We start from the raw sequence: 72,089 nt of genomic DNA, 5'->3' as shown, positions 1-72,089 counted from the left end.
CGTGTTTTTTTTACAGAAATTACAAAGCCTAAACCATACAAAGCCTAGACCATACAAAACCTAGATCATACAAAGCCTAGACCATACAAAACCTAGACCATACAAAGCCTAGACCATATGAAACTAGAAATATAAAAACTAGAACCATATGAAACTAGAACCTATAAAATTAAATTAACGTGTTTTTTTTACAGAAATTACAAAGCCTAAACCATACAAAGCCTAGACCATACAAAGCCTAGATCATACAAAGCCTAGACCATACAAAACCTAGACCATACAAAGCCTAGACCATATGAAACTAGAAACATAAAAACTAGAACCATATGAAACTAGAACCATATAAAATTAAATAAAAATGTCTAAATGTTCATATCGAAAGATTTGAAGTTGGGATATTAATAACGTGATACTTACAACCCTTATACTCTTACTAAGTCTGCACATTGTCTGAAAATAACTAGATTACTTTATTTTAATACAGTCATCTCATAACTATCCAAAATTTAAAATCTAGAACTGAGAAACTAGAACCATACAAACTAGATACTTGACATGTTTGAATGTTGATATCGAAACATCGCATTACTTCCATTCTATTAATAACTGTTTACTGTTTATTAGCCAATAGCTTGATTTATTATTTAGCTGTATTTCCTTACCGATTTTTTATACGCAGAATATTAAAACCAGAACTGAGAAACTAGATACTAAATAGATAAACAAGATAAGCAATTCTATGAAATTGAAAATGTTTTTCTGCAAAGAGTGTAACCTTTATGTTAAAACATCTATATCGTCACATAACAGAACAAATACTCATAAATCTAATAGTTTATTTCAATCTAGATATGAGAATGTGCAAATTATAAAAACGGCTTTTAGAAACAGAATAATCAGTTACAAAGTAAATCCGACCTCTACAACTTTAGTTCCAGAGAGTTTTTTTTCACAAATATTTAAAACCACACGCGAGATCATAAATATATCTCTAAAGAAACACACTGCCATTAAAGTAAATTTCGAGTTATTTGTTTCGTATATTTTACCAAAAAATTTTGAAAAGTCTATTAAATCTTTCAGTACTAAATATGGTATTATAGTCCAAAGTACTGATATTGATAATTTTTTATTACAATGTGCTCAAAAGTTAACTTGCAAATGCGCAGAATTCGAACAGTCAGAATCTGGTTGGACAATTGATTCTATCAGTCATTTGGAGATAAATATTAATAAATATAATCCTCTGAAAGGTGGATCATATTTGGCATTACCATCACATATAAGAAATACAAAATCATGTCTAAATATTCATAATTTCGATGATTGTTGCTTTTTATGGTGCATTGCTGCTAAAATGTATCCTACAAAACTTAATTCCAATAGAGTTTCATCATATCCTCATTATTCATTGCTTTTTGACATAAGAAATATGACATTTCCTCCGGGAATTGAAGATATTAAAACCTTTGAGAAGAACAATCCAACTATTAGTGTAAATGTTTATGGGTTAGAAGCCAATAATACAGTTACAGGTCCTTTGTATGTGACTTTAGCTCGAAAACTTACCCATGTTAATTTATTATATATTACTAAAAATGACAAAGCCCATTACTGTTTGATTAAAGACTTTGGCCGACTTGTGCGAAGGCAATTAACAAAACACAAGTCTAAAATATTTTTATGTGATGAATGTTTTTTATATTTCGCAAATGAACAAAAACTACACAATCACGATTGTGCTAAAAGACAAACTGTACTTCCAGAAGATGGTAGTAAGTTGCATTTTTCAAACTATGAGAGAACTCAAAGAATTCCTATCGTGATATATGGCGATTTTGAGAGCTTGCTTTGTAAATATTCAAACGAAAATAAATCTCTTTATACTGAAGATATACAAACACATGAACCATCTTGTTTCGCTTATTACATATGTTGCCATTCTAAACCTGAGCTTAATGACTTTGTAAGCTATCGCGGACCAAACTGTGGTAAAAAATTTGTTGAAAGCATTACGCGAGATGTAAAAAGATTGCACGGTATTTTAAATACAAATAATCCAATGTTTCCTCTTACTACCGAAGAGTTGACTTCATATAATGAAGCAAAAATTTGCTGCATCTGTAAAACAATGTTTAAAAAATATGATATAATAGTAAAGGATCATGACCATTTTACAGGTAAATACCGAGGCCCTGCTCACAACACTTGTAACATAAATGCAAAAAAATGTACGTTTATACCGATCATTTTTCATAACTTGAGTGGTTATGATTGCCACTTATTTATTAAAGAATTATCAGAAATTACCGGAAAAACGAGCTTGATACCAAAATCTAAAGAAAAATATATATCATTCACAAAATTTTTACCTATTGATAAAACAAATGCTGCTCAACTGAAGTTTATCGATTCATTTAATTTTTTGAGTTCGGGTTTGGATAAACTGGCAAAGAGTCTTCATCCGAATGATTTTCAGCATATGCGTGTATTTATTAAGGATGAACACTTATTAAATTTGGCCTGTAAAAAGGGTGTCTATTGTTATGATTATATGGATGCATGGGAGAAATATAATGAAACAAAGTTACCAAAACATTCGATTTTTTTTAATAAACTCACAGGTGAAAATATTTCCATTGAGGATTACGAACACGCTTTAAAAATATGGAAAACTTTTGGTATAAAAAACTTAGGAGAGTATACAGATTTATACTTACAATGCGATGTCTTATTACTATGCGACGTTTTTGAAAAGTTCAGAAATATGAGTTTAGACTATTATAATTTAGACCCCTGCTATTATGTATCATCTCCATCTTTAAGTTGGGACGCAATGTTGTTATATACTAAAGTTGAGCTTGATTTGATTTCTGATGTGGATATGTATCAGATGTTAGAAAAAGGTATTCGAGGTGGTTTAGCCCAGTGTTCATTGAGATATGCTGAAGCAAACAATAAATATTTACCATCCTACAATAAAAATGAGTCAAGTACGTACTTAATTTATTTAGACTGTGTCAACCTTTACGGTTTTGCTATGATGCAAAAAATGCCAATGCGTGACTTTAAATTTTTAAATGAAAATGAAATTAAAAATTTTGATGTAAGGAACATTTCTAAAAAAAGTCAGTGTGGATATATTCTCGAGGTAGATTTATGTTATCCGGATAATATTCATGATGCTCATTCAGACCTACCATTTGCTGCGGAAAAATATTCTCCTGCTCAAAATCAAAGCAAAAAATTGGTGGCAAATTTATATAATAAACATCGTTTTGTTATTCATTATATGCACTTGCAAGAATGCTTAAAGAATGGTTTATTGCTTTTAAAAATATACAGAGTGCTATCTTTTTATCAGGACAACTTTTTAGAGCCTTATATTTTTTTAAACACAAGTCTCAGACAAAATGCCAAGTCTGATTTTGAGAAAGACTTTTTTAAAAAGCAGAATAATTCTATTTTTGGAAAAACGATAGAAAACAAAAGGAAGCAGGTTGACGTAAAACTAGTAAACGTTTGGAGAGATACTACAAATAATACTAATAAATTGAATGGAGCGGAAAAATATATTAGTGCACCACATTTTCACAGTTTATCAATTTTTTCTGAAAACTTAGTAGCTATTCAATTGAAAAAAACAAAAATTGTCTTAGATCGACCAATATATATTGGATTCACGATTCTTGAACTGTCGAAAACGCATTTGTATCATTTTCATTATTCGGTCATAAAAAGAATCTATGGAAATAATGTTCAGTTATGTTATACGGATACTGATAGTTTACTATATCTTGTAAAAACTGATGATTTTTATGAAGATATGAAAGATAACATTCATTATTTTGATACTAGCAATTTTGAAGATGATAATATTTTTAATATGCCGAAAGCTAATATGAAAATACCTGGATATTTTAAAGACGAAATGGGAGGAGAAATCATTTCTAAATTTGTTGGTTTACGCGCAAAATTATATTGTTTACTTTCTGAGAAAAAAACTATCAGTAAAGCAAAGGGTATCACGAAGCCTGTGACAAAAAAATTAAACTTTGAGAAATATAAGAAAGCCTTATTTTGCAATGAAAATATAAGAGATGATATGTTTGTCATACGATCAAAAAATCATCAGGTTTTTACTCAGAAAATTAATAAATTAGTATTAAATAGTGATGATAATAAAAGGCAAATAATGGAAAATGATTTTAAAACTTTGCCTTGGGGGCATTACAGCACGATTCTTTAGTAAAAATATTATGCTAAGTACCTATGTATTTTACAAATTTTTATGTGTCTAATTTTAATATTAGTTTTAATGGTAATTTAGCATTTAATAAATTTGATTAAGTTTACCACAGTGTTTTATTTCAAATAAAATCACAACATATTTTATATTCCCTTTATTAATTCAACCAATTATTTACATTACTTCATAAACTTAGTACTTAACATAAGATTAACGTATTATAAAAACTTACTACTTAATGGAAAATATTCGGACTACAACTTACTTGCATGATATGAAAATATAAAATATACTTTATACTTTAATTAGAACTCATTTATGCTTTTTATTTTTACAATCGCAAAATAACAATAAAATAATATTAAATTTAACTATTCAGGCACACTTAGCTTTTGTATAATCCTATTAATTAAATCTTCTGTAGCATCCATCATATTGTCATAATTATCACTCACTATGTACTGTACACTCAAATTAGTCTTTGCACTGTTCTCCTGTTCTTTACTATCAATTTCAAGTATTTCAATTTTTATAATGTGGCTTCCCTTTGCTTTATTTTTCCGTATAACAAAAGATGAATCTGGAGCTGGTGAAATCACATGATCTATTTTTGGAAGCTTCTTTTTTAAAGACAATTTATTTTTCTTTTTTATGGTTTTCAAACTGGTGTTATTTTCAAGTGTTTCATTATTTTTTTGCTCACGTAAAGCTTTCAATCTATTCTCTTCTTCTCTTTCTAAAATAGCATCCAAGTCTTGAGCTCCATAAAATGGATTATTCATACTTGTGTTTCTTTCGTCATCCGTGAAATAAAAGTCCGACATGATGCTGTAACAAAATACAAAATTTTATAAATATAACAATAAAACAACATTTATAAAAATATCAATAAACAAATTCTAAAATAGAAAAGAATACAGTCAAAATATTATATAAGTAATTTTTTTCACTAACCAGAAGCGAGTGAGTTCCTTGCGTGAGAAGATCTGGGAATGAAAATTGTTTAGTAACAAATCTATGGAGTCAAGTTTTCAAAACAATTGTATATACTTGTATGACATTCGTCCGCATTATGCAATCTCTAGCGACATGTTAGAACCTGTTTAATATTAAGTTCTTACGAATTTCAATTTCATACTATTATCACAAGGTTTAAATTAAAATGTATACCTACATTTTAATATAATCATCGACAAATAATAGTGCGCTAGACAAGTGCGAAGTGAAACACGAATGTGATACCTACAAGCAATACCTTAAAATTTAAATCAACTAGCAATAATATGAAGTTATTTAATAAGTTGCATTTTTAAAATTATCATCAATCAGTAATATGAAGTTGATAAAACAGGCTGAATCATTAAAAATAAATTATATAGATGTTGAAACACCACCACCATGCTTTAGCCGACATAGTAAACTTCTACCAAACATAATTCGATGCATAATTTGCGGACCCTCCAACTGTGGGAAAACAAATATTATGATAAACTTATTATTGCACGAAAATGGACTTAAATTCCAAAATGTTTATATTTACTCAAAGTCCACTTTTCAATCTAAATATTGTTTCCTACAAAAAGTTTTTCAAAATACTCCAGATGTTAAATTTATTATGTTCAAAAATAGTGAAGAAGTTATTTCGCCAACTGAAGCCTTAAGAAATTCTATTTTCATTTTTGACGACGCGACTTGTGAAAATCAAGTTAATATTCGAAATTATTTTTCGATGGGCAGACACAAACAAATTGATTGCTTTTACTTGACCCAAACATATTCAAAAATTCCTAAGCAATTAATACGTGACAATGTTAACTTTTTAATTATTTTCAAGCAAGATGATATAAACTTAAAACATATATATAAGGAACATGTTAATTCTGATATGAGCTGGCATGTCTTTAAACAATTGTGTGCAAGTATTTGGAAAGATCCGTTTATGTTTTTATCAATCAACAAAGATTGCGAACTAAATAACGGTCGGTACAGAAAAACATTTGACATATTCGTGAAATTCGACTAACAATTTTACAATTATATACCACATACGAGACACAAATTTAGTCAGTCAAATGAGAGCACTGGTAAGAATACCTACCCATATTTAATTTAAAAATGGAAGCCGTTGTAAAGAAACAATTAATTAAATCAATTGAAACCATCAAAAAGAAAGCAAAACAAATGCGTGAAGAAGAAGATGATTTAGAACTAAAAAGGCGCAAACTTTTTAAATCCATAACGGATCCATTAGAATCCATAGTATTGCAAAAAAAAGAAAATAAAAACAATAGTCACCATGATTTACCAGATACATGTTCACCTTCAACTTCTGATAAAATTAAAAACATAGAAAATGATGATAAAAATTATGTAACACCAAAACCAATAACTTCTACCCAAAATTTTGAAGAAATCGAAGAATTCTATACTCCATCTCCAACGCCTGAAAAAAGCAATGAAATCTATAATTTGAATGTACCTTTTGGTGTACGTAATGAAAATAGTAATTTAATGATTGGAAATACAAAAGTAACATTTTCAGATGGTGATGCTCATAGCAAAAATATGATGGCTAAAATAGGAAATAGATCCTATGAAGTAACCCCAGGTTTGGCAGAATTATTATTTCAGAGTAAACCAGATGTAAAGATTGTATCTGATCAAGATAAATTAGTATATAAAGATATTTTATGCAATACTAGTGCACATAGGAGAGATTATAACCCTACGAATCAGATTAAAGGCGATAAAGGGACAAAATATACTAAAATTGTGAAACCTCTCTTTACTGATAGTGAATTAAAAGAAAAAAAACAAGGTGGTTTTATGCCAACTCTTAAAACTTTGAAAAAAAATACAGATTTCATATACTGGGATGATCCGAATGAGTTAGTAGATAGATTGAAAATTTTAATTGCTTCAAAAGATGCTGGCAACACTAGTCATGACAATGAGATTATATCAATAATTGAAGAACTTAAAGAAGCTGGTATAATAAAATAAGTATATAAAAATAAAACCTGGTTACATTTTTGCTTAGTTCTATAAACACTGTTGAACATGAATGTCAACAAGTTTGGTCATCATGTACACAAGAAACTGAAAATGGATAGCTCTGCCTTAGAAAATATCTTTGATGCTCAACATAAAATCATCAAACATGTTGGTACACCCATTGACCCAAACGACTGTGCTACTAAACTATATGTTGACAAATTCTTAGATGGGCTCTATATACGATTAAAAACAGTAGAGGAAACATTGTTGCAGTTAAAATCAGAAATAAATAGTCTAAAAAGGAATATAGAAGGTGTAAGTCGTAAATTCAAAAAATGAGCAAAGATAGTGTAGTAAATGAAATACATAAAAATGTTAGGAAAAATTTTCCTCGAAGACATGTTATACTTAAAGACATTGATGATGTATGGCAGGCCGATTTAGTTGATATGCAATCATTCTCAAAAGATAATTCACAATATAAATATATTTTAACAGTCATCGATGCTTTTTCAAAGTATGCATGGGCATATCCGCTTAAACTTAAAAATAAAGAAACTGTGACTGAAGCATTTAGTAAGTTACTAGAAAAAGGTCGTGTTCCCAAAAATCTACAAACTGATTTAGGAACAGAATTTTATAATAGTTGTTTCAAAAAATTATTACAAAAATACGGTATAAATCATTATTCCACTTATTCCACTAAAAAGGCGTCAATAGTAGAAAGATTTATAAGAACGTTGAAAACTAAAATGTACAAGCAATTTAGCTTGCAAGGGAATTACAAATGGAATGATGGAACCCTCGAGCACATCATGAAAAAATATAACTCCACATTTCACAGAACAATTGGTACAGCTCCAGATAAAGTTAATGAAAAGAATAAACAAAATATACTAAAAAGATACAGACTACTACAATTATCAGCACCATCGCAGAAACGTTCAAAATTCAAAATTGGAGATTATGTAAGAATAAGCAAATACAAAGGAACTTTTGACAAAGGATATACTCCCAACTGGTCAACTGAAATTTTTAATATAGCTCAAGTTCAAAACACTCATCCAATTACTTACCTTCTAAAAGATGCAAGACAGCGACCTATTTTAGGATCATTCTATACTGAAGAATTACAAAAAACAAAACATCCTGATATATATCTTATTGAAAAGGTTTTAAAAACAAAAGGAAATAAATTATATGTCAAATGGTTAGGTCTGCCGCCTAGTGAAAACAGTTGGATAGATAAACTAAATCTTTTATAAACACATTTTATGTTAACAACTTTCAGTCTCTTATTATCTACGATACTGAGCAGAGTTCTCTTTTATTAAAAATGGAGAAACAACCATCCAAGCGTAAAATGACTTTGAGAAGAAAATCTAACAATTTGAAAACAAGTAATTCTGGTGCTGGTTTTAAGAAAAGCTTTAAGGATATTGTATCTCGCGCGAAAAAACATATCCATAAATTGAAACCTAAATGCAAAAAAGCTGCAATCGAATTAGCTCTTGCTGCTGCTAAGGAATTAGCAGCGACATCTTCAGTTAATGTACCGCGTATAATACCCATACCAAAGACAGGTGGGGTTTTGCCACTAGTCCCCATATTTGCAGGATTGTCTGCCGCGGGCAGCTTAGCGGGTGGTACTGCTAGTATAGTGAAAGCAGTCAATGCTATTAATTTAATGAAAAAAAAATTTCAAGAACTAAAGAGACATAACGAGAAGATGGAAACATTGTGTATCGGAAAAGGATTATTTATAAAGCCCTATGGTAATGGTTTGGGAATATACACAGCAAAGGAAAAAAACTGATTCGGCGGCTACCTAATCGTGCTCTAAGTAACTTGGATATTCTAAAAATTTCAAAAAATATTCCTTATTTCAGAGGTGTATTTATGAGAAATGAACTTCCAAAATATCCTTTTAAAAAAGAGTGTGGTATCATCAACTTAGATAGCTCTCAAAATCCTGGAACTCATTGGGTAGCCTATGCAAAAATAAATAATTACATTGAATACTTTGATAGTTATGGTAATTTGAAACCGCCTAAAGAATTTGTAAAATATGTGGGAGCGAATATTAATTATAATTATGACAATTATCAAGGATCTAATTCTTATAACTGTGGCCATCTATGTATCAAATTTCTTATTAATTTTTGGAATAAAAATTGAAAATAAATAGATGATACAAAAATATGTAAGCTCATTTAACCATCATGTCTATTACACTCACGATCGTGGGTGAAAAATCTATTCTAGAATCATTTTACGCCCCTCCTCTTATTTTGGAAGACGAATATGAGTGTGGCTTAGTATATTTTTCTGCATTTAATTCAATTCCAAATGTAGACTATAATAATAATGTGTTTGAATATGGAGAAGAGAAAAAAAGAATTCTTATTCAACCAGGTGCTTACGATTTACAAGATTTGTATGAATACCTAAAAGAAAGAGTTGAAAATTGTGAATTACAAATAAAATCTAACATCAATACAATGACATGCTCTTTGTACTGTACTGAAACTATAAACTTTAATTCAGAAAATAGTATTGGACCTATGCTAGGTTTTTCTAACGAAAAACTAAAAGCAAATAAATGGCATGAATCTACAGAATCCGTTAACATTCTACCACTGTCTGTCATAAGGATCGAATGTGATCTTGTACAGAGTTCGTACACTAACGGTTCTCCTTCACATATTATTTATGAGTTTGTGCCAAACATTCCTCCAGGTCATAGATTTATAGAATCTCCAAGTAATGTGATATATTTTCCGGTCAAAAGAAAGATAATTTCATCAATAACAATAAAAATTTTGGATTTGGAAGGCAATAATATAAATTTTAAGGGCGAAACTATTGTTTTGTGTCTTCATTTGAAAAAGTCAAAATGATCGTATTTAACAAAAGTAATTATTATAAAGAGTATAACCCAACTATTAAGAAAGTTATTACCAAGGAAAGTGTAAAACAAAGAAGACGTGTTAGAGTATATAAAAAAATTCATCAGAGTAATAAACAATTTCTTAAAGCCCTCGGCTTCAAAGTATGAGCCTCCTTCAGATCAACGAATTACCTGAATTCGATAACTCTATCGAGAGTTATGAGGTTCATACATATAATCCATACAATAACAGTTTCAATGAAAATGATGAAATTCGGATACCTATTCACCAGCAAGATATTTACGTGTTACCATCAGCCAGTTCCATTTACATTGAAGGAAAAGTTTCGGTGACTCATAAAGATCAAGCTGGCAAAGTTCAAAAGAAAAGTGTTGACTTCAGTAATAATGCAATTGCATTTCTTTTTCAAGATATCCGATACGAAATGAATGGTGTTGAAATCGATCGTATTAGAAATGCTGGAATAACTACAACCATAAAATCTTTCATTTCAATGAATAGCGGTGACAGTAAAGCGGCTGCTGCTTGGGGTTGGAATATAGACGGATTTAAAAATCAAAATGGAAATTTTAATGCTTTGATACCCTTAAATAAGATTTTAGGTTTTGCTGAAGATTACAATAAAATAATAATAAACTGTAAACATGAACTCATACTTAACAGAGGTAGTACTAACATAAATAGTGTTGTCATGGGTAGCGATGATATTGTAGACATTGATATACAGAGAATCCAATGGCGAGTACCACATATTAAAGTATCAGATCAGCAAAGATTAATACTTTTAAGGAAATTAGAAAAAGATAATCCCGTACAAATAGCATTTAGAAATTGGGATTTGTATGAATATCCATTATTGCCAAAAACTACCAAACATTCATGGGCGTTAAAGACTGCTTCTCAATTAGAAAAACCTCGATATGTTATATTTGGTTTGCAAACTAATAGAAAAAACGTTAAAAACAGAGACAGCACAATATTCGATCATTGTACATTAACCAATGTCACATTATTCCTGAATTCCCACTATTATCCGTATGATGCTTTAAATCTCAAGTTTGAGGAAAATAAATACAGTATATTATACGACATGTACACCAAGTTTCGTCAGTCGTTTTACAACCTTCCTATTGATCCACTGCTTGATCTTCATACATTTAAAGAAATAGCGCCTTTATTTGTCATAGATTGTTCCAGACAAAATGAAAATTTAAAAACTGGTCCAGTTGATGTTCGTCTGGAAATAGAAACGTCTCAGGAAATTCCAAGCAATACCAGCGCTTACTGTTTAATCATAAACGATCGTCTTGTGGAGTATAGGCCGCTGAGTAACATTGTTCGAAAACTATCATGAAAATTATTGTGGACGTTCAAGGTTTTAAAAATGATCAAAATTACTTTCTGCCTAAAGAGATTGCTATAGTGTATAGTGATCGAGTTCAAGTTTTGTTAATAAAACCGCCATATCCCTATGAATGGCTAACAGACACAGAAAAGAAACAAGTTAAATGGATTGAAAAGAATAGAAAAATATTATGGAGCGAGGGAATCGTGCCTTACGAGACCTATAAATACCATCTAATAGATATTTTAAAAAATAATGATATTTATTGTAAAGGCCTTGAAAAGCAGTTATGGTTAAAAGATATATTAAGTAATCCTAACGTACATAATTTAGAAGATAAAGGATGTCCTCGTTTATTAACATTGTATGAGTTGTATAATTCACATTCTGACATATATAGTTGTGTTTATCATCCGACCATCTGTGCGCTGAAAAATGTAACTTGTTTAAAAAAGTGGTGTATGAATAATAAAGTTTTAGATGATTAAATATGCTTGTTTAATTTCCATATACCTGCTTCTTTTATTTAATTTACTGATTATACTCGTATTGAAAACACAATATTTGGTGTAGGTTGTTATAGCCAAATAGTTGTTTTTCATGTTGTAAAAATATTACATTTGAAGAGTAATTTCAAAATTCAAGGTTTCTTAGTACCTATCTAGTTTTATCAAAATATTTGCTCGTGCAAATAGAATGAATATTTCGTTCTTAAACCATGTGAATAGTTTGTTCAAAATACGGATAGTTGATTAATTTTTGCTTGGATTTAGCTACACTCCATTTATTTAATGTGTTGTTGAGGACAGTAGTTTAGAATTGGGGAATTCTGTATCAAAATTGGTGGCGATTTTGGATCACGGCGAGCGAAGCGAGCGAGCGTAGCGAGAGTGATCCAAAATCCCCACCAATTTTGATACAGAATCCCCAATTCAACACTACTGCCGTAGATCTGCGGCTCGGTTGCGGTACGACGACAGCTTCAATGTCACGATCGCAATCATCTCTGATTGGTTGATGCTCGCTCACTATTGGCTACAATATATCGTTGCAACAAGATTACCATAAATTCAGCCAATCACAACAATTGCGGCTGTAATAATGATTGATGCAAGTTTTTTGGAACCGACCTACAGTAGTGAATATTCTTCTACAAGACGATGCCCGCAATTTCGTTCACCTAAATTTCAGTTTTTTAAACATCCTGGGGGAACTCTTTGGTTTTCCGGGGTAAAAATAGATTATACTTCTTTCCGGCTTTCTCTCTTTACTAGATAAATGATAGCCGCCACTTCTTCCGTTTGAAATATCTCTTGAAAACTCTTTGATTTTCCGTGACTAAAAGTAGCGTATATCCTTCCCTGGGATACCTACAAGCTACCTCTGTACCAAACGTCAACTTCGGTTACACTCTTTCATTTATAATATTACAATAATAGTACTTACTGCAGATCACCTCGAAATGTAACAGTTATTTATAAAAAAACCGGCCAAGTGCGAGTCAGACTCGCGCACTGAGGGTTTCACACTCGGATGTTTTTCCAACATTATGCACAATAAATCAAAAACTATTATACATAAAAATAAATAAAAACCTGTTTTAGAGTGTACAGGTAAAGCCCTTTCATATGATACCCCACTTGGTATAGTTATCTTACTTTGAAAATTGAAACATATTTTAATTTTTTTTTTAAATGATGTAACCACACATTCGGGGTTTTCAGATTAATTCCTGAACTTGTGCTATAAGACCTACCTGCAAAATTTCATAATTCTAGTTCAACGGGAAGTACCCTATAGGTTTCTTGACAAACAGACAGACAGGCAACAAAGTGATCCTATAAGGGTTCTGTTTTTCCATTTGAGGTACGGAACCCTAAAAAAGTGATTATCGTTATGTAACACTAGATTTCAGGCTGAGGAGTGAAAAGTCATCTCCCACGCAATTTGCGTGACTGAACTTTAAACTTTTTGTGCACAATTTGTAACGATATAATTTCGAACGTTATTTTCGAAAGCGACAATGAAATTACAGGTGATCTAAACATAACACGTAAACGAAGTTATGTAAGGTTACGAGAACCGCTTAAACTTTGAACTGACCGTAGTTTTCCCACAAAAGGTTATTAAATAAATTACTTAGACTGGCTGAGGTATCTACTCCATATTCTATACTTATCCAGCCATGCTTTCTTATTTTTATATTATTATAAATGCCAAAATATGTCTGTCAATCTGTAGATCTCACTAAACTGATCTTGTCGAAACCACAAAGGTACTCGTTATGATACGAGTATATACTGTATACATACTGTAAGTATAGCTTTTACATCTACAAGTATAGGACCTAGCCTCATAGGTGATGGGCATACGCTACGGACAAAATATTATATAACTTATAGTCTAAAGAATTAAAAAAAAAAAACAATTCGGTCAAAACCCGTCCAAAACAGTTATTCCTTATTTAATAATAATTCCTAGCCATAATATTTTCGGATTGAACTTGCTTGGCCTCGTTTTAAAAATTGAAATGAAATGATGAAATGAAAACTGAAATCGAACCCTGAACCCTTAATTTACAAGAGGCGACAGATCGTTGCGCCAGAAAAGTTGCCAATCAGATATTTCTTATATATCTTAGGGCAATAGCCCTAACCGAGAAACGAAATCAAGAACTTACCTATTTAATTCATGAAAGTACGGTGAACCATAGAAAGCAAATTTTTTCTCAACAATAACCGGGTAGGAATAAGATCAAAACGGTAGGTACAGGTACTCAGTAAATACTAAATACCTACCAGTTTTTACGAAGCATTCGCTTGCAAAGTTTCACTCGGGGTGAAAGTCCATCATTTTCTAGATATTTCGTGAGTTATGAATGTCTGCGCCTGGGTTGACTGGACTGGACGATTCAATGGTATTTATTCTATTCAAATAATTTAAAAGTGGATATCAGATCTTTTTGTGCATCCTTGGTTCATTGCCCAGCATGATCTCTGAAATACCTCGATTGGAATATAACGCTAAACGCAGCACTTATAAAATAAAATATTATATTTTGCAAAAAATTTAATTTGATCTGAGCCGGTAAAATCGTCACTCAATATTCAATCTAACTTCGATAGTTTGTGATGGATAGGTAGGTCTTTATCTACTTTACTGATCAAAGCTAATTTTAAAAATCCGGTTACAGCTTGCGAGATAGACAAGCGGAATTAAATCGCGTAAATACGTATTGTTTGACCCAAGGTTTTAGGCGCCGCCCGCTATGATACAAGCGCCTCACTCCACAATGAAGCGATCTTTAGTTTCCGGTTACAATAATAAACACAATCATAACGGTTCGCACGTACTACTAAAGTAAGAGTACCTACTTGTAGATATAAAAACCAAATCGTAAGCCGAACAAATTAATGTTCCTGGGATCTAAACCGCATATCTATGTAGGTAGGTAAAGCTTCCCCATAAATATTACGGTTAATTCACATAGAAACCGCAAGTGCTCACTACGATGTTGTGTGTCTGAACAAAATCTGTATCTGTAACAGATTCACTTTACTTTATTATCCTACACTAGATACTCTTATTTTTCCTTTTAACATCCTTTGACATTCAAATTCATCTTAACCGACTTAAGAAAAGGAGGAGGTTCTCAATTTGCCGGAATCTTTTTTAATTTTTTGTCCATGTTCCCCGATTACTTGATTAGACTGATTTGGAAAATTCTTTTTTTCAGAGAGAAGAGAAGAGAAGATAGTAGAGAAGAGATCCGTGCTCGGTAGTAAAAAAAAACACCGGAAAAAAAATTTAATTGAATGATACAACAGCCAAAAATGAATTTCTTTGTTGGCAACATGCATTCAGCCAGGTCATACCACCATTACTTACCGCTTCGACCTCGCGGTGAAATGAAATCGAACCATCCCACCATCATTCATCGTTCAAGGAAAGTAATACATTAACAACAACTTTATTACACCTTGTATACCTACCTACTCGTTCGAACCTATACATTATAGGGAAATTTTTCTCACAGTCTCGCTTTTGTATCAATTTTTTGTGTTTTTATTATAACACAAGAATTTATATTAATTTATTATGCTTTGTATAAGTGTAGTAGGTAGGTAAATAATGCTCCGTTTAACTGAGAAGTGGCTTTTTATGAATAGAGAAAGGTTAAATTGAGAAGTTTTCGATTAAGGTCTTTTTAATCTCGCGGAAACCCTTTGATTTTTCGGGAGAAATAGTTGCCTATGTCAATTTCCAGGAAGCAAGCTACCTCTGAAACCATATAAATCGGTAAAACGGATGAACCTTTAAGCATCCCGTTTGAACTCTTTGATTTTCCGGGATAAAAAGTAGCATATGTCCTTTCTCGGGATGTCAGCTAACTCTGTACAAAATTTCATTAGAATCGGTGAAACTGTTGGGCCGTGAAAAGGTAGCAGACAGACAGACACACTTTCGCATTTATAATATTAGTATGGATTACGGTGTAGATTCAGACGGGTCTGCCTTTCGTTAGAGCCGTTAGTTCATTGGGATGCCCACTTGACAACAGTGCACTAATTGTAACTGAATCTGAACATGCAGCTGGCATGCGGCATGCCGTGGAGTGTGGACATCCGACCGCGAATGTCTCAATATTGCTCCACTTAGCGGCCTGTAACTGTATGCCTAGCTAGGTAACTCGCAGCTGCAATATGTTGTATTCCTGTTGGTCCAAGATCTCAGTGTAGCCAGACGTTACTTATTCTCTGACGAACGAAATATGTGATAGAGTAGTGTTAATGTGTACTTTTAGCGGCATATTTACTAGCTTGTGAATGAATGAATATACTTTTATTGTACACCACAAAATTAGTACAGAAAAACACATACAAAGCACACCAAAATATAGGTACAATTTGGGCGGCCTTATCGCTACCTAGCGATCTCTTCCACGCAACCAAACTTGTGCTGACTTGAAGGCCAATTTAAAGATATAAAGGACGACTAACCGTTCAATTCAAGCAAAAATCTGTGGTTCAAGTGTATGTACATACTCGTAAGAACATCAATCATCGCGTGTTGCCGAATCATTACAAGAAACGCATGTGATGCGCGGGGCGCGGGGCGCGGGGCGCGGGGCGCGGGGCGCGGGGCGCGGGGCGCGGGGCGCGGGGCGCGGGGCGCGGGGTGCGGGGGCCACTGAGTAAAAGTAAAAGGTTATTGATGAGTTGGTATTTTAATAGTAGGTATTCCTCCTTTATTTTTTACATGGTTTTTCATTTCTTATTATTTACCTATTTTTTACCCGACTAACGGCAAAGCCAAAAGGAAGGGTTATGATTTTAGCATAATATGTAAGTATGTATATTATTTGTATCCAGATTCTGTGTGTTCCACCGTAGCGCCTACACTAGTGGGCCGAATTTGATGAATGGGGTATCAATTGATTTGTTGTAAAGGTGTGGGTGACAGAAACTATATTTTTAACCGACTTCCAAAAAAGGAGGAGGTTCTCAATTTGTCGGGATCTTTTTTTTTTATATTTTTTTTTTATTTTTTATGTATGTTCCCCGATTACTCAAAGACCCCTGGACCGATTTGGAAATTTTTTTTTTGTTTGAAAGGGTATACTGTGCAGGTGGTCCCATATAAATTTGGTGAAGATCTGATGAATATCTTCGGAGATGGAGAACAGAACTCCTCAATGGATAAGAGCAAATTGCTCGCGATCACTGTAATAGCTTAGTAAACAGTAGGGTTTTAACTGGGCATAGCATAATATTATAGTACAGTGGGGCCACTAAAAATTGTGAAATAAAAAATTTTCAAAAGAAAAATAAAACCGACTTCAAAAACCAAAAACACTAAAAAGTAGAAAATAATTTTTGTTTAGCTACACATGTAATGTACCTAGGTATGAAGTCGGGCGAGCTTCACTCTTGGATTTCTAATTTTGTTTTAATATGCTCGCTCGACTTCATACCTAGGTACATTACATGTGTAGCTAAACAAAAATTATTTTCTACTTTTTAGTGTTTTTGGTTTTTGAAGTCGGTTTTATTTTTCTTTTGAAAATTTTTTATATACGAAAAATTTGACCTAACTTATGTTACTATATGATCAATACAAGTAGTGGTCTCCAAAAATTTTTTCCCTATTGTATCGAGTGGGATGTCAAATAAAAGAAGAGAAAATTCTGAGTTCATGAATACAAATGTACTTACTACAACATTTTAGAGATTGAGGACAACAGAATTAGTAAAAAGCAGACGTGTTGAAATCCAATTCGACAGTTATATTTAAAAAGAGCTTAAAACAAGTAGGCTAATACGATTTTCAATTATTGGATTAGGTAAAGTAACACATTGCCTTAAATATTAACACCGCAATTGGCATTTTGCTTTAAAGCAATAATTTAGAGTTTAGACGGGCCCGCATTATACCTATAGCAAGAATAAAATCTGTCCCGTTTTAACTGAAACTTAGGTCTAAGTAAACTCAAACTACGCTCTCTAGATCTCAGCCTCACTATGTTGGCTAGAATGCATTGCATGAATTCCCGCTAATCATCACAATTAGGTATTTTCTTATATGTTACAAAAACTAAAGCGATTCTAGCCAATGACTTCTAGAAGTCATTGATTGTTAGCGGCTGCGGGCAAATGTGATCGAAACTGTACTCGAGACTGGCAAAGCCAAAGAAACAAGTATGCCGACTGATTGCAGCTACAACAGAAAAAAAAACTTACATGTTGGTTTGGTGCCCTGGCTAACACAAGTGTAAATAAAAAATGTATAACACCCCCGACAAGTGAAGGTTCCAGTAACTAGAAAAGAGCTGATAACTTTCAAACGGCTGAACCGACTTTCTTGGATTATAGCTAAGAATACTCTCAATCAAGCCACCTTTCAAAAAAAAATTACTAAATTAAAATCGGTTCATTAGTTTAGGAGCTACGATGCCACAGACAGATACGCAGATACGTCAAACTTTTTTATTTATCACCTCTTTTTGGGTCGGGGGTTAAAAACGAAAAAGTAAACAGTGGTTAACTTACTAACTCATGGAATAGTCTCGTTGCTCTGTGACCTGTGAAACTGTGTACATTCACACATGTATAATGCAGACCCAAATCATATACAAAGTATATCGCGTCCGTGCGACGATGTGAGTAAACACGGAGATTATACAGTAACTTGTACCGTTTCCATTGCACCGTGTTGAAAGACGTCACACAGAATAACGACGGAACAAACGGCCGACAAAATATCTGCAATTACATACTTACCTAACAAAACTTTACCTATAGCTAACTTTTTGTTAGAAGTTACTTATGCATATAGTTTTTGGGCAAAAAAGCAACGAGAACGGATCTCCTCTCAGAATGAGAAGGGACATATTGACAATATCTGCCACAATGGCCAAGTGCGGATTGGTAGACTTCACACACCTTTGAGAACATTATGGAGTTCTCTCAGGCATGCAGGTTTCCTTACGATACTTTCCTTCACGGCCGTTAAAGCACGTGACATTTAATTGCTAAAAACGCACATAACTTCGAACCCCCGTCATCCCAAATAGGATGTGGACATCTTGACCACTAGACTAACAGGGCTGGCCTATACCATACATAGTAAGTTGGAAGATTGATGGAAGATGTTTTACCTGTATGATATTTTGTGACAGTGGAATCGCGTCCATACATGGGAATCCAATTACACGGTTGGAGCAAAGCGGATTGTCTGATACGATTGTGAAGCGATTATACACGGTCGTCCTCATCCTCACCAAATTATGTACTTACTTTGTCTGTCTGCTCTTTGAATCTCGTATTGTTCCAACTATGAGGTATATAGGTTTCAAAAGTCTCAGTTATTTTATTTGTCTCCAGATACAACCAAAAATCTGGAAGACAAGATTGAGTCTAGCAATAAACGACCTCGTGAATTAATTAACTCAGTTAAGGCTTTGTATTTTTTTAAATATTACAATAAAACTTAAAGCTAGGGATGGTGCTAAGAATACCGCCTGTATTTCCGCGCTGGACAGCCAGGCTGATCCGTTGCGCAAAGAAGCTGCCACCCGATGAGGCTTAATCTTGAAGATGAATCTTAATAGCTTATGGTTGTTTTTTGTTTTATGGTTCCGTATCTCCAGAGAAAATAGGAACCATTATCTTTTCGTTGCATGTCTGTCTGTCGTGTCTGTCAAAACCCGTCAAGGGATTCAAAATCTTATAGGATACTTTTCTTGACACCCGTCAAGGGAATCATGAACTAATGGGTCACATGAGTAGTATAGGGTACTTCCTGTTGTTCTAAAATCATGTTTGTTAGGTAGCGTTGTGTTCTAGCACAAGTAAAGATAAAAATCCGTCAACTGTAAAGTGGTTATATCATAAGAAATAAATAAAAATGTCTCGAGATTCTGCATATTTCATACCCCTAATTACATGTTTGCGTTTAATTTCTCATTTTTTGTCGACAGCTAAAGTCATTCATAGAATGTCGGCGATAATCTGTGACGCAACCCTCAGCACGGAGAGCATTGATATTAAACGCATAGCGTGCGCGCGCGCAATTAGTGCACTCATTATAAACAATCTATTTACCTGAGATTGAGACAATGCATTTTATCGAGCTGGATTGATTAGTGTGGAACATGAATACAAATTTTCCTTTGATAATCTTACAATTTAAAATAACTGTTTTAGAGTTCCGCAGATGATTCTGAACATGATATTTTGGGTGTATAATTATACGAAACCGAGCTATTTCGAGCTAGACAACGTGACAAACCGTGAAAAAAGTACCAGTAGAGCTCGTAATAAGACAGCGGTGCTAGCCTGGTGGTTGTTGGTTGGTATTCGGAAGATCAGGGGTTCGATGTCGGGCACGCACCTTTAATTTTTTAACATCATCGTGAGGCAACTTGCATGGCCCGTTGTGACTTTCGATCAGTTTGCATGCCAAAGACGATTCAATTTTAAAGACATTTTTACTTACTTGAGAAAGTTTTATTACGAAAGCGAAAGTGTCAACTGATATTACTACAGAAGCGCTACAATAAAATTCGGCCGAAATGAAATCATGGCGTTAAAACATTTCCGGTTTTAAACCGAGTAAATTAGTATGCGAAATGCGTTTCAAATGTAAATAGCTTCGGAAGTATGGCACATGGTAGTTCGTAAGTCTTGTAGCCTGGTGATAGCCTAGGCTAGTTAGGGTTGTGGGTTTGATCCCGGGCATGCACTAGAGGTGCTCTAATTTTTTGGAGTTACTTTTTGGAGCATTTTAAACAATTAAATATCATTTGCTCTAGCGGTAAACAATTTAAAAGTTGGTACAAAGTCAAACAAAGAAAAACACGTTGTTATAATTAAATCAGATTAAGGATTTGGACAGAGTTATGGCACCCATAAACGCTGAACGTGCAAGTATTAACACACATTGTAATAATATTGTTTTATAAATGAAACTTTCACAAGCATTCAAGTTTGAACGCTTACTTGTATTTATATTGTGTAACGAGCTTCGTGTCGTAACGCATCTTTGTCGCATTCTACAGGAAGGTGGTAATGCAAAGTTGCGGCCAATCTTATACGACATCGGTTGCTTGTAAACATTCGCTATACTTAGTTGCATTACTAGTAGCTTTAGTAATAGTAGTGCTGTGCCTCGATGACTGAGTGATATTTTTCGAAATCATAGTCAGTAGACAGGTACTTCCGTAACCTATTTTTTTGTCATCATCATCATCAGACGTCATCAGACGTCCGCTGTTGGACACAGGCCTTCCCTAAAAAGCGCCACCACACCCGGTCCTCAGCCTTCCTCATCCAGCCACTTCCCGCCAGCTGCTTCATAGCGTCGGCCAGTATTGCTGGAGGGTGTCTCACAATACGCTTGCGGTCTCCACTCAAGGACTTTCCGGCGCCTCTACAACAGGCATGGCCTGCCCACTGCCACTTCAGCTTGCTAATAGCTATGCCAGTGCCCTCAGGGAAACTCCTAACATAGCCCTATCCATAGCTCGCTAAGCAACTTTGAATTTGTGGACAAGGCCGTTTGTCAGTGTCCACGTTTCAGCACCATAGGTAGAAGACGGGAAGTACGCACTGGTTAAAAACTCTTGTTTTCAGGCACTAAAGAATTGCCGGTTTTTTTTTTTTGTGTATATTGTAAATGGGATTTATGATATCATGCAAACTGTGAAACCATTTCGGCGGCGTTCCCACTAGTTTTAACGTGGAGTTATTCAAGAAGCGAATCAACAGGTTCCTGAAAGACAACGCATTGGCGGTTCCTCTGGTTCTGCAAATGTTATAAAAAAAATATCTACCTAGGTAGATACCTACTTATTTGGACCAACCTATTAAAAATTAAAATTAAATTGAAGTCTCATTTGAAATCGGCAATATACAAGGACGAAACAGATTGTTTTAAATAATTATCTATCTTTAATTAACAGTAATTACTGTAAAATTAAAAAAAAAATCATTCAGATAAAATACCGTCCGTAAAGTTCCTTAGATGTTCCGTACGCGCGTTGCGTCGTATTTTGAAAACGTTGCAATAAAAAAGACATCAACGAGTTACAGCTTCAATGCGATTGCAATGTTTGAACTTTTAAAACTTATTTAGATACTTAATGCCCGCGACTTCGTCCGAATGGATTTAGGTTTTGTAAAAATTTCGTGGGAACTATTTGATTTTCCGGGATAAAAAGTTGCCTATGTCAATTTCCGGGATGCAAGCTACCACTAAACCTTTCATATAAATCGGTTAAATGGATGGGCCTTTTATAATTCCGTCTCTTCTTTGATTTTCCGGGATAAAAAGTAGCCTATGTCGTTCCCCTGGAAGCTAACTCTGCACCCATTAAAATCGGTTAAACTTTTGAGTCAAGAAAAGGCAGACGAATAAACACACGTATGGAATATGGATGGATTATGTCGTAACATGGAATTGCTACTGTTAGTTTGATGACCACTACTTCACATAATACGCGTAGGTACCTATAAAAAGTTAGTTATATTTGATGTAAAACTAATTTGTAAAGATTGTGTTTATTACTTATCGGTTGTGTGATTGTGTGGGTTCAACGAGATTACCTTCAACCAAATGGTTATCGATAAAGTATTTATATGTGCAGTAGGGCATTCATTGAGTTTCTCATCTTTTTAACAGAGTATCTTTTATAATTTAACTCTTTTAGGCACTTAAACCTATATATTTTTATTTATTTATTTATTTACAGACTTAATGAAAGTGAACATTAATTTACACCAAACATTGTAGACTAAAGCACTAGATAAAAACTGCGACTGGTTGGTGTTTGTAATTTGCAGCCCAAATAGACCGTCTGTGCTAGGGCTGACAAAAATCATCGGCTTTAGAAGACTATACCTACATATTCTATGGACTTATATACCTTTACTAAAAAACAGATTTATATTGAACACAACATCAATTAAGTTATCGTAAAAAAATACTAAACAAGTAATTAATATCTACAGTAAGTATGTAGGTAATGTATTTCCATTACCTACTTAGGTACTATTCAGAAATGTTATAGGTATCTACTAAGCCTACATCTTTAGTTATCTTCATGAACGGTATTTTGCGCTACAAGTGAGTTTTTGCGAACGGCATCCGAATATCGGCGATACGAGATGCAGATCACGGCAGAGCTCGGTCGTAGGTACATGTACACTGTACAGTTATGTAAAGCGAGGCGAGGAAGAATTCGGTTAAGATCACACGGCATACTGCGTGGCCAGTGATCACATAACGTTGCACGTAGCGTTAATACGCGCATGTGACTTCACTTGCACAACTTACAACACTTATAAAAGAAACTAGAATTTGTTATGCTCACCCGACTTCATACACACATACATCTCTATAGTCGTATTCCTCAATACTGAGGGTCGTGACCCCTTTCCATCAATCATATAATGGTAGGAGTTCACTTGGAATAAAAATGCGGTGGGTTCCCAGATCCTTCCGTATACAGCTCGGCTAAGAGAACAAAATTTCGACTCTTAGGTTAAACAGTTATTATCAGATGTTAGTGATAATAACCGGGACCGACGACGCCTTAACGTGCTCTCCGAGGCACGGAGGAAGCGAAAAGGCCAAATTAGGACCTCTGAAGTCGGTTACCCATCGAGTTACCGACTTAGGCCAACGTTGCCTAACAATTACAATTGATTGATATGCGTTGTCACAACTAGGCCACACGTCCTTCCATCTATACATACACGTGTAGAAACAAAAATTTAGTTTTTTACTTTGTAGTGATTTTGGTAGTCGGTTTTATATATTTTTTTTTTTACTTACTTATCTACTAGCATTTAAATGTTAGCTGGTCAGCTGAAAGCTGAATGGTTCGGGCACTAGTTTCTAAACGCACGATAGCCATCTCACCTTAACCTCTGCCGACTCGGGAGAAACTAGCCTAGCCAGATAAGATTATAATATAAGATCAGAACAACAAGTAGCTTTTGTTTAATTATGAAATAGAAAGCAAGTGTGACTGTCTATAAGTCTGTCTGCTAGCTGTTCACGGGCCACTCGTTAAACCGATTTTGACGAAAGGAACAAAGATACGTGTAAGTAGCTTACATCTCGAGGATACGTAGGCTACTTTTTATTTTCTTGACATTTTTAAAAACCTAGATCCACAAGAATGACGTCGCGGGTATCAGCTAGTACTTTATAATCCACATTTTACTGTAGCTTCTAAGAAATTAAATGACATAAGTAATTATTTAAATACTATTATTGAAATTGAGTCATCAAGTCATCACCATATACTTCAATTGATTAATTTATCACACTGAGTCGTAGTAAGAGCTGTTGGATGGTGAATCAGTCAGCAAACAATTGACATAAATAGCGATTTCTCTTGGAGTGACGCGTTGTTTAGCCAGCTGCTGCTGTGGCGGGAGGCAAACAGAAGCCTCCGTGACTCACCGTTGATACCTTACACCGAAAAACATATAAAACACGCAAGTCCTGCTTTTGCACAAATATTTCGCCGTCTTCTCAAATAAGTCAATAAGTAGTGTTGACTATTTGAAAGGACGAAAAAAAAGATTCCAACGAATTGAGAACCTCCTCCTTTTTCGAAGTCGGTTAAAAAGAACGATCAACGTCTGTATTTAGCGCAAAGACTAAGACACATCAAAAGTATCTAGGGATCAAGTTTTTTTTAACTTCATATGTACACAATATTCAATTAATAGGTATTTGCCTACCTTTTTGTTAACTTTGTTAACTTATAATAATAATAATAATAATAATTTTTATTTCAGGCAATATAAGTCACAAGACAACCCATAACAAACAAAAAGAAAAAACACAAAATAATATACAGCTTAATGTAGATATACATAGTATATAAACTAATCTAAATAAAGCTGTTGTTGTCGCACCGATGCAGGTTTGACCAATTTTTAGAAAAAGGATTACTTAGATCTTCGTTAACAGCACACAAGATGGAGTTAGTACTGTGTCTTAGTCTTTCCCAGAAGGAAGCCGTCCTCGCTCTGAGTATGGCGAAGAAGTCAGGGACCCTCGCCGCAGCAAACATGGCTTTAGCACTGCAGAAACGCGGATGCTTCATTAGGATGCGGAAGGCGTTGTTATATTGTATCCTAAGCGCATTATAGCTGCGCTTGGTAAACTTTGTCCACAGTTGACATGTGTAAAAACATCGACAAAAAGCTTTAAATAACGTCATACATAGGAATTAATCTAAGAAGCCAGTATAGAAGATTAGATTTGGAATAAAGTATTAATTGGATAATTTTTTGTAGCTAAAAATTTACTTGATGTCATGTACCACAACAATGCAATGTAATGCACTGATTTTTTACCCCACATAATATCTACGTAGAACTTAAAAGGGTGAAGGGTCCATGGGTCCACCGCTTTGCCCCACAGGTGGGTCTACGGGTATACCACCATATAATATGATCTACCCGGTAGTCCCACTGGTCTACGGTGGGCAATGAACTGCGCACACAATTAGGTAACTCTCAAGATTCAAACAATATTGTTCTCTTTAATTAATTAAGGTTTCACCTAATATCTAATTTATACGTGAAACTCCGGATGTAAAATCAATATAATTGGAAGTAGGTAGGTACCTTACAGCATTTATAAATAAAGGGAAAAGTTAACAGTGTACAATAAGTACATAATATACCTAATTGATTTAAATTAATATTTCCTATGCAACAACGTCTCTAGACTAATTTTATATAGATGTACCTAGTTTATACTTATCTATTAGTAGGTAGGTATCTACTTATTGCAAAGTTTAATTGACACGATGTAAGGCATCCAGAAGATATGCAGTCACTTTTCCGTCTTTCGATGGGCTAGCTATGACTGATAATAATGTTTGTTGACAAATCGATCCCAAATGCGAAAGTGTCTGTGTGTCTTTTCATTTCACATGCCATTCGTTTAGCCAATTTTGATGTTTGGTACAAAGTTAGCTTATATCCTGGGAGGGACATAATTGTATGCCACATTTTATCCCCGAACAATCAAAGAGTTCCCACGGGATTCTTAAAAGTCCATCCTTTTAACCGATTTTAATGAGGTAGGTACAGAGATAGTTTGTATTCCGGTACTGACATAGGCTACTTTTGCACCGGAAAATGAAAGAGTTCCCACGGGATTTCGAAATGTAGGTACATCCACCTGGATGAGGTCCCGGAGATCATCTATTTAGTCAGCGATAACTTGTATCTCGGAAATGAATATAGGCTACTCTTAATCCCGGAAAAGCGAAGAGTTTCTTACGGGGTTCTTCAAAAACCAAAATTCACGCTGACGAAGTTGCAGACGTCATCTACGTTTACATAAAAATATGAAGAACCTTGAAAGTGCGCGAAATTGTAAGTGTAACATTAATTTCGCGCACACAGATCCGGTTGACTTGCACTCTGTAAACATCTAGATGCATTGGAAGTGGGGCTAGTTTTTGTGGCCTGCGATTTAGACTATGTCAAATGAAGGTTGACTAAAGCTTGACACATTTGGAATTGTTGTTAGTACAAATCAGTTCTAATAGATCTCTAGGTCTCTATTTCATCGTCATGCCGGCTATCTACTGAGCACAGATCTCGTCTCTTCGAGTGCGGATGTCTTAACGACCTAAGTTCTATAAGTAGTATATATTAGTATTAATGCCTATATATTATGGTGATTATCTTCGCTGAAGGGCGCGGTTCCCACATCGATGTGAATTGCGCTGCTTTGGTCATTGAAGTTTGAACAATGTCTCTCGCGATAATTGCGCTACTCTGGTGAATTCTAATGCAATGCTGTCGTGGGAACTCCAAACAATAAGTGCTAGGTATAATATCTCACTTGATGAAGGCTATTTTTCAAGTATAAATAGGCACTCATTCGATTAATAATAATCAATTAAAAGTTCAATACCTGCACAAATAATACGGAAAACTGTGAAATACAGAGATGGTCAGGATTAGCTACGAGTAGTAGAGGTACAATCAAGAAGTTGTTAGCGTTTAGTGTACATATAAACATGACACAAAAAAAATCCTGAAAGGCCGGCAATCATGCATTGGCGCGGTTCCTATGGTGCTGTAAATGTTCATCGGCGGGGGTAATCACTTAACACCAGGTGACTCGCCTGCTTGTTATTTTTAGTTAAACAAAAAAAATTGTTTCAGAAACGAACGAATTGGAAACAAAAATCAAACATGAAAAAAGACGAATTTGCTAAGTTATTGTCTACTTGCACGAAAATGAATAAAAATAGCCACAACCGGAAGAACAGAAGGTCTTCATATCAGTATGGTGAATAGCGTCAGCTGGCTTTACTTGTGCGGGGTACCATTAATTCGAAAATGAATGAAACCGACCAACTGACTTGTAGTGTGACCATGAGGGACTGAAGTAGATAACCATAATTTCCAAAGTAATCCAGCTATCATCATCATCAGCCCATCGTCGGCCCACTACTGAGCACAGGTCTCCTCTCAGAATGACAAGGCCACGCCCGCCCACTGCGGATTGGCAAACTTCACACACTTTTGGGGAAATGATGGAGAAATCTCAGGCATGCGGGTTTTTCTTCATCGTTAAAGCAAGCGATATACTTAATTAATTGCTTAAAATGCACATATTATCTTCGAAAAGGTAGAAGTGCGTAGCCGGGATCGAACCACCGACCTCCTAAATAGTAGGCCGACGTTTTAATCACTAGGCTATCGCCGCTTTTTCACATAATAATATGATGTACTTACTCAATCATGATGTTAAGAATAAAGTTAGGATGTATGTAGAGCGGACATTCTTCTATTTCCGATTGGCTCGTTCATCGTCACATACCGTTAGCACTAAATAAGACGGGTAAAGTATTTTGTGCCGTTAGCCAAAATCCTGGCTCTATCATAACACCAGTCGAGCGGAAACCTAACATCATTTAAAAAAGTTGTAACATGTTACGCCGCTATCGAGCTGAGACAAATCAAGCGGAAAGGAAATTGTTTATTAGTAGGTATCTCATGACAATTTGCATAACCTGCTATTTAAAATCACTGCCTTTCTGTAGCCTTCCTTTTCACAATGTTTTCAGAACACGCTTCCATTCAGTTCTTGGATTGGATTGAAGTTCTTGAATACCCTGTATCACTTCGACTCTCCCCGCTGCATTGTGATCGTCACCACTTTTTACAGTTCCTTGCCAATAGGTACCTAATACGTAAGCCGCCAGAAAAAGCTGTATTTTTCTGACTGAAAATAAAGTAGCTTCCTTAGGTATACGATGTGTTTCTCCAGGTGGATGCTGAGTTCGTGCATTAGAGCGGGGCAGCAGCAGAGTCTCGACACACTCCTGGGATAGTCACACTGAAGACTAAGGCTGAGATGTATAGAGCGCACTTTGACTTTGCTCAGACTTAGACACCGTTAAAGCGAGATAGTATTATACTGCAGCTGGCATAAATCTCTTGTTTTAACTGAAACTTAAGCAAATTCAAAGTGCGCTCTATGGATTTCAACCTTAGTCTGCGTTCGTGAAGACGAGACAGATTACCGTTACGCCTCCCTGCGCGTCGTCTGCTCAAGCCTGTCCTGTAATTATGAATGGAACCGACGTCGTCACCCTACGGCTGCCATGTGGAGTGCTCTGGTGTCGGCGCGTGCGCAGGTTTGCGTCCGGAAACGAGACAGCGTCACGGCTGTTAACCTTTGTAATGACTTCGCGACGCATCTTTACCAGTGACGGATTAAGGCTACTTGGTGCCCTAAGCAATCCATGCCTGTGGGCCCCCCTATCCGTATGTCAACTAGAATCGGTCTTTAAACCTTTACCGCCTAAAAACATTAGTTTTTTGTAAAATAAGATGATGAGATGTAATGTACTTTAGAAGTGGAGTAGTTAGATTCGAATTGTTGAATGCACAAGCGGGCAGCGAGTGGGCAAGCGGGAGTGGGGTTATGACTCTAGATCGGACTCTATGTCAACTTAAAACGAGCGAATCTTCAAATTAGTCCTAAAAACTTTTTTTGGTGCGGTTTTTGGTGACGTGAGAGTGAGACGTGATGCCCAAAGGACGGATTTTTTTTTGTGCTTCTTCTGGTGCCCCCTTAGACGTGATGCCCTAGGCAATTGCTTAATTTGATTAAGGGTTAATCCGTCACTGATCTTTACACCCATTGAGTTCACAGATCAAGAGGAGCAATCCTCACACATCTGACGTCCAATCAATTTATTTCATGTAGGACACCGTTTCGGCACACAAATTCTGTAGAGTAGAGTTAGAGAAGAGAGAGAGACAAGAAACAACAGTTGTTATTATAAAATCATCTAAGCATCATTATACCATCTTGTGGGCAACTGAAAACTCAGCCGGTTGATTCCATGCTTTGCCTCTAAAGAATTCATCAATTGTACAATAGTAAGTAATAGCCTCGACTAATAAACTTTGCTTTTTCATTTTTACAGTCAAAATTACTAATGAGTATCGAAGCTTGGAACTAAAAAATATTATTTTTTGTTTAGCTTTTATTTACATTGCCATATAATCAGAAGTGCCAATAGGTATATTTACATATGACTACCTAATACAGGAAAAAATATATAACATTTTTTTTTTAAATTATGCATAAGAATTCCTTATAAGTTATATTTCGCCAAACTGCACCGCCAATAATTATTAAGCAAGACTTTTTTGCGGGACATCGCCACCTCCAGTAATAGGTGTATCGCATCTCTCTGTTCACAACGGTAACTTGGGTAACTTCTTACAAGCCGACCGGTAACCGCTTTACTGTAACTGGCGACATTGCTGAATTGTGTGTTTTTTATTTAATTTAATTAAAAAAAATTACAAATATGTATATGCATTGGAAATTATTGTAGACATGTCCTAGAAACAAATTCCTGAATGGCTGGCAACGCATCGACGGTACCTCTGGTGCTGCAAATGTTCGTGGGCGGCGACCTGCCTACTCGTTTGCTGGCTATACAAGTGTAAATTAAAAATTTATAACACCCCCGACAAGTGAAGGTTACAGTAACTAGAAAAGAGCTAATAACTTTCAAACGGCTGAATCGATTTTCTTGGATTATAGCTAAAAACACTCTCGATCAAGCCACCTTACAAACAAAAAAACTAAATTAAAATCGGTTCATTAGTTTAGGAGCTACGATGCCACAGACAGATACACACGTCAAACTTATAACGCCCCTCTTTTTGGGTCGGGGGTTAAAAATGGCTGCATTTTTTAGATTTCAATTAAAACGTTTAGTTTAAAAGTTACACTTTCTAAAGATTTTATTGAACTAAACTACGTTTAAATATGAAAGTTCTGAGGCTGAGGAGCACGCTTGAGTATTTTGCTGTAACAGCTTAGAAGTCGTAAATATTATCACAGCAAAGTCGCGTGAGATGTGAGATAAATAAATCTTTTTGGCAGGCGTTAACACAGAAACATACGTTTCATTTATGGTTTGCTCCGACAGGCTGCGACGTAACGACAAGTGTTCTATGACAACAGGAAACGCCCTTCTTCTGTACCTATTATTATTTAAAAGGAGAAAGTAACAGTTAGCTAACTGAAGTATCAACCCAGAAACTTTAGAGATGTTTTTTGCGTGTAGGTTCCCTTTGTAACGTAACCGTTTCGGAAATACTACCGAGTGAAGCCGGGGGAGTGAGTTAGTACAGAAGTGAATTAAATCCTTTCTGAACCACATATTTTTGAGATTTGCGCTTCCCATCTGAGGCCGTCTGGCTTTACCTATAGTAAAATGTATGTAGTGATGCTGCTGAATATTAAGTTGATATACTTAGACATTTACAAGGAGTTTTGAAATCATGTGCTAAACGGTGGTAAGTGAAATTCTAAAAGAACGGATTGTTGCCTGTCTAAATAATCTTTTCTTTTTATCGTTTTGCAGTAATTGCTATTAAAAAAACGGGCTGAATTGCTGAACGGGCTGAACCACTTCCTTCTTGGAAGTCGGTTAAAAACATTACTCATTTCGAATTCTGGGCGTCCAAGGTTCAATTCCAGGCACGTATACATAATTTAAAAAAATTATGTTTTTCTAAATTGTGTCTTTAAGCAATTATGTAAAATATATGAGTTGTTTTAACGGTGAAGGAATAGTGATTCGTGAGGAAACCTTCATTTTATTTATTTATATTTATTAAACTTATTATAGAATATACAGAGCATTTTGTTACATTTAGTCATAAGTGCCACAAAACCAGTCGGTTTTGCCGGTCACACCTCAGAGTTCTCCATAATGTTCTCAAAGGTGGTTGACTATCGCCTAACTAAACCCTTCACATTTTTAGAGGAGACCCGTGCTCAGTAGTGGACCGGCGCAGCGATAGTTGATCATGATCAAGTTCGGAAGAATCCCTCTTAGATTGCGTCACTTATACCTACCACCCAGCGAGAGTGCAATTAAGGGCTGGATAAAAAACTCGAGTCTTTGGTAAAAGGCTAGAACTGAAGTAGGTGCCTACTCGTAGGTTTCTTTATCTGTTTGCGTAAGATGATGATGACACTGGCAAATTGTTTTGGTATAAAGCCTTGGTGTAAAGCTCTAACTTGTTGTTGTATTTTCGAAGATCGTTTTCTAGAATCAGGCGTTGATTCGGCGTGGCGCGTGCCCTAACCTTGCTTGAGTGAATTCTTAATTGTTACTCAATCGGATAATTCGCCATATCATTGTTATCAATGCCTCCTTGAGGTCAGCTGTGGCCGTGATTGTTGACTTTGGAAACGCGTGAAAGTTCGATGTAAGTAAACTTGTAAATTGAAGTAGCCATAGAGTAGGTAAAACCAGATATAGAATGTAATACTTATCACAAGTACACGTTGCAGCTCGTTTTGCTAAATCTTCAATCCAAAAATCTTCAATAATAACCCAAAAATAATAATAATCAGCGATGATAGGCTAGTGGTTAAGGTGTCGGTCTCCTGGTCGGCAAGTCCAGGGTTCAGTCCTGTTCCTTAGGGCACGCACCTTTAACTTTTATTATGTTGCTTTTTACCTAATAATGAAGAAAACATTGTGAGGAAAATTGCATACCTATTTGAGAGTTCTCCATAATGTTTTCAAAGATGTATGAAGTCATTCACACTGTCATTCCATTTGGATTCGTCTATGTAGATCAATATAAAGAATAAATCGATCGTTGACGCGGATGTGTACATTAAATGCTATTTTCTGTTATTTTAAAAGAGGTGCTTGAAAGTTTCAACGTTAAGTTAACGAAAAAACGATGAACGATTACTCAAGAAATTGACGATTACTCAAGAAAATTTTCCGCAATCAGTTCGTTGATTGAGAACAATAATATTATTTCATACAATGAATTTAATGACATTACCCTCAGGTACTTCGTTCGATATGAGTGGTGTACTCGGAAATCGGGATCGATTATGTCGTGTTAGCGAAGAGGAATGGAGGGAGGGCGGCGCGCTCACGCGTGACGCTTGGGCAACGGTCGCCGCGACAAAACTGCGCGCGCGCCGACCCGCGCGACACTAGCCCGTGCCATGCCGCGCGCGACGCCGCTGCTGCTGCTGCTGCTCGTCGCCGTCGCGCGAGCCGCCGACGTGTTCGTCATCGCCGACACCGCCAACCAGACCCGCGCCATCGCCAGGATAGCCAACGAGACCATCGTCGAGACCGACGACGCCCTCGCCGCCGGCAATGACACGGCCGGCGACCCCGTCGTGCGCAAGAAGCGAACCTTCGGCGACATCGTGTTCCGCGGCCTAGCCGACGTGCTGGGCTACAACGTGGCACGCAAGGCGCCGCAGGTGGTGTTCCCTCCGCCGCTGGCGCCCGTGCCCGGCATCGACGCGCCGCTGCCGCAGAGCCCCGACGCGCCGCTGCAGATCCCCCTCGCGCTCGCCGCCGACCCCGCGCCCTGCGCCCGCGCCGCCGCGCCGCCGCCCTGCGCGCCCCCGCCGCCTCCGCCCGCGCCCAAACCCAAGCCGGCGCCGCCCCCCTGCCCCAAGCCAAGAGCGAACCCGAAACCCAAACCCAAGCCGCGCCCGAAACCGAAACCGCAGCCTCCCCCGTGCGGCGCCGGGCGCGCCAACCCCACCACCGCGGCGCCCTGCGGCGCGCCCGCGCCCAAGGCGGACTCCAATCTCGAAACTATCTCCTCCGACTTCCGTTTGGACTTCAACTTCAATAGAAAACCGGCGACCACAGCGGCGGCCGCGCCCCCGGAGCAGCCCGCGGAGCAGACGCTGGAGCTGCAGCAGCAAGACGCTCCCGCCGCCGCCGTGGTCGCCATCCGGCCCCAGGCCGCCAAGCTGCCGCCCGAGCCGCCGCGCAAGCCGCGAGTGTACTTGGACGCCTTCGTCGTACAAAACGGAGTGACTCAAAAGATTCAAACGATCGACGCTCGAAATGCGGACCAGCACCAAGCCGACAACGATTATCTGTCGTACGACGATCCGCCCGAGCCGGCCGAGCCGCCGCCGCCCGCGCCGCAGCAGCCGCAACAGGCGCAGCAGCCGCAGCCCGCTCTGGACGCCGACTACGACTACATGCTGGATTCGAGCGAACGCAGCAAGCAAGTGCGGGAATTCGGCTCCGCGGTCGACAAGTTCTGGGACCAGAAGAAAAAGAAAATGAAGAAAACACCCGCGTTCGACTATCGCTCCGTGCACTTTGGCGATCGTAATCTCGCTAACCCGGTGCGAGACCAGAGTGACCGAAGCGACGAAAGGTATCAATCTATACAGGCGTCGGACGCGCAGGCGCAACCGCAGCCCGCGCTCGACGACGACGACGAAGAGTTCACGACGACGACGCTGAACCCGCGACGACGACTGAAGCCGCGCGTGTTGCCTCCGACCGAAAAGAATCCCAACCAGATAGATACGGTGACGGTCCAAGTGCCTCCCATTTACAAGGAGAAGCGACCGAGGAAGTTACACCGGGAACGGCCGGAGTCGGCCGAGCGGCCCGAGCGCGACGAGGACTCGCTCTACAAGCCCTACGAGTACAACTACCGCGGCTCCGACGGGGACGGCTTCTACGGCTACGGCCCCTACCGGAGCCCGGCGGCCGGCGCCTACCGCCGCGGCTCCGACGCCGAGTCGGAGAACAGCGAAGCGATATATCAAACGGAACAGCCGAAGCGGAAGCGCAGGCGAAAGATCAAGCGGAAGACTCGGTCGATATACAAGCACTACACCGCGGGGGACTTCGACTACTACGGCAAGAAGCTGCCCATCTCGCGGGAGGAGGAGTACTTCCGCGGCCTCACCATCCCCCCGCCCACCCGCGACCCCGACGTGGTCCGCCTGGAGCGCGCGCCCGACGGCGACGGCCACTTCCTGGACGACCACGAGAGGCTCCGAGACGACCCGGAGAGAATTAAAACCAAAAAGAAGGGCGGGAAGAAACAGTCTGAGGACAAGGACGGCGCGGACGAGTCGGAGAGATCCGAGGAGGCGGACGGCGAATCCGAGCGGCTGGAGGAGAGCGAGGGCTCGGCCGACGCGGAGATATCGAGCGAGAAGGAGAGATCGGGCGAGAAGGAGCGCGCGGACGAGCTGAGCCCCAACGCGCGCGTGCGCGAGACCGGCTACAAGAACAACTACGTGCACGCGCACAACGTGCAGGTGGACGACAACCAGCCGCTCGTCAGGACCGTCAAGCGGAAGAAGCCCAAGAAGCCCTGACGCGCAGCGACGCGCGACACCCGCCATAATCATAGTTATTTATTACAAAAAACTTTGGACTCGAAAGCTTTCGAGATGCCGAGACGCGATCCGGCAGCCGAGTCCGGCGTCATCCGAATCGAAATCGAAAGCGACCTGTGATGTTCTATTTAAGTATCGTGAACTGTATATTCTTTATTATTTTTATACTTAGCGTTAAGAAAATTGTATTAAGTTTCCTAATAAAGCGTTTCGTCAAATCTATTTCATTATTCGCATTGTAGTCGAATCGGGCGTTGGGGCGTGACATTCGATTTCCACAAGGCGAGCGGCGACCGCGGCACTGGGTGAAGGCCCGAGATGAAAAAGAAAACGGAGCGGTCGCAGGTCGATGCCACCCAGACTAATTCCAACATCTAAGTAAGCCACCCTCACAGCAAGCCACGAGTAGAAGGTATAATATATAGATTCCTGGGTGGAACATAATAGCTTTCTGATCACCAAAAACCCCTAAACTAAAATGCATTAACTCGCCGCAAACTAATTCCCATTTATTTACGACTTACGAGCCTATTGCAAAACATTCGCTTATTATAAAGTTATAGATTTAGAGCTCAATCAATCGCCCAAGGTTGTATCATAAAGAGCTTGCTGTAATAGGAGCATGGTAAATTGAATTGTTAAGTAGGTAAGTACTTATTTTTTTTCTTTACAACTGTTGCGAAAACGATTTTCTAAGAACGCCACAAAAAGCATCGAAGAAGGAGAAATTACAAATTGCCCAAAAGGCAGGAAAGAAAAAGCAAGTGTTGACTGTAACAAACGTTTGTCTAATGATTTTTACATAATAACACTCAACAGTTATGTAATTAAATGTTTTGATTTTCCCGGTTGTGTGTGGCACTAAAGCAAAATTCTTCAAAGGCAAAGGCAATTATGAATTTCAAATAGGTAGGTATGGTAGATAAAGCAATTATTGCCAAATCAGCGATCAGTGATATAATGATGTGCAACCGAAGTACACAAAACACTTTTCTATAGAACTAAATCGAAGCAGTCGGCTATTTACAAACAGAAAGCAAAGTAATCAAAAGATATTTAGGCCCTGCCTTGTCACTTCAGCTTAGCGACCCGTGGTATGTCGGTTACTCAGGTTCTCCTGTGGATCTTGTTTCTGATCTGATCACGTAGAGACTCTGAGCATAGCTCTCTCCATCGCCCGCTGACGCTGAGTGATTCCGAGCGTTTATATGAGACCCATAGTTAGCGATCATGTCTCGTATCCATATTATGTCATCAATGGCAACACGCACGTTTCTAAGACTTTGGTCTTCAAGCACTTTGGACTAGAAACATCTCGAGCTGCCCGTGGCTGCCCGCCCGAGTTGGATTCAGCGGGTAACCTCTTTCTCGAAATTGGACTAGTACTCCACTCTTAGGTACTTAGCTGGATTGTGTGTCCCAGGTATTAGATAATAATCAATGATAATAATCAAATAATAAAATTGATCTTGGTGTTTGACTATATCTTTCGTCAGTCACTTGTAGTAATAAGATCGATTTTCACCTCAACTTGCTGTAGTAAATATAATCTGATGTTTTTGTATTTTTTTTTTGTGTAATAAAAAGTTTTTACTTTCGAATATTATTTTATTTAGTTCGGCTATACCCACCCTGTTGCACTATTGTCGTATCTACTCCTGACACAAACTTTACGCTTAGTTGGAGGGGAAAGGGGAATATAAGTCATGATTAACGTGGCTAATATTCTTTTTTTTTAGGATCCATGCCTCAAAAGGGAAAATGGAACCCTTATAGGATCACTTGGCTGTCTGTCTGTCTGTATGTCCATCAAGAAAACCTATATAGGGTACTTCCCGTTGATCTAGAATCTTGAAAGGCAGGTAGGTAGGTCTTATGGCACAAGTAAAGGAAAAATCCGAAAACTGTGAATTTGTGGTTAAATCATACAAAAAAAAATGTGTTCACAAAAAATTTAGTTCACTGAATCACATGTAGATGGCGCAGACCATTATTAACTTGCAGAGTTCTACATAAAGGTGTTAGGTATATCTTGTACGATGGTACGAAACCCTTCGCATGCGAGTCCGACTCGCACTTGACCGGTTTTTAAAGCAACATTGAGTTGATCAAAACTAAGTCACCTGACCAAATCAAGTCAATGTCCTAGCGCTTTCTACTTAACCTAACACTAGTTAGGTCACACGTACTTAGTAAACAGCCCTCTCATAGGAATCTCCCATTTATTGCGACAGAGATAAGGGCTATATTTCTGTGTGTGCAGTTGTCGAACAGCCAGTGGCCATCGATTAGTAGGTAGCGAGCAGACCTTGACCGCGGCAAATTTTTCGCCAACCTGATTGTTATAATCTAGATTGAACTAGCAACTGAATTGTGCACAAATTAAAACTACTTGACTATTGACATCCATACCAATATTATAAATGCAAAAGCAGATGGTCATCAAATTTTCGGAATCTTGCTTTAACGGTGAAGGAAAACATCATGAGAAAACCTACATGCCCCTAGAGTTCTCCATAATGTTTTCAAGGTGTATGCATTCGGCCAATCCGCACTTGGCCAGCGTGGTCGGCCAAACCCTTCTTATTCCGAGAGGAAAACTATGCTCTATTTTTAGACTTGCCTTTACCAAAGTTTAAAAAATCTATTAAAAGTATGCTCCTGGAAAAAGCATATTATACAATCGAAGATTATGTAAATGATAAAAAAACATGGATTTGACTCGCTCCAGCAATGCACGGGGCTGCAATTGCTTTTATACTATGATATATTTTTGTAAATTGAACAGTTAAAAAAGAGCAACCGCTGATTTTCTTGCTGGTTCTTCACGGTAGGAACGGCATTCCGAACCAGTGGTAAATTATTTTGACAATTCAAAACCACTTATCTACTTCTACTTCTCTTACTTCTACTTGAATAAAAATCTATTCTATTCTATTCTATTCAGTAGTGCACCGGCAATGTGTTGAACTTGTGTAAATAGTAGTGTCGTACCTGGAACCTAAGTCTATAGCATTTTTAGTTTTATTTCATAAAAAAAAAATACATAACGTTCGTAAAAACTAAAGTTTATTCTTTGATGGATGACTAGATTGCTTTATGATGGAACTAAAACTATATATTTTATGAAAGAATTTTTGTCGACTCGGTCCAAGAACTTGATTTTCTTCGAACATTTTACGATGTTTTCTGAAAAAAATAAGAAAAATAATAATTCTGACAGCAACTTAGGCTGATACCTATAGAGCGCACTTTGACTTTGCTCGGACTTAACTGTTGAAACGAGACAGCGCTATACCACTGGCATACATTTGTCTCGTTTAGCAAAGTCAAAGTGTCCTCTATAGATTAGTATTCGCATTTCTTTCTTACCAATGCATCAATGTAATAAGAAAAGGGCAGACAAACTTAATTTACTTTTAAAACGTCCAACCTTGTGGCTTGGGCATAGTTTTTAAAATTTGTAGAGTAGCACTATAAGTTAGAGTTAATTTAAAAGTCTTTAATTTAAAATTCATTTTCCGTTTTTTTCAGCAATATTAAAAAGAAAATCCATACTTAATATTATAAATACAAAAGTGTGTGTCTGTCTGCTGTTACGTTTTCACGGCTCAGCTACTGAACTGATTTTAATCAAATTCGGTACAGAGTCAGCTTAAATCTCGGGGATGGACGTAGGCTACCTTTTATCCTGGAAAAGCAAGGAGTTTCCACCGGATTTTTAAAAACCTAAATCCACGCGGACAGATTCTCTGGTATCATCTCCATCCATCCATCCATCCATCAGCCTGTATGCGTCCACTGCTGGACATAGGCCTTTCCAAGAGCGCGCCACCAAACACGGTCCTCCGTCCTCCTCATCCACCCACTCCCCGCCACCTTCTTCAGGTCATCGGTCCAGCGGGCAGGAGGTCGTCCCACACTGCGCTTACCGGTACGCGGTCTCCACTCCAGAACACGTCTGCCCCATCGGCCGTCGGTTCTGCGACAGACATGACCTGCCCATTGCCACTTCAGCTTGCTAATCCTTTGAGCTATGTCGGTCGCTTTTGTTCTTCTGCGAATTTCCTCGTTCCGGATTTTATCCCTGAGAGTAATACCCAACATAGCTCGCTCCATAGCACGCTGAGCGACCTTTAGTTTGTGGACGAGGCCAACTGTCAGTGTCCACGTTTCTGCTCCATACGTCATCACAGGTAGGACGCACTGATTGAAGACCTTAGTCTTAAGGCTTTGCGGTATTGGTATCATCTAGTATTCAATAATTTAAATAATAGTATTTGATTCTTTTTAAACCGTTCTCATTGTGCGAGGAGGCTCGTGCTCAGTAGTGGTCAATGTTCTCACCACGCCATGCGCGTTGCGCAGGTGCTTGTTGAGCGACTGCTTGTGGCAGTAGCGCGCGGGGCACGCGGCGCAGGCGTGCGCGCGCGCGGGCGGCGCGTGCGTGCGCGCGTGCAGGCGCAGCGCGCGCGCGGAGGCCACGCGGCGCGGGCACGCGGGGCACGCGAGCGCGCGCGTGGCGTGCGTGCGCAGGTGCGCGCCCAGCTTGTTGGTCGCGAACTGCTTGCCGCACACCCAGCACATGTATGGCTTCGCGCCTGATCATCACCACTTATATTAATTAAGGAAATAAAATATATTCGTACGTTTAAGTGCGGAAACCAGCCCAGAGAGAAGAAGAAAAAGAAAATATATTCGTAGTTGTTACAGTTGTATTGGTATATGTAAAGTAAGGTTAGTGTGTTGGTGACCGCTTGCTGGCGACTGATTGGTCCGGCAGGTTGAGGACGAAAGATTAGAAATATATTGTAAAAAGGAAAGATTTGTTGATAAGAAATGAATGGGGAATAGAATAGTTATCCTCCTATACGTTAGCATGTATGACAAGACAAGGTCTACATGATATGATGGTGTCGAAAGCGATTTATAGAAGTTATTTTTGGTGGCCATGAAATTGAAAGTTTAGTTGCAAACTGCGATAGATGTCACACTGCATAGAGACATGCCTCAAAGTACTACGATACAAGTACAAATTCATGGATTGCCCCTGCCGGCGCAGGGCAAAGGTTGCACATCGACTTGGCATGCGCCTTAGTTAGGTTGTAAGAACTACGTCAACTCAATGAGCAATTAGAGCGTTCAGGGAAAGCGTCACATAAACGTTTAAAAAGGAATAGCAATAGACACTTTGCATTCTCCTACATTTGTTGAAAATGATCTACCTGTGTGTGTTCTCATGTGATCACTCAAGGTGTTCTTGCTCCGGAAGCTCTTCCCACACTGTGCGCAGCTGTACGGCCTCTCTCCTGAAACAATTTAGACATTCCGTTACAAATCAAAATATCATACAGTATTATAATAATCATTTAGTAATAGATATTTATACATGTGACCAATAAACTTTTCTAGGGTTCAGCTGTATCGATGAACTGTAGAGGTACAGGTAGAGATGAAATTTTCACAGTGTATGTATTTCTATTGCCGCTATAACAACAAATAATGAAACATTTAAAATGGCCGCCATGTAAATTGCCTCCACATACTCTGAAAAAGCACAACTTAGTATGGCTGCTATTGTACTTTAGTTTTCCTTAGTTTGGTTAGATATCAAGATTTCATTGTCAGTTTGCAGTATTCAAGGTCGTGTGGGCAGCGTATGTGCGCCTCTTACGCGGTTCAGCGAGAAGCTACTCGTTTACCTTTTTTTCATTATTAACTAGCGCTAGGCTGCAATTAAATCTGCTGGCAATTGATGATGCAGCTTAAGATGGAGCGCGCTTGTCTAGAAGATGCCTATTCACTCTTGACTTGAAGGTACCCATATGAAAAGTGAAGGGGAAAACTGATGCTGGAAGGGTGTTTCTTAGCGGTTCAAATTAGAAACAAGGAGGCATACGAAGGCAAAGACCACAAGACTTTGTATGTGGTTGTGGAATTTCGGCTACATACCAGTGCAGACGTTGACGAAGCTTTGCGGTACTTTTTAAGGAAAAAATTTTCTTTGAAGAAAAATGTTTGGAAATTTATACCATTATGTTTCCTGATGTGAGTGTTGAGATTAGTGACGGAAGTGAAGGTCTTGCCGCAGCCTGCCGCCGGGCAGGCCTGGCGCGCGCGCGCCGCGCAGTGGCGCAGCGCCGACGCGCGCGTCAGCGTCGCCGCGCCGCACTCGGGGCATTGCCAGTTGCACTCCCCACTATGCCGCTTGCTGGAAACAATTAAATGTAACATAAACTCCATGCCCATGACTTGGTCCACCAGGATCTAGGTTTTTTATAATCCTGTGAGAACTCTTTGACTATCCAGGATAAAAGTGGCCTAGTGCTGTCTGTCTACAGAATTACCACATTTACAACAATATTGAACACAATGGTTTATCCTTCAATTTATTTTGTCTTTGATTTTAGCATTTTGAGCTTTTATGAGAGTTATCCATATAAAAATCAAAATCACTCAAACTAAGTACTACTTATTTATTTATTTATTTATTGAAAAGGTACACAAAACAGGTTGTTACTAAAAATGGCCCAAACATAAAAACAAAAGATCCTTATCGAAGTGACAACCCCAAATAGGTGTACACAGCAATACTATACCTAAATAAAATATACATTACACAAGATATACACAGAATTTTTAAAATGAAGGCTTAATAGAAATGTACAAAAATATGAATATAAAATGGTTTACTACATGATTTTAAGTATTTAAATGACAAATATGCATAGAAGTTAACTACTACTATTATTGTACACCTAACTAAGTAGTTAATAGTAGGTAAAACCTTTTGATAGTTTGAATTGTTAGATTTGTAAGATCATAGTGGTGATAATTAATTACGTAAACTTAAAACTAAAGCTACAAAAGTTCCACACAAGCCCAGGTTTGAGAAGAAACCACAACAAACTCATCACTGTTTGGAATAGAAATATTTTTTTCTGTAATAAACTTTTTACCCGTCAAATGCATCTACCATTGGTTTATAAATCAGAATGCCTTTCAGAATTGCCATTATAAATATTAAACTTTTTTGGTGAACTAAATGCATAAGAGATTCCTAGAGCCATTACGAAGCTATCAAATATTTTTAAGCCCCATTCAACTTAGCAGCTGACCTTATTAAGTACATAAAATTATACTCACAGATGAAGTTTATAATTAAACTTTCTAGTGAACACTTTGCAGCAAAACTGGCATGTATGTGACATAGGTTTGTTTGGAGAACTCTTCCACTCATGACTATCTACATCTTGGGCCTTTGCTTGAATACAGTTTTCATTCTCATTTGAAGTATTCTCTGTGCTGTTTTGTTCTGCATCATTGTTTGTGGAGGAGATGGAACTGTTGTCAACATGGCTAGTATCTGAAATGTAGAGTTTGAAATTGATACAAATAAAAAAATTATAATTGGATGATTTCTGCAGATTGAATATACTTGTATATTTTGAAAACCAGACGCAGCATTAATATCAATATAGAGTAAAAACCTTAAACAGTATTTTTTATTTTATTTTTATCAATCTGTCTGTCTTTGCCTGTTTAAACACATTATAAGTAGAAACTAGTCTAACCTTGCATTATTCCCTTCGCCTCCCAAGCTTGAACAAAACTTAGGTTAAGGTTCATGAATATACTCGTTTATCTTACTTACCTTTAAGGTTTTCTTTGAATTGCAGAAATATTTCATTGGCCCTTTTACACTTGTCCAAGAATTTGGCAAACACACTGAATTCGTCGAGGCATTGGCTGCAGATAGATGCTGGGCCTCCGTCATTAATGTGAAACTGTAATTTCGCGTCTTTTACCAGTTTCTCGTAAACACAACAATCATGTTTCTTTGAAAACAAGGAACAACAGTCGGTTTTCACTTCAAAGCATATTCGACACACATTATCAAGATTTTCAGCAACAAAAATGTTTTCCATGTTTTAGTATTAAATGGGTATGTTAGAGATTTCTACTTTTTATTCAATTAGTTAAATTGAAAATTTTAAGAAAGAAAGGACAATGTTGGAAACGACCATGCGCAAAATCAAAACAAACAAATGTCAAAATCGTGTTGACACTTTGACAGTTTTCGACCATTTTTCGACAGATAGAACGTTTCGTTTTACGCATCTTATACTTAGATTTTGTTGCGTATTTTTTTTATAAATTTAGTCTCTAAGGTACTTCCCGTATGTATTCTATTGTCATGCTACAAAATAAATAGAGGGTTAACCAAGGGGTAATATAGACTACTTTTTTAACTGACTTTAAAAAAATGGAGTTGTGTTTCTGTGCCTAGTACACTGATATCTCCGAGATTTCTGAACCGATTTGCGTAATTGTTTTTTAATCGATAGAGGAACTTTGAGACATTTTTGCATAATTTTTTTAAATTCCAACTCCTCAATCCTGATGCTGCAGGGCAGGGGATGATGCATGCTGACCAATCCACGCGGGCGAAGCTGCAGGCATCATCTAGTCTATACTAATATTATAAAGAGGAAACCTTTGTATTTTTGTATGTTTGTATTGAATAGGCTCAAAAACTACTGGACCGATTTCAAAATTTCTTTTACCATTACTTAGAAGGATTCTTCCGAATCCGTATAGGCTATATTTTATCCCGGAAAATAGAAAAAATAAATGTCCACCCGTGCGAAGCCGGGGCGGGTCGCTAGTATTTTAATATAATGCGTCACGTAAGTTGAAAAAGTGGAATGTCCGAAGCGGAGAAACCAAACTCTAGGTGGGTAGGTACGTGATGTCTAACCTCATCATCATCATCATTCATCACTCACGCCAGTATACTACTGAGCACGGGTCTCTAAATGAGAAGAGTTGAGTTAGCCCTTAGCCTATAGGTATGATCCATCCCGTTGCAGGTTTCCCCATGTTATGCTTAAAACGCACATAACTCTGAAAAGTTAAAACTTAGAAGTGCGTATCTCGACTAATGAGAATGAATGTAAACATCGTAAACTAAATATAACGTAACGAAATAGGTCTCAGCCGGGTTTTGTGTATTTTAACCTAAGATTATGGAACCTATGGGCATTTTACATTAAATCTATGACTTGTATGACCTGCGCAAACCGTCATGTTGCAACTTCAGTTAAGACTACTTGTTTTGCGATCACTGCAGTACCAGTTACAAAAAGGTTACTTACTAAAGATAGATTAGGATTTACCTGCCGTCCGTAGGCCAATAAACCAGTCATAAACCCATTTTCACCACACGTTACGTAACACGATTAGGATCATTGTGACATAGCGTCCAACTGTAGCACGAGATAATGCGATACCGTGCAAGGCGGCCGGCGATAGCGAAAACGAAGGAAAGTAATGTGAACATTTGGTAACCGCACGCGTGCTCCGCATTAGAATGTCCTGCACGCACAGGGCCGTATCCATCCATTTTTACACAACTGCTCAGAAAGAGGAGTGTAATGTTTTTTGGGTTCATGTGAGTTTCTTTTTTCCACAATTCTAAATACCTGAACAGATTTGGATGTAGGCATGGGGTATGTTAGAATCCTTACATTATGCTCTGTGGCACTGGCTACTATGACTGGTTTTGCCGTAGCCATTTATTACTGCAATTTTTTTTAATAAAACTTATACTTAGCTAGCTAGGCCTAATCGTATTACTGTGCAAATCGTGCTCGAGTGGAATGGTGCCAATAATATCGGCTGTACCTACTTAGGTGCTGAGCAGTCCGACTGATTCTTTACGCAAAAATGGTCCACCACCCAGTTCTTCCGTCACCAGTTGAGGCTATCAAGTATCAACCGAGATGAAAATGTGTCTCCTAAACAGTTTTTAGCAATTAATAAGACTCCACGACCCCTGGGTCTCCAAAACAACAATGTGACATGTAACTCTCGATTAGAAAGTTATATTATACTTTCGCCGCTGCTGAACGGTTTCTATATCTCTAATTTAAAGAAACAGTGATCACAGATGTCAGATCCGGCCCTGTGTAGACTGGTACAATTTTCTCTCGATTACGTTTCTTGATTGATTGGTATGCGCGTATTCGCACATGTTACACGTATGACGGCAGCGCCCTACGTGACCGTTTTGGACAATCGATCGAAGCTAAAACCAACTTTCTCACAATAAAATAGAGTGGCTATTGCATTGGTTGTTCGTTTCTGATAGCAGTTCGTTTAGGCAGGATTGAAAGCCGCAAGGAGGAGGCTCGTTACGTCCGGAAGCCCGAGTGAAACTTGGACGTCGGCTACATACTAATATTGGCAGGTTTAAGTTATAAGTATGGGTGGAGGCGGAAGATGCAACTGGTTTTTGGACGAGTGTCGCGCCGACCGGGCGACTGCACGACATGAAAGTTTCAGTTGTAAGTATCCACGGACATGCAGTGATAATGTGGTGCAGTGACGTGATAGTGACGTGTTTTTAAAGTGTCTTAGTGATAGGTGCTCCATCGGATCAATATACATAGAGAGCAATGCAGCTGGCGGTTCTGATGTTAAGTGATTACCGCTGCCCATGAACATTTACAGCACCAGAGGAACCGCCAATGCGTTGCCTACTTTTCAGGAATTGGTTGGCATTTGCCCTAATTCGGCATTTGCGTCCTGTGCCACGAGTAAATTTATTTCTGGAAATACGATTTCTGTTAAGATTAGGCTACATACTATTATTTTACTTGTGGTACCACTTGTAGGTAGCTGGAGACTCTATCGTATTGGAGATTCATACACCCAGCAATGGACTAAGCCCACCGCAGTCTCGAAGTGGTCACTCTGAATGAGGCTCCCGCCACTTAATCACAACTTTGTGTTCAGTATCGTGTAGATTCTTGTCACATTTTTATGTTTAACAAAATCTTTTTCAAAACGATACTGAAATCTTGAAAAATAAATACAGGCATAAGATCTGGACTTCAATGCCCTATAAGGATAAAGCTTTTCTGCTTGCTGTGGGCTTCTTCTGAAACCAGGGTGCATTTAGAACTCTCATAGCTTTAAAGTTGATGTTAAAATATTATCATCATTACATACCCTCACCCATTCGTTTTTCAATAAGTGTATATCGTTGCAATCGTTGCAAACGCCATTTCATAGAAATTGTAAGTAAAAATTCCCATGTAATGTGTTCCAGATCTGCTTGGCGTTATGTGCGTGCGTGTGGGCCGCGGCCGCAGACGTCGCGCACATCAAAGGAGCCAAGTCAAGGATCATCAGCCGCTTGGCCGGGAAGCACCACAAACGAGGCATCCTGTCCGGCGTGCCTCCGTTCAAGCTGGGCCATGATATACCCTATGTGACCCATTCTGTGGTGAAACCTTTAGTGGTTACTTACCCGCCCACAGCATCAGTCGCAGCGGTGAAAGTACCAGTGTCAGGCTCTCACTTCCCCCGCTATCCCGTACCAGTGGGGCATAAAGTGCCAGGGCTACCGCATCCGCATTACGCACTCAAGTTCCCTCACCATAGATACGCGGCGAAACCTGATCATCATTTCCATCATCATCATCATCACGTCGCCCCGAGGCCCTTAGTGCCCGTTGTTCCAGCGCCGCCCGTGGCTCATGCTGCACCCGTGATCCCAGCGCCTTCTCCGACAGTCGCCGTAGTGAATGCCGCGCCGCCCCCGCCCCCAGTATTCCCCGCACAACTTCCAGTCCCCGCGCCGCCAGTGCCAGTAATTCCAGATCATTTTCATCTGAAACATTTTCTTCCCGCCGCAACGGCGCCTCTTCCTCCTCCGCCAGCTCTGCCTGCCCCTCTTCTGCCCTTACACCAGCCTTTCCCTTATATAATTCGTCCCGGTGGAGCCGTGCAGACTTCCTTCTTCGCAACGTATCCGCGATACCCACTCCTAAATAGCTACCAAGCTCCTCTCATACCTTTCGCACCTGCCGCTCCAGCTTTGCCAGCTCCGACACAAGTGCTCCTCGAGCGTCCACATTTACATCCGTATCATCTCGTGCCTCAAGCCGCAGCCGCGCACGGAGTGGTGGAGCAACACACGCCGAATGTCGTCGTCGAACAAACGCCAGCTCATTTCCATTCTACACAATTAGTTCCACAGCCCCATGTTCACGTGCATCCCGCGCAAGAAGCACTACCACAACCCGGTTTCCACTTGCATTCCACTCAAGCCGTACCTCAAGGTATTCCTTTACACCCGACCCAACCTTCTGTATCCGTAGAGCACGACGGGTGGTCTCCGGTGGCTCCGGCGCAGCCGCACGACCTCGCCACGTCTCACGAGGCACACTACCCGCACCATCATCATCACTTCACGCAGGAGCAAGGCACCCAAGTGTACGAGCACCACACGGAGAACGACTACCAACACCAACTGCAGCACGACTACCAACATCAACAGCAGCACGACTACCAACATCAACTGCAGCACGATTACCAACATCAACAGCAGCACGACTACCAACATCAACTGCAGCACGACTACCAACACCAATTGCATCACATCCAACAACAGATCGAACAGGCGCAGTACGAGCAGAGCTTGCACAACCAGCAGCAGCAGCCCGCGCCGGAGTACGGCGTGCCGCAACAAGAATACGGTCAACCCAACGAATACTCTCAACAAGGACAAGATTTTGGACAGCATCAGCAAGATTTTGCTCATGCTCAAGAATTCGTCCAGCAAGGGCATGACTTCGCACACCACGCTCAAGACTTTGCCCACAACGCCCAAGACTATGCTCACAACGCCCAAGACTTTGCTCAACACGGTCAAGATTTCTCGCAGCACGGTCAAGACTTTTCTCAAAACGGGCAGGATTTCAACCAGAACAACTATAACGTAGCGCACTTGGGCCAAGAGTACGGAGTGCCGCACCAGGGCGTGGAAGGGCGGAGTTCCGAGGACAGCGCAGAGCAGCAGCCCCAGTTCCACAACCACATCCCCCTCGGCCTCCAGCCGCCCATCGACAGGCCGCTAGATCATTTCCAATAGTTACGGTATAACCGCATAGCTGGCAGCTTGAGAGTGTGACTACGTCATTAATTTTACCATTCAAAGTTCAGCGCGGAGACAGCGCCTAGATATTGCGATAGTTTATTTGCATTTACGCGTTATCGCTACCTCGTCGAAAGATATTTGTGATAGGATTATTTTACGAAATGTGGACATCTTCGCGGATGGGTCGCGGGATGTGTGTGCTCATTCCGTGCATACTAGGGATTGCAATCCAGCGGCATTTTCAATCCAGCTGGATTTTTGCTGGATCGAAGCAAATCCAGCTGGATCCAGCGCGGATCCAGCACCTATCGATTTTTGAAAGAAATGCAATTTTTTTTAATGTTTTAACCATAGAAACTTTAATAACTGACTACCTATATTTGTTTGTAGTTATATTGTGAGGTCCTTACCCATGAAAAAAGCGTTTTATATGGAAAAAAAAGAAAAACATTTTAAACATTTAGAAGTTAGATACTATGTATTTAATCAATCGAAGTATGTACCATTTATCTATACCTACACTTTCGCCATTTTGTAGGTAATTCATTGATTCCATTGCTGAAATAATTGTGGGAGCGAGAATTAATTAAATCTTTGAATTCTTTTCAAAAAATTGTCTAAATTCCGAAAAAAAGTGTTTGTTGGAGCAAGTTTTGGGGAGTATGGCGATTGGCGGGTGTTTCCAATCACAGATCCTTAATTTAGCGACCGTTGGACGTGAATTATGAGGTCTAGTGCTATCCTGAAGCAGCAGTGGGCTATAGCAATTGACCAGGCTCCGTTGTTTAACGGCTAGCCATCCACCTTTTCCAACGTGGTTTGCAATTTTACACAATAGAAATCTATCGTAATCTTCGGGCTAGATCTTATGAAACTGTAGTGTATGATACGAGCACTGGCCTACCAAACACTCACCGATAGCTTTTTCTTTTCATTTAGGTACCTATTTTACTAACTTGGTAGGGTTCTCAGTTTCTCATTCTCACTAATTTTCGAAATAAAGTTACGTAGCCTATCCCATTGCCACTTAATAGAAGTTAAAGTTATAATATAATTTCAGACTTGAGCTATGTTGTAGTTTTTTTTTACTTTTAGGAATGACATTCAATGGTTTTTGCGCGAAAATAAACATAGTTAGCTGACTTTAGCTGATTGCGGATCCGCACCGCTGGATCCAGCGTCAGATGCTGGATCCAGCAAGCACCAAAAACGTGCTGGATCCAGCTGGATTGCTGGATTGCGGATCCAGCATTGCAATCCCTAGTGCATACCTATACGCTCATACATTGGGGATCGCTGGTGCCATAGGCTCATTGTTAATGATGAGAGATTGCACAAGATTATCTACTTTTATCACTTGACACAAAAGTTTGGTCATAGAATAAAACAGATTTTTATAAGTCACTTAGGAGAGTGTTTGTGTGAAGAAATGAAATAAATATGTAAATATTTTTATGGTTGGAGTGGGGTGCGGAATGTGTTGCATTGGTGTAATGTACAAATTGCCTAATTTTATATTTTACGAGTATTATTAACATAGCACTAAGTTTATTTATTGTAAAAACACATTTTTCAATAAAAGAAAATTATAACTACGTTTTTGATTTTTTTTTTAAATATTTCTTATATTTAAGTCGGTAAGTAGATACCTACAGTGAAAAGGGTTATGGAGTTTACATCTATAGACTTGTCATGCTGCTCTAAAAAAACAATCATAAATCAATAGGATCGAAGTCAAAAATCGAGCTAATAAATAATTATAACACTATGGTATCCCAAGGCCTTCCCTACTCATATTATTGTTAGCTGTGGTAAACGGCAATATAATATTATTACTAGACTAGCTTATGCCCTCGATTTCGTTCGCGTGGACTACACAAATTTCAAACTCTTATTTTACCCCCCTTAGGAGTTGAATTTTCTAAAATCCTAATAGATCACACTTTATTGCCGGTGATTTAGGTTTTTAAAAACTCGTGGGAACTTTTTGATTTTTCGGGATAAAAAGTAGCCTATGTCCGTCCCCGGGATGTGAGCTATCTCTGTACAAAAAACTGTCAAAAATCGGTTAAACGGAGGGAACGTGAATAGCTAGCAGTCAGTCAGACAGACAGACACACTAAACTTTCGCATTGATGATATATGGAAGTAAGTATTTCTTATATCAAATGCTTGTATGTAATTTCTGAGCTATGTAATTGCCACCGCAGGCATTAGGGCCCACTGTGCACACGTGCACCAGTGCAAATCTACATATTATATCTGTTTTTACACATAGGTACAATTGAATGTAGCCCTGTCTCTGATATCAGGAAACAGTGAAACAAGCGAGTCTGAATTACATAAATTATTTTGAACGGCAATAAATACGAAGTTCTATTATTTATATAATAGAGATAGCATGGTGATGAGGACGTCGGTCGGCCTTCTTTTCCGGAGGTCGGGGTTCGATCCCGGGCGCGCACTTCTCACTTTCAGAGTTTTGTGCGTTTTCAGCAATTAAATATCACTTGCTTTAACGGTGAAGGAAAAATATATCGTGATTCAGGAGGAAACCTGCATGCCTGAGAGTTGTGTATAGTGTTCTCAAAGGTGTGTGGAATCTGTCAACCCATACTGCGCTTGCGTGGCAGACTATTGCCCAATCCCTTCTCATTCTGAGAGTAGACCTGTGCTCAGTAGTGGGCCAACGATAGGTTTATCATGATAAAAATATAGGTACATATAACTACTTATAAATTTAGCGATTTACCAAAGAACTAAAGTGACCGCTATAGGTCCAGCTAGTATTATACCTAAGTATAGGGACGTTGGAATAGGTAGCAGTGGGCTGGTTACGTGTTTAGAGGACCGGAGTCGAAAGGTCCTTGTATCGGATCTTTTTTATGCCTTCAAACTAGAAATAAGTATAAAAAATGGCATGGCTAGGGTTTACCAACGCTATATTGTGAAACTCACATGCAGTAGGTAGGTATGTATATTAGAATTAATTTACCGGCTCTGTGGGGAAACTGCACCAAATAAGCTCTGTCAATGTAAATAAGTCTCGGTCGACAGCGGAAACTTACAATTTTCGCTTATTTACTTTGCTTAGTTAAAAAAAACCGGCCAAGTGCGAGTCAGACTCGCGCACCGAGGGTCCCGTACTAGGGTAATATTTCCGACATTTTGCACGATAAATCAAAAACTGTTATGCATAAAAATGAATGAAAATCTGTTTTAGAATATACAGGTTAAGCCCTTTCATATATGATACCCCACTTGGTGTAGTTATCTGATTTTTTTAAAAAAAAAAAGAATATTAGCCATGTTAAATGACTAATATTCCCCTTTCCTCTCCAACTAAGCGGTCAGGCTTGTGCTAGGAGTAGGTACGACAATAGTGCAACGGGCGGGGTTTGAACCGTCGACCTTTCGGTTTTCAGTCCACTCCTGTACCGGTTAAGCTATTGAGGCTCTAAAATTAAAACACATTTTTTTTTAAATCATGTAACTACTAATTCACGGTTTTCGTATTTATTCCTTAACTTGTGCTATAAGAGCTACCTACTTGCCAAATTTCATGATTCTAGGTCAACGGAAAGTACCCTATAGGTTTTCTTGACAGACACGACGGACGGACGGACGGACGGACGGACAGACAGACAGAAAACAAAGTGATCCTGTAAGGGTTCCGTTTTTCCTTTTGAGGTACGGAATGCTAAAAATCTATATAATTATGTTTCTTAAAAACAAAAAAATAATTTCGTGTAGATACTTATAGGTTCAGCTATCAAACTATACGCATGACAAGTAGGTAAATACCTAGGTATATAATTTGCCTCCATAATTAGTTAACGTTAAACTAACGTTCATATAATAATCTAATTAGATATTATGTAAAGACAAAGAGTTTTACAAATTAAAACCACATTATTTTATCGGTTTAAATTAGTACACAATTATTAGTAAAACTATCGAATAGTTCTCACAAATCTTTACTCTTTCATTAGTTAGAGTCGTTACTTACTAATGAGCCTAAACTTAAATGTTTTTGACTACAAAAATTAATTATTTAAATGGTGTGGTTAAGTAGATAGGTGTCTACAAACGGACACAAATCACGAAGTGTGCTCTAAATAATAATTTAGTCAATAAGGAGTTGGATCTTTGTTTGTATGTGAAGTCTCAATATCCTTTACATTACATAATAAAGTTGAAAGTGAAACATAAAGATAAGGATCACCATGGACAGTCTGTATTCAAGAAGTGAAGAAACTTTCGCCAAAAGTTTGATATCATCCGTCCCTCTCGATCGTTTGATCATTGCCTTGGCGCATGTCACCAGCATGGTGCTCACCGCGCCAAGCATTCCCACGAGCCTTCGCCCTCAGGTCCTCCTTCGAGCCTTGAGGATACTGAGGGATATTGAACACGAGCGAAACCTTCTGGACCTCGGCTTCGCGAAGTTCACGCCACATCCGAGGTGTCAGGCGAAGCGTATGATGCTCGGTGAGCTTTGGGAACTGCCCCGGGAACAGGAGTGGCTGTGCGACGAGTGTGGAAGACCCCTTTATACCATCGAGAAAACGAGCATTTGATAAAAACAGTGAAATGTATAACAAGTGTGTGATAAACTTGGGAAAATACGGCGACTGGTGACTTTGTTAGGACTTAGAACTAGTGCAGCTCTAAGCATTTATGTATTTAGGTACCTTAGTGCTATTGGAAGTAAATCCCTCATACTGTGATGTATTTCTGTATTTTTACTGAGCAACCAAAACATTTATGTGTAAAAATACTTGTAGGTCACAAAAATCTACCCATTAGATTGTCATGAATGTCTAAATAGCCATCGATGCTAAATAACTTTTTTTAACTACTACTATATAGAGTTATTATTTCATACATCAATAGTTTTAAACGACGCCTTTTGCGACGATTTTAAATAGCAAATCGCAACCAAGCGAGACGCCATTTTTCTCTATTCGAAATGATCACTTAACATAATTATTATCGCCTTTCACATGTCAGTATATTGAAAACATATAAACATACTATCTTATCTAGTTGCCTACTGTTTACACGTTATATAATAACTGCATTGGGCCGCGGCAGGACCTGTTATCAGAATAATGACTGTGTGGCAATGGCGGCAACTGTCACAGGTGTTCAACCATAAGGGACCGCCTAAATTATATGTATCTAGCGTTTAAAAACAGAGCACTCAAATAATAGCTATTATGTACTTTGCAGGCTGGCAAGTTACTTATATTATATGTATTTATCTGTGTTCAGCAATATGTTCTCCAAGTTAATCATAATGATGATGGTGATGATCTGTGTTTGTCTTGCGAGTAGGTAAACAACAACTTTCTGGTACATTTGAAAAAAGAAAACAATGCAAAATTACCGTTTGTTTTTGTTAGGCACCTACTTTGATTTCAACAATAAAACGGTCATTTATTTATTGTTGTCTTAGTAAATATCTCAAACTAGACAGATAAGAAAAGATGTAGGAATCTAATATATTTAAATAGTTGGAAAAGAATTGAATATTATATTCAATTCTTTTTTTACTCAAATCGATTGAGATTAGCTCTTAGTGCTCATTGGAAACCTTTAGCCCTCTAGCGACAAGGCCGCTTAATTGTAATTCTACCTAAATTGTTTGTTCTATAACTTTTTGTACCTAAGTAGTTTCATTCGTTCACTCAATTATTATCGTAAGCTTTAGACTTACCTGTTTCTAGTCCACAGGAAATGGTATTTCCTCAATTTCCTTTGACCCGCTGACTCATAGACCAATTTGAAGTGCATTTAGGCCTGCCATGATACCTAGGTCTCGCTAGGCGACCTAGAGGGGCGCTCGCAGGGTACGTATATAAGCACTAAAGCCCTATCGAGGTCTAAGTCTAACAGGAACCCCTACAGGCACCACTAGATATCATGAAGGCTACTGTAAGTATTCCATTAATAACAAATTGAAGAAAAAGTTTTGCTATTTATTATCTAGTGCTTACATTGGGACACCATAGGTTTATTAACGTAATTAACACTTATAAAAAAATTTGGAACTGGCAGTATTCGAACTCGCATCTCTCTAGCAGTACCAAATTGTTCAATTCGACTATGTTTGACAATTTTTTTTAAATCTGTGAAAACTTTAAAAAAAATTGATGCTACTGACTAAAAATATGTGTATTTTTCATTTCTTAATTTTTTCTCCTTTTAAAAAGTATCTTATACACTCCTCGGACTTTAGGAACTTTTATTCTTGTGATGCAAAATATAAGCTGTTTAATTGTGCTAAAGTCCTAACGTATTAATAATAACAACATTTTGATGTAGAGTTAAAATTGATAGAGCTCCTAAATTATTTTTTACTTGATCAAGAAATATTTTAGAACTGTTGATCACCAAATCAACTCTCATGAAAAGACTAGAAGTCAATGTTGCGAAACAAACTCATTCATATTCGTATATCGAAGCATTTTTATATTAATAAGTAAATAATTGATTTATTAAAGAAACCGGTGCTTGTTATGTTTACGTGTGTATATTCTAACTAATAGTGTTAATTGAGTTTATGCACAAATACCTATAATTGACTGTCGTTTTACAAAGTTCCCAATCAAAAAGAAGTGCACAACTTTTTCGTCTTTTTTTGTCGAAAATATTTCAATACAACTTAAAGCTGACTTTTTTATATACAAATAACGAGCAAACGAGCAGGCGTTCACCGCCGCCCATGAACATTTGTAGTACCTACCAGAGGAACCGCCAGGCATCAATGCGTTCCCGGCCTTTCAGGAATTTGTTGGTTCGCCCGGCCCTTGAATAACCCTATGTTACTTGTAATCTAATGAGAACACCGCAGAAGGTCTACTCTTATCTAATTACAATGTATTTGTATTACAATACAAATCATGTCCGCATGGAATGCTGCCGAAACTACTGGCTGCATTTCCGCGCTACACAGCCAGGCTGATCTTTTGGTACAAAACAAGTCAGCCCTTCAGTCACATGATGAGACCATCGATGTATAGATGAGACCATTAACTGTTCAGAAATTGTGAAATGACTGTTTTAATTTGTGTAATAATTCCCAGTTGTGCGTACTCCTCCTGGCCGCGGCCGCAGTCTACGGCGCAGAAGAGAAGAAGAACGAGAAGCGGGGCCTGCTCGGGCTCGGCTACGGTGGCCTGGGCTGGTCGGGCGGCCTGGGCCACGGGCTGGGCCTGTACGGCGGCCACGGCCTGGGGCTCTACGGCGGACACGGCCTGAGCTACGCCGCCGCCCCCATCGTCAGCCACAGCGTGGCCATCCCCGCCCCCGTGATCAGCCACAGCATCGCTGCCGCGCCCATCATCGACCACGGTCTGATCGGTGGCCACGGCCTCATCGGTGGCCACGGCCTGGTCGGAGCACCTCTCCTCGGTCTCGGCCATGGCTGGCATTGAGCCTTAACACAGTATAATTGTCTATAGTCTGTAATGTCTGTGTATATGTAAAGGTGGAGAATCAATCGATTGTACGTGGTACCCGTTTCTGCTGCGTGGGTCTTTCAGTGCCAAATTAAAAGTATTCTCGCCGTCGATTGTGGATTGTTAATTAAGTTCAATAAATTCTAAAAACATCAACATCCAGTGTTTATGCTTTAAGCTCTCTTGTTACATTTTAAAATTACAAAGTTTCTAAAGTTTTCAAGTGCATAATATTATTCCATCTTCTTCTTACATAAAGAAACTAACTGACAGATAAATCAACGTATTGCTCAAATCGATGGATCTAGAAACTAGGGGATTTTTTTAAAACTCTCTCTCTATAATGTAGAATTCCACTCCACACAAGATTTTCGAGTATTCCAAATGGATACTTACCTACTAAACGAACTTGCGAGAAAAAGGTTGGATGTCGATGAAGGTTATTTTAAGCAGGGTAGACTACCTAATAAGCTACCAAGTAATTTCTATAATTTTAAACGAAACAATTAAAAACATCAAGATAAGTACAGTTAATTGACCAAATAAAGGTCGGTACCTACAAGATAAACAAACATGTCAAGGAGTAAGTAAATCAAAATAATTCGAAAGTCGAGTGTCGACCTCGTCGCAAAAACTCACCGCAGAAAGAACTGAATGTTTCCCAACGCGATCGAAAAACTAGCTTGATCTATTAGTAAATCCTTAAAGTTGTCCATGCCATGGCGCAAGCGGAAACGAGTAGGTGCCTACCTTCTCGTACTGGCTGCAAAGCGCGGAAGTTGCGACACGCAGGTAGGTAGGTAAACCCTCCAAATTGAATCACTTTTCACTTTATCATTGGGCCTGGGAGTTGGGACACGGGTCACACCTGACCTTTTCTGTAAATGTCCACTAGACGATACCCGCTACTTGTCCGCGTGGATTGAGATTTTTTAAAATCCCGTGGGAACTCTTTGCTTTTCCGGGATAATCAGTTGCCTAAGTAAATTTCCGGGATGCAAGCTACCTCTGTACCAAACATATAAATCGGTTAAACGGATGGGCTTTTAAGAATCCCCTAAAGACTCTTTGATTTCTCAAGATTAAAAGTAGTTTATGTCCTTCCCCGGGATGTAAGCTAACTCTGTACCAAATACCAACAAAATAGTGAAAAGCTAGCAGACAGACAGACAGACACACTTTCGCATTTATAATATTAGTATGGATTTCATTTTACAATAAACATATTTCGTCTTTTCATTCCCCTCAAAACCCTGAACCCAACACAACCTAACTCCAACTTCAAATATCATCACCATCAACCTTTCATCGGCTCACTACTGAGTACGGGTCTCCTCTTAGAATGAGAAGGGTTTGACCATAATCTACCACGCTGGCCGAATGCAGATTGGCAGACTTTACACATCCTTTGAGAACATTATGGATAACTTAGGCGTGCAGGTTTCCTAGCGATATTTTCTTCACCGTTAAAGCAAGTGATATTTAAGTACCGAAAATTGCCGAGGTCGAACCGCCGACCCCCCGAATGGGAGGCCGACGTCTTAACCATTGAGTTACAATATTAATAATAGTAAGTTAATATTGGATAAATATTATGCAATATCACAGGCCAGGGGCCCGGTACTCCATAACGATAAATCGCAAGACACGTCGTGTCGCACGTCAACAAGTTTGCGAGCAGCTCCTAAATCTCATGATCTAGGTTCTAGATATTATAACTTACGTTCTTTACCATATAATATGGAGTAAGTTTATTACTGTTATGCAAGAATTAGAAGGAAATAAACCTTAGAGGCTTACTTCCAATGCGATTCTCCATCGAAGCCTGGCACCACGGAACCTACAATACAAGAAATAAGTTCAAAAACAAGCAAAAGAAAAAAGTGCAAAAGAAAGCTCTTGACTGTAACTATACCACCTGAAGGTGTGACTGCAGTCTAAGATGGAAGCGAGGTAACTCGGAAGAAGTAAGGTAGAGCTTGTACTCAATAACTAAACCCATAATATACCCAATTCATTCCTACGTAGGGGGTTTTCTATGTTCCTATGCCTCGCCGTGTCTTTGCCGGTAGTCTGGTAACTAGCCACGGCCGAAGCCACTCAGCAGACCTCAGAGGCAATAATTGATTTGTTATATATTTATTTGAAGTGAGATCTGTTCTGATGACCTTTACTCTTGAAAGGATTTGTGTTTACAGAAAGTCACAGTCACACAAAAGGTCAACTTTAATTGGAAAGGGCTATAATCTGCCTATATTTATTATAATAACGTCGATGATACACATAGCAGGTAGTTTTCAAGGAATTTTGTTATGATTTTACCAAAATAATTTACATACCAATCTTATGAGGAGCCATCTCAATATAGTATGGTGAACTTTAACAACTTGAAACTGTGTGAAATTTAAATATACAAATGAAAACGTATTATCTACAATCGTAATGGAAAAACCATCGTTTAAATCCATAGCCCATTCTTATCTATACTTATATACTTACTTATAATATTATAAAGAGGAAACCTTTGTATTTTTGTATGTTTGTATTGAATAGGCTCAAAAACTACTGGACCGATTTCAAAATTTCTTTTACCATTACTTAGAGGGATTCTTCCGAATCCGTATAGGCTATATTTTATCCCGGAAAATAGAAAAAATAAATGTCCACCCGTGCGAAGCCGGGGCGGGTCGATAGTCAAAGATAAAAGTGTGATAGTGTGTCTGTCTCTCTGCAGCTTTTGCACGGCCCATAACAAAATTTGGTACAGTACAGAGATAACTTATACATTGTAGACACTAGACATACTTAGGTACAGTACTTTTTATACGGGAACATCATAAATTTCCCATAAGGATTTTTAAAAAGCCTAAATGCACGCGGAAGGACTTCATCTAATAAACTATTGCTAAGACGAAGGCCATGTACCTTTATGTATTTTTAACTTATTATGTAATAGTTTCTACAACCGGGTCAAAGAAATTATAAATTGAACAAAAAATTACTGATTTCTTGTTTTTTAATTATACATTATACAATAAAATCCAGTAATTAACCGGTCATAACCTCATAGTCTCACGTTTTGCCGAGGGAGCCTGGTGCTCACAACGAAGGCATTTTTCTCCGACTATGAACTTGTTATGGTAATTTATACCCCATTAGTCAAATAATAATATTATAATCCAATATTATTATAACGAGGAATGTTTGGAATATTAATTGATTACACATGTCCGATTCTGTTGAGTAAATACATAAAACAAGTGTAAATTAAAAATTTATAACACCCCCGACAAGAGAAGGTTACAGTAACTAGAAAAGACCGAAAATACCTGATAACTTTCAAACGGCTGAACTGATTTTCTTGGACTATTCCGCGCCTACGATCTAAAGTATCTGAGTTTTCCAAAACATCATTTTCAAATAAATAATTATGTATTTAGGCAACGTCCATCTTGACAGCTTGACATTTGTCTATTGACATAAATAATATTATGAACCTAACGGTTATCTAACCTTCTTTTCTACAAGAAAACTAGAAAAGAGCTGATAACTCTTAAACGGCTGAACCAATTTTTTTGGATTATAGCTAAGAACACTCTCGATCAAGCCACCTTTCAAACAAAAAAAAGTAAATTAAAATCGGTTCATTCGTTTAGGCGCTACGATGCCACAGACAGATACACAGATACACAGATACACAGATACACAGATACACCGATACACAGATACACAGACACACAGATACACAGATACACACGTCAAACTTATAACACCCCTCTTTTTGGGTCGGGGGTTAATGACGAATTATGTCAATTTTAAGTGTTTTATGAGTGTGGTGTCATCTATACTTGGTAAAAAAATATAGTTAAAAAAATCTACGAAAAATTAAATTTTATCTACGTTCCTTAGCCTCTACTCCCATACTTGAGGAGCGTGTAGTTCATTTGCAGGCAATTCATGTTTTAATTTTGTTATACCCTATTCCTTTAGGTATGTACATTATGATTTTTGTCACACTAATATTATAAAGGCGAAAGTTTGTATGTGTGTGTGTGTGTGTGTGTTTGTGTGTGTGTGTGTGTGTGTGTGTGTGTGTGTGTGTGTATGTTTGTTACTCCTTCACGCAAAAACTACTGGACGGATTTGGCTGAAATTCGGAATGGAGATAGATAATATCCTGGATTAGCACATAGGCTACTTTTTATCCCGGAAAATCAAAGAGTTCCCACGGGATTTAAAAAAACCTAAATCCACGCGGGCGAAGTCGCGGGCATCGGCTAATATTTAAATATCACTTGCTTTAACGGTGAAGGAAAACATCTACATACCTGAGAGTTCTCGATAATGTTCTCAAAGGTGTGTCTAGTCTGCCAATCTAGGCAGACTATGACCTAAGCCATCATTCTGAGAGCAGCAGAGGAGACCGTACTCAGTAGTGGGCCGGCGATGGGTTGATCATTATGATGACAGTCATTCATTTTAGAAGCGCCCCCATGACAGCAATCCATCGATCTGAAACTCTCTACAAGTAACAATCATAAACAATCACAATGGTTTGTTAAAAATATGTTGTCACTAAATCCGTTGATTAAAATCTCGATTTATTCTCAAACACCTGCTTACGAGTACAAACTTTTAAACTAACCATTTTTTCACACTGTATCTACTAAATGACAACAAGTGTAAATTAAAAATTTATAACACGCCCGACAACTGAATTGATAACTTTCAAACGGCTGAACCGATTTTGACCATCTCGATCAAGCCACCTTTCAAACAAAAAAAACTAAACTAAAATCGGGTCATTAGTTTAGGAGCTACGAAGCCACAGATAGGTACACATATAGGTACACAGATAAGTCAAACTTATAACACCCCTTTTTTGGGTCATGGGTTAAAAAATACCCATTTATCGTATGGAATGTTAAAGTTCAAAAATAATTCAAGTTTTAAAATATCAATTTGGTGTCCTCAAAATTATATCTATGATTGATGCGTCTTGTTAATTGAAAATCTTAAACTTAATTTGTGGTATTCCCACTGTGTGGGCAGAATGGCAGATTAAGTACTAACTCATTTGCAAACTGTTTGCTGACTTGTAAACGACGTGAGAGGCATAACACTGATAAATGTTAAAGTGGTTCTGTATAACAATAACGAGTATTTATGCTTATTTATAACTAGTTGACACGCTCCGGCTTCGCTGAAGTGGAATTTCTAAAAACTTACCAGATGTTATGAGAAAAACTTATGTGCATCAAGATCATGGTGGTTTTATAAGATACCAGGTAATATAGGTAAAAAAAATATATGTCAAAGTATTAAGTCTAATTCTTTTATATTTTCTTCGAATTAGTATTAGAAATCACGCCATACAATTGCCCAGACACTTTGGATCGTGGCAACCCTCTGCCAGATACCCTTAAACTTTTAAACTTTAGAGTGTATTGCAAGGGGTGCCACGACAGTCTGGCAATGCATGACGTGATTTCATCGTGTCAATCCCTTAAATCTAGAATGGTAACTATCCAAGACCGAAACCTTCTATCAGACTACAGTGCTTACCACTGTGCCAGAAAGATTTTCGAGGTATTTACATAGGATTATAAGTTTAGTCGTGCGGATCTCTAAGTCGAGTTATTACTCTGAAATATTAATGTTAGATTCATACGGATCCTGTTCGTTGGGCCGCGAACTATTTTACGGTCTTATTATTAGATCTCGTCCTTTCTGTATATAAGATAAGGCAATTCGGTCATCTCACGAGATAGTTGTGAAAGCCTCTCCGTGCTGGTGTTATTTGGTGGTGAGGTTGTCGGTGGAATTCGCTCAGCAACATGAAGGTTTTGGTGAGTTGCTCTGTTATTTTACAAGGCGTCAAATCAATTTCGTACAAAATTACTGAATTTTAATAATTAAATACGTTTTGTTTTTAGTTTTACAGGATAGTGTGCCTGATTATGTTGTACACAATCTCTAAACTAAATAAAAGTGACAGTTTAAATATAAAAAACTATCTCTTTCATAATACTCCCTGCGTAAAAGTAAGCCCTAGATTTAGGCCAGTCAATTCAGTTTAGTTTAGAGATTATGTACTTATAAAATTATATGCAGTTTTTTTAACTTATTGTTGAGCAGTTTTTATAATTGAATAAAGAATATTTTGATTATTACTAGGTGACCCGCTCTCTCACTGTATAGTCTACGTTATAAAAAAAACAACATGTAAGATGTTATGTTTCTACACTAGGCACACTTTGAGCTATTATATCAGTCACTTCATTTCGTCTTTTTTATATGTCTAAAGATTCCATTAGATTCCTCCTGTATCCACGAATAATATACCTATTAGTTTTCTTATCTAATGAACAGCAAATTATCTTTATTTAATTTAATTAGGAAGCACGCTCTAACCTAGACCTCGTCATTGCTTTTTTAAGCATGATTGTCGTCAAGCGCTAGCCTATCGTAATACGTAAAATAAAAGCTGACTGACCGATCTATAAACACACCGCTCAAACTACTGGACGGATCGGCCTGAAATATGTCACGCAGATAGATATTATAACGTAGACACCGACTAAGAAAGGATTTTTTGAAAATTCAACCTTTAGGAGTTGAATTTTCAAAAATCCTTAGTAACGGTTTGAAATTTGTGTAGTCCAGGTGGATGAAGTTGCAGGCATAAGCTAGTCACACAATAAAAATAAAGTAACTGGAGTATGTCACTTGTAATCTGTAATTCCACAGATCATCCTCGCCCTCGCGGCTGTGTCGGCCGGGGTGCCCGCCAACCGCGACAAGCGCAGCTTCGGCCTGCAGCAGTTCGGCGGCAACAACCCCGGGTACCAGGCCCTGCAGACCAACAGCGAGCACTCCACCTCGTACCAGACCAACAGCCGCCAGTCCTCGTCGCTGCAGGCCTACCAGCCCTACCAGCAGTACCAGCAGTACCAGCAGTACCAGCCCGCAGTGCAGCCCATCTACGTTCAGCAGCCAGTTAGTATCTCTTATCATCATCATGATCAATCAACTCCCCACTGCGGGACGTCATCAATTCAATTCGTTATTTGCATAAATTAATTTTCAAGTATTTCAAACGAGTAAGTTGTTTTTATTTCTGACATATAAAAACATCGTTAAGGTATATGTTCGTTATGATTGTGGATAAATAAATACATAATAAAGGAATTGTATGAGAATAAATTATATCAACGAGCCTCGAGCGCGTTGATGTCTTTCTACTAAATAATTTGTGTACGCTGCACTCAAAAGTGTTTTAAACGGTTAAAATCTACAAAAGAACATCTATAATAAATACTTATGTATTATTATTTATAGGTTATACTTATATCAAGTATTTATAGTTTACTATGTGAAGCCCGTGACTCCGTCCGCGTGGATTTAGGTTTCTTAGAAATCTCTTGGGAACTCTTTGACATCCCTTGGTTTCACAGATGGGCCTTTAGGAATTCCGTGGAAACTCATTAATTTTCCAGGATAAAAAGTAGCCTATGTCCTTTACCGGGGTGTAAGCTAATTCTGTACCAAATTTCATCAAAATCGGTTATACTGTTGAGCTGTAAAAAGCAGCAGACAAACAGACAGACACACTTTTACATTTATAATATTAGTATGGATTATAATAGCAATTTGTTTTTTTCTGAATCGAAGTCATTTAACCATTTGTTTTCATTTCAGCACGTACAGACACAACAAGTGTACAGGCCGCAAGTATACGCGTACCCCGTCAGGCAGCAAGCCGTGTACACCCCGCAGGTGCAAAGCTACTACCCAGCGCAGAACTACGCCACCGCCCGCACCTACACCCCCGTGCGCACCTACGCGCCCGTGCAGACGTACGCGCAGACCTACACCCCCGTGCAGACCTACGCGACTCCCGTCCACTACAACCACGGACAGAGCTACGGCAACGCGTACGGCGGAGGCGTCGACCCCTGGTGCTGAATGTAGATTCAGTGATGTACAGTGCCACCTACTTATCTGTTCGGTGGACAAAATTGCCAGCGGCAGTCGTCATTTCAAAATCCACGCGGAAGTCGCGGAAACCAACTAGTATTATATACCAAGCTATGTTGAATCTTTGCTATGTTGAAAGAATTTTAATTCCATTTTTTTATTTAAATCTAGCAATAACATATTCTCCACTAGCGACGATGGCACCTGAAAAAGATAAGATGGTGGCACGATGTTAGCGTAAATCCCACCTTTATTTTGTCACCGCCTGAATGAAACTTTTAAATATTGTTAAAAGTATAGAATGTTGTCTATTCATTCGTTTTCCCAGTTTTTACTTATGTACAAATACAGCAAAGATATAGGATACATCGTTTAGTGTTTAAGCTACAAACTAAATAAAGATTTAAATTATTTTAACCCTTTGATTTTAACATGAACTAATTCCTAAATTAATCATCATAGTAGTTTATTTTGAATATACAATTTGAATTTCAATATATTTTTTAATGAATGCAAACGTATCCGGAAATACACACTTCACATAGGCCATGTTTTTATGTTAATAATATTTGTTTTATTGAGTACTAATGCCTAATATTTAAATTGGAACATCAAATGCGTAGTAAGATTTATCTAGGCATATTTTTCTTTTATGTAAATGATGATATATAAGGATATGAAGGCAGCTTCTGTTGAAAGAACCATCTAGATACTACATAATAAAATAGTATTGAGTCAGTCCGTCTGTTTATTAGAAAGTTCTGGTTTTTTTTCAGTTTATATTAATAACCAACATTATTATAAAGCTTTGCTATGTCCGAACCAGATTTGCCCATAAAAGTAATGCACAAAGTATGCCTTGGCTTATAAAGTTATAACTAATAAGTACTTAGGTATATTTTTAAAAATCAAATTATTATTTATCAGAAGATCATGTTTCAAGGAAAAGTATAAGCAACATTATATCAGTTTACAAAAATGAACATTGAAATACATAATATTTGTATTAAATATTGATCAGGACCTCTAAATGTTTTGAAAGGCTGCATATTTACTGTGTCAAGGATTGAATTGGAAAAAAAAACAAAATATTAAAAAAACAATGATGTTTGTTTATAAAGAGTTGACAAGTGACATCACCATTCCAAAGTTAATTGTTATATTAGTTGATATTTATGACTAATAAATACAACACATTATATAATAAATATTGGATGAATGTGTTTATGAATAATAAATTCAACCTTCTGAAATATGAATGCTCTATTTTTAGGATGAAGTAGGTATGTAAGTAATCAGAAACTTCTAGAAAAACTACTTTTTCTGCGTATTTATATTAGCACTGGTGTCAGCGAGTCCTTGTCTCAGACACAAGGGGGGAAAACCCATCGAAAATGTCGAGCTGTCACGTACGAGTACATAGGAAATTGTGGTAATGCGTATGAACTCGTCAAGGCTAATATTAGCTGTTTTAAAATATGAATGAAAGTGTTACTAAAGCATTAGCCATAGATCAGTGACTTTGATGAATACTGTTCATCCAATTATCATATTAAGTACCTACTAAGTGACGCCCGCGACTGCGTAGATTTAGATTTTTTTTTAATCCCATGGGAACTCTTTGCTTTCTCGGGATAAAAAGTAGTCTATCTCAATTTCCGGGATAAAGGCTGCCTCTGTACCAAGTTTCATATAAATTGGTTAAGCAGATGGATCTTTGGGAATCCCGTGGGAACTCTTTGATTTTCTAGGATGAAGTAGCCTATCTCCGTCCCCGGGATGTAAGCTAACTCTGTAGCCGTCAAAATCAGTTAAACTCTTGGGCCGTGAAAAACTAGTAGACAGGTATACACACAGACAGACTCACTTTCGCATTAGTAGTATAATATTAGTATAAATTTCATATATGCAAATTATACATTTTATGCAATATATTACGTCATCGGTTAAAGTAAAGCCAACCTAGTTGAACATATTATCATATGATATAAGGAGATTCTGTATCACGCTGGCTCAATAAATTGATAGAGGTGTGTCTACTCGTTTATAATTTTTGAAGATTTTAGTAGATTGCACTGGATAAGCAACGTTAATCCATTTCAGAAATAAAAACATCTTTTAAGATAATTTCCATAAGTTTGCGATGTCGGACTCCGTATAAGTAGAACCTGGAAGTTCATCGTATTTGTTATCTAAAGAAAAGGGCAAGTAATAAGGAATTCGATGTACAGAGATAACAAGTCTTATGATTATTAAAATTCTTTTGTGCTGGCTGGCTGGTAAATCGTGCAATAATAAAATTCTGTGACGTAAAAACCTTCTATCACATATTATATAATGTCCTCCATATTATATGGGTGTCCTCTCAGAATGAGAACGGTTTGGCCAGGACACTACGCTGGCCAGGTGCGGATTGTCAGACTCGGCATACCTTTGAGAATATAATGGAGAACATTCAGGGCTGCAGGTTTCCTCACTATATTTTCCTTCACCGCAAGCAAAGCCGTCGCTGTTTAAGAAAATTCCGCTATGTGGAAAATCAAAAGTTTTCAGGAGACTCTTTTAAACTTAATTTTTTTTAAAAGAAATGCTTTACTTTTAGATCAAACTCACATAGCAAAAAAAAATATCTCTAAAAACGAGTTTTTACGTGTATACTGTACACACACCTTTTAAAACCAAACAAAATGACATCCAAAAACGAAAATCCTAAAAAATAGGTACATAGCAAATTTTGCATGCGCACCACCCCCAAAGGACATGTAACGGATGAAAATGTTACATTTTTGCACATTTTGTCAGTGACATCAGCAACAAATAAATATTATTATAAATAAATAATATTATATAATAATTCTTTATGTCTTGCAATCTGCACAGCTGCTGTAGTAACGTGTCTAAACTCTATATCCCAATCGCAGTGTTTTCAAACACTTTTACTCACTAATTGATAAACTTATCAAGACGGAAGTTCGACCACATATTAAAAAAACACTAAAATTAAACAAAATTGCTTAATAGAACCTTGTGGGCCGCTGTCACAACTAATATTCCGTCCTCAAATAAACAGTATCACTAATTTGACACCATGTTGTAAAAACCCAATGAAATCCGGCGCTCATAAATTTTAAAATCGATTTATCTCCATATAAAAACTTCCTTTTTACTGCCGCCAAAACATTAATAGCATTTGTACAAAGGAAACCCTTTAATAAGTATAATATCTTATAGATAATTTTATGTGAAGACATGTTATTATAAGTCAATTATTTTAATTAAAGAAAAAGTGGTGACAGCCTAGTGGTTAGACGTCGACCTTCTGTTCGGTGCGATGATGAGTTTAGTCAAAGTCAAAGTCATTTATTCAAATAAAGTACTATTGTAAACTTTCTGATTTTCAAACACTGACGTAGTGGTGATGATGACTTTATATGACTTATGAGAGCTCTATTAAGTACTTGTAGCTTATGAGATATACTAGAAGAGAATTATACCTCTAAGATTAAGTACATACGTACTATTCAAAGGTACTTAAAGGTAAAAGTTTAATTGAATAAAAAATACTTTACTTATATATTTATTATTTACTTAAGTTCACCTATGCACGTTCTACTTTTATGTCCAATAAACACACGACATACCAGTTTGATGGCTCGTGGAACGTGATTTTTGTTCGGAATAGCCATTCTATAAGTACATTTAATTCAATGGGTGTAAAACTAAAATCCTACTACTTCTTTCAAATGTATATGCCATCCCGGATAGATATTTTTTTAAATACTAGATGCTGCCCACGAGTTAGAATGAAAATATTTTTCAGGATTTTTTTTCAGTTTTTCTTCAATGTGTACTATGAATGTCCAAGCACATTTATTATATTATACTTGGAATGTACATAATGACACCTTTTATTTAATACAAAAGATCCATTTTACCATCCAGTTTGTCATAATATCTGCCATGAAACGCAGATAAATAATAATAATTAATGTAATGAGTAGTTTGACACCCTTTGCTTACGGAACCCTAGAAAGTAATAATTTTATTCTTCTCTGATTAGCGATTACTCATCAAGGCATATTAATTAAGTAGGCAGGTCGCGTAATAAAATTAAATCTAGATCCTGTTTTTTTCGGTGTCTATTTTAAAACCAGTTTTACATTATTTGAAGGACAGTAACCGTATTGGTAAATAAACGCAAGACTTGTATTTGTACAAAAAGTAGAGCGAATTGTCGAAACGTTGAACTTCGCGGCGAGCTGTGAACTGCCGCCCGTCAAACGTGAAATATACGTACTCGTACCTACGCGCTACGTGTTCGTCCGTACTTTAACCTCTACTATTAGACAACTTTTATAATTTGTCTGTTTATTTGTTTTAGCACGTGTAAGATTATGGAGCGAGTCGTAACTTATTCTCTAAATATTACTCTAAAATTAAGTATTTTTTGATATTTAATATTTTGTATTTTGTAAGTATTGATGAAAACCAGATATGTAACTATCTTTCGTCAAGTTTTATTACATAAACCTACAAATTTTGACAATTAAAATCTAAAAATTTAATTACAAATTGAGAAAAATTGAGGATAAATTAATTTTTTTATCATTATAGTTCATTTTTTTATTTTATTTATTTAATTACTAACAAAAAAGACGTGTGGCACTCGGGGACTGCCGCGGTAAAGCTATTGCATATATCAAATTACTCCCCTTAGGGGGGGTCTTAGGTTTTTTCGTTACGGAATTTCTAGATTCGGTCTCCACGTTCAAGGCCTGCGATAGAAGCTATGCAACAGCTTAAAAATATTTACAGGTTTTATTACGTATAATGTGTAAACATAAACTCAGTTGAGTTTTTCTGTGCACCACCGCAGTGCCGTCGACATAAGGCACACAATTATAAAATAACAATTCTAGGTTAATCAAATACAAATACACAGTTAGGTTAGATATTTTTTTTCTCCTCTGGCTCTACATAGATTAGCCAATGTCAAGTTTGTGACTGATTTTTAAATTTACCTAATATGTATTAAGTGTAAATTTATGTAAAATTAAAAATATTTATTGATTACAGCTTATCCAGCTAGAAATTAGTGGAGACAGATAAACTACAATAATACAAGTAGATAAAAACATAACAATAGTACGCGAAAGGAGTCGCGGGTCGCCGCTAGTAACATCATGTTACATTCTAGTATTGGAGGCGCTTGCGCAACGCATGGACCTCGGAACTGACATGTTTATTGGCCGCAAAAAAGTTATATCTAAGACGATCCATATTAACATAATGTATATCGGATGTACAAAATATTATGTTATCTCTTTTTTCTTATTTTCAAGATCAGAAACCAATAATAATTTATAATGTTCCCCTTGACTTTAGGACCCACTGTAGAGGTTGTATTTCTCACTAATAGTTGATGTAAATGAATCTAAGAAGAGGTTTGAATAGCAGTTGAATTATCAAGTGTAGAGGATATTATTAAATAATTGACCCGCCCCCGCTTCGCACGGGTGGGTTTATACAGGTTGTAACAAGAACGCTAGCAAAAACGAAGACATGTGACAGTACTGATATTTTTTAAAAGTTCACAATATATTACAAAGCAAGTAAAATATCTGGCTGACGCTAGAGGTCAAAGAACGTTCTGTAAATACTTCACTCGAAGTTTATGCCGCGTCGTAGATGGGGCATTAACCCGAGTTTTGCACACTATATACAAAGCGGGGTTGGAAAATACTAAATCACTAAAACTACAAGATAGCCAAATTTTTATTGCCATTAGATTATGTTAAGGTGGTTAGTATAATAATAACTGTAGCTAGCGTCCACAGACATCGGCCATTTACAGCTTTGTGTTCAAGTATCATCGTCATCATTCAACCCATTGCAACCCACCGCTGAGCATGGATCTCTTCTTTGTATGAAAACAGTTTAGGCGATAGTTCACCACGCTGGTCAAGTACGGATTGGCAGATTGCACACACCTTTGAGAATATTATGCAGAATTTTTCAGACATACAGGTTTCCTTACGATGTTTTGTTAAAGCAAGTAAAAAAACTAAAAAATGCACCTGTAATTTTTTTATGTCATAACGTTTTGAACTATGATTTCGATGGCTGGAATCGCATTTTCAGTCGCTCCCAATTACCAAAATATATAGCAACACCAATTTGCTTTTAGCTACAATTCAACATTAAATTATTACGAACGCCTAAATCCAGTCATTAGCGCGATTGGCACATACTACGTAAACTGCATTTCAACTTGCGTAATATTAGCATTGAATTTAAAAAGTATAAATGATATGAATGGATTTATAAGTAAGTAAAATGAAAGTTGCTGTCCCAGCATTGGGAAAGGCCTTCTCTTTTGGGCGAGAGGGACATAGGGCACCTCCTACTATGCTCTTATATCAGACGGGTACTCAAAGGAGTCGGAAAACCAATAGTTTCTATGGGATTTTTAAAATCTAAATCGCGTCAGTCACGGTCTTTTGTTACCCGACTACGGCAAACCCAAAAGGAATGGTTATGATTACTTAATATGATTTTAGCAGTCTATGCATGTAAGTTTGTATTTATGTGTGTACCACCGTAGCGCCTAAACAACTGAGCCGATTTTGATGAATGAGGTGTCAATCGATTCGTTATTATGGTCCGGGTAACATGTAACGGGGGGACCTGACAGATGTTACAACCATAAAAGTGGGGGTCTCCAAAAATTTTTTTTGTTATTGTACCGAGTGCGATATCAAATGAAAGAGAAAGAAATTCTGAGCTCATAAATATAAATAAAGAACAATGCAGGTACAATGTTAAATTACAACTAGCGACAGAAAAACAATTTTATTATAAGTATTCATCGCTATCTATCGGTAGTCATTAAAACAAGAGTGAATAGGATCTTCTAGATAAAGGCGTTCCATCTTACGCCACATCATCACTTTCCATCAGGAGTGATTGTGGTCAAGCGCTTGCCTATAATGAATTATAAAAAAAAGTTCTCGGGTAGTAGTCCGGGTTCAGTGCTGTTTAACCTTTCAATAAAGTAACACATCCCTATCGCACGCTACAATTAATGTGATATATCATCTAATCTTGTATATATTAACAGCTACATTATGATGCAGCATATCGAGTTAGTAGCTATAGGTGTACGTTATATTGGAGCATAAATCAACACCGCCATAGACCTGCCTCGCCCGCCAACCTGAATCGTCGTAATTCAACAAAGGTCATCTTTGATACGTGCGTAAACACCCATTTATACGAGACACTAGTTTCATTCCACGACTTCAGTTAGGAAAATAGGAAAAAAGTTGCACAATATAATAAAAAAAAATACGTTTGTTAGTTTTATATGTTACAAGTTCGTTCACGTGGATGTACGTTTTCAAATCCCGTGGGATCTTTTTGGTTTTCCAGGATAACAAATAGCCTTTTTCTTGCTCAGTAGTGTGCCGGCGGGATATAGTATGCACTATGCAAGCTATCCTGTACCTTTCGTCAAAATCGGTTAAACGGATGGGCCGTGAAAAGCTAGCAGACAGACAGACACACATTCGCATTTATAATATTATAAGTAAGTACTTATCAATATGGATTGTTGGCCGTGCTGAAGCGTAGGAGGTCCTTGATTGCGACATGCGTACAACTTCAAAATATGCGCGAACAATTTTCGTCACCTAGGTATTTGATGAAACTCGATTTCAGCTGAGTGCATATGTAACGACTTTCTCATTTCCTCCTCTAACCGGGAACGGGAAAGATCTGATCAAATGCCAAAATCCACAATATGGAGTTATAGACAATTATAATGTTCTCTTAAAGACAATATATGCAGTCTGTCCGCACTTGGTCAGCGGGTGGACGATGGCTTAAACCATAACCTGATTCTGAGACATATGGCTTGGATTCTGAGAGGAGATCCATGCTCAGTAGTGGGCTGGCAATGATGATGATGACTGCTTGATGATCGCAGTAGAGTACAGACGTAACCTTAAACCGTAAGGTGGTACAGTTTGCCACTATAATGTACTACAACTAACTACACCCAGGCGTAGCAAAACCAAACTAGAGCCAGATCAGTGGAAATATAATCTGGAAGCTTTCACTTACAATACAAAGCACGTGCAGCGGAGCCTTGCGCTACAAAAATCGCCACAACATGACTGATTAAGTCGGTATACCTACGAGTACTTGTTCAACCACAAATTGCCTACTTGATATTACTTGGGTTTTACCAATTTTAGTCATTCAGTTAATTATTTTAAAATGTTACAAGTAGAAAATACGGATAATACTTCATCTTCATCATGATCAACCCAGCGCCGGCTACCGACCACGTGACCACGGATCTCTCTTCCGACACGGGAATGCATGCCATAGTCCGCCACGCTGACCCAATGCGGATTACCAAACTTCACACACGTTTGAGAATATTAGGGATGGAACGGTCAGGCTTGCAAGGTCCAGCAAGATGTCCTTCACCGATAAAGCTAACATAACGGCTAACATATAACTCCGAAAAATTAGAAATAAAGTAGAAAAGTAACAGAAAAGTTAGGGGTTCGAACCCCCAATCTTTCAAATAGAAGGCTTAGGAAAATATGTATGTAGTAATATAAATATGAACATGGACGCTAATTAATTAACTAGTAGTAAAGATCGCTCGTAACGAGCCGCACTCAAGAACATGCCTAGATTATGTAATTACTTCTCGAAAGTGACAAAAATTGCTTCGAAGTTTCTATTTCCAATGCGTTGCAGATTCTTCCACTGAACGCTGTCTCAGTACTGGACCTCTTAATATAGAACACGCAGCTAAAAGTGTATCCCAAATATCTAAGCTCCACATATTTTGGTCTTAAATACAAATATTTGGTGCTTGGCGCTAGAAAACAAACAGCATAGCGACGCGTGATAGCGCCGGCTTAGATAGTGGCGCGTT

General features: G+C 37.9%; 5 protein-coding genes across 5 annotated transcripts; 4 read left to right on the top strand and 1 right to left on the bottom strand.

The window, feature by feature from the left end:
* Positions 1 to 32,397: 32,397 nt before the first annotated feature.
* Positions 32,398 to 34,956, top strand: LOC123873076 (translation initiation factor IF-2-like). Its single transcript, XM_045917760.1, has one exon. The coding sequence runs from the start codon at positions 32,567 to 32,569 to the stop codon at positions 34,715 to 34,717; it is 2,151 nt and encodes a 716-aa protein (XP_045773716.1). The 5' UTR covers positions 32,398 to 32,566; the 3' UTR covers positions 34,718 to 34,956.
* Positions 34,957 to 37,790: 2,834 nt separating this feature from the next.
* LOC123873077 (zinc finger protein 768-like) lies at positions 37,791 to 42,777 on the bottom strand. Its single transcript, XM_045917761.1, has 6 exons — positions 42,393 to 42,777; positions 41,885 to 42,104; positions 40,771 to 40,949; positions 39,964 to 40,047; positions 39,086 to 39,339; positions 37,791 to 37,927 (listed from the first exon to the last, which is right to left on the bottom strand). The coding sequence occupies exons 1-6, from the start codon at positions 42,664 to 42,666 to the stop codon at positions 37,916 to 37,918; spliced, it is 1,023 nt and encodes a 340-aa protein (XP_045773717.1). The 5' UTR covers positions 42,667 to 42,777; the 3' UTR covers positions 37,791 to 37,915.
* A 2,295-nt stretch (positions 42,778 to 45,072) lies between these two features.
* Positions 45,073 to 47,730, top strand: LOC123873423 (SR-related and CTD-associated factor 4-like). Its single transcript, XM_045918266.1, has 3 exons — positions 45,073 to 45,087; positions 45,855 to 47,047; positions 47,159 to 47,730. The coding sequence occupies exons 1-3, from the start codon at positions 45,073 to 45,075 to the stop codon at positions 47,679 to 47,681; spliced, it is 1,731 nt and encodes a 576-aa protein (XP_045774222.1). The 3' UTR covers positions 47,682 to 47,730.
* Positions 47,731 to 53,599: 5,869 nt separating this feature from the next.
* Positions 53,600 to 55,267, top strand: LOC123872982 (cuticle protein 65-like). The gene is made up of 2 exons (XM_045917612.1): positions 53,600 to 53,627; positions 54,779 to 55,267. The coding sequence occupies exons 1-2, from the start codon at positions 53,616 to 53,618 to the stop codon at positions 55,127 to 55,129; spliced, it is 363 nt and encodes a 120-aa protein (XP_045773568.1). The 5' UTR covers positions 53,600 to 53,615; the 3' UTR covers positions 55,130 to 55,267.
* Positions 55,268 to 60,836: 5,569 nt separating this feature from the next.
* LOC123873422 lies at positions 60,837 to 63,121 on the top strand. Its single transcript, XM_045918265.1, has 3 exons — positions 60,837 to 61,002; positions 61,904 to 62,152; positions 62,855 to 63,121. Exons 1-3 carry the CDS (start codon positions 60,991 to 60,993, stop codon positions 63,119 to 63,121), a joined length of 528 nt encoding a protein of 175 aa, XP_045774221.1. The 5' UTR covers positions 60,837 to 60,990.
* Positions 63,122 to 72,089: the final 8,968 nt, after the last annotated feature.

Source organism: Maniola jurtina, chromosome 16 (genome assembly GCF_905333055.1).
Source record: "Maniola jurtina chromosome 16, ilManJurt1.1, whole genome shotgun sequence".
In the NCBI taxonomy this organism is placed as follows: Eukaryota; Metazoa; Arthropoda; class Insecta; order Lepidoptera; family Nymphalidae; genus Maniola; species Maniola jurtina.
Note: the sequence above shows the minus strand (reverse complement) of the source record. Positions and strands in the feature narration are given on the sequence as shown.

Coding starts and splice junctions, on each gene's coding strand:
- LOC123873076 (XM_045917760.1), top strand. CDS start 32,567: ATGCCGCGCGCGACGCCGCTGCTGCTGCTGCTGCTCGTCGCCGTCGCG.
- LOC123873077 (XM_045917761.1), bottom strand. CDS start 42,666: ATGGAAAACATTTTTGTTGCTGAAAATCTTGATAATGTGTGTCGAATA. Junction 42,105..42,392: donor ATTCAAAGAAAACCTTAAAG/GTAAGTAAGATA, acceptor TCTACATTTCAG/ATACTAGCCATGTTGACAAC. Junction 40,950..41,884: donor TTTAATTATAAACTTCATCT/GTGAGTATAATT, acceptor AATTGTTTCCAG/CAAGCGGCATAGTGGGGAGT.
- LOC123873423 (XM_045918266.1), top strand. Junction 47,048..47,158: donor GAGCACCACACGGAGAACGA/CTACCAACACCA, acceptor CCAACATCAACT/GCAGCACGACTACCAACACC.
- LOC123873422 (XM_045918265.1), top strand. Junction 62,153..62,854: donor CCATCTACGTTCAGCAGCCA/GTTAGTATCTCT, acceptor TTTTCATTTCAG/CACGTACAGACACAACAAGT.